General features: G+C 42.7%; 1 protein-coding gene across 1 annotated transcript; it reads left to right on the top strand.

Moving 5' to 3' along the window:
* The first annotated feature begins 8,058 nt into the window (after nucleotides 1-8,058).
* Nucleotides 8,059-58,473, top strand: GALM (galactose mutarotase). The gene is made up of 7 exons (XM_055327191.1): nucleotides 8,059-8,397; nucleotides 16,493-16,647; nucleotides 21,472-21,678; nucleotides 27,067-27,148; nucleotides 54,746-54,887; nucleotides 56,366-56,540; nucleotides 57,312-58,473. Exons 1-7 carry the CDS (start codon nucleotides 8,208-8,210, stop codon nucleotides 57,387-57,389), a joined length of 1,029 nt encoding a protein of 342 aa, XP_055183166.1. The 5' UTR covers nucleotides 8,059-8,207; the 3' UTR covers nucleotides 57,390-58,473.
* Nucleotides 58,474-70,004: the final 11,531 nt, after the last annotated feature.

Raw genomic sequence — 70,004 nt, forward strand, 5'->3', positions numbered from 1 at the left:
AGCCTGCTTCTCCCTCTGCCTTTGTCTCTGCCTCTCTCTGTGTGTGTGTGTGACTATCATAAATAAATAAAAATTAAAAAAAAATTTAAAAATCCCAGATCTTTTTTTTTTTAAGATTTTATTTATTTATTCATGAGAGACACAAAGAGAGAGAGAGAGAGGCAGACAGAAGCATAGGCAGAAGCAGGTTCCATGCAGGAAGCCTGATGCAGGACTCGATCCCTAGACTCCAAGAACACGCCCTGGACAGAAGGCAGACACTTAACCGCTGAGCCACCCAGGCATCTCTAAAATCCCAGATCTTGACATACCTACCTCTGGACTGTTTTGGAGGAAAAAGAAAACTTGTATCTTTCTTGAGCCACCATTATTTTGGATCTCCATTTTAGGCAGCCAAACCTAATTCTAAGTAATCAAAGGGTAACTTTCCAAAGCTCTAATTTGGAAAAACAACAATAACAAAACATGCTTGTCACATCTTGTCAGAGATTTATCTTTCAAGCAGAGCCAAATGTGATCCATTCAAAAGCGAGAAATTATAAAAGTAAGAAGTATATGCCCCTTGGGATCCCTTGAACATGTATCCTAGAGAAATTAAGACCACACTATGACTGGTTAGCAGGTATCACAGATACTGAATCAAAGTTTACTTAATCAGCCTGGCAAAACCACAAGAGCAAATTCTCCACATTTATGTGGGTCAGATCATCTTTAAATGTTTTAAATGCTTGAATGTTACTTTCTGCCAAGACTTCTTTTCAGCCATGCTTTTTGATATAAGATTCCACATTATGAGGGAGGGAGTCCAGACGAACTCAGAGAGCAATTCTCTTGTTCATAGACGAGGAGGCAGGGGTGAATCTACTTCAGGCTCGGCTGAGTCTGAGCTCGTGTTCTTTCTAGAATGTTGGCAGCTCTTGTCCTTTGAAAAACAGCAGGGTGATTGAAGATGTTGAGAAAGGTTCAAGCAAGTTTGCGTCACTACCACTTTAGTCAGGAGACCGAAGCGGACAAAGATAAGAAGTGAGGATGTGGCACACCTGCTACGAAACCACTGACAAAGTGTTGATAGCTCTTCTTGAGACACAGGTATTTTGATGTGTCAAAAATTAAGTACTTGAATTCTCTGCAAGAATTCCCTGTGCATTTATTTTTTATTTCTCTAACCCATTCACAATTCTCTGACAAAATTACCCCATGACTCTTTTTGGTGGGCAAATGCTGCTTTCGCCTGTTTGGCATCCATTTTCACTTTGAGACTAGCATCTAGATCTTCCCTTAGAGAGTCGCTCCACACTCTCCTCCAGCCCACATTGCTATAAGTGAGGTGACTCAACCCTACCAAGCACCAGGCAATTGGCTCAGAAGAGCACAGAACCTGGTAACATTCAACACTGGGATAATTTTGTTGATGCTATTTGGGAATGTGAGGCTTCCTATGTCCTGAGATTGCTAGTCTAGGGATAATATAAGCTTGGAGATGCTAGGAATCATAGGTAGAGAAAACAGTCTGAAAATGGGGCCAACACATCGGAAAACAGAACAAGAGGAAGAGAGAAACCAAGTTATCTTTCTCTCTTTTTTTTTTTAAGATTTTATTTATTTATTTATGAGGGACAGAGAGAGAGAGAGAGGCAGAGACACAGGCAGTGGGAGAAGCAGGCTCCATGCAAGGAGCTTGACGTGGGACTCGATCCCGGGTCTCCAGGATCAGGCCCTGGGCTAAAGGCGGCACTAAACCACTGAGCCACCGGGCTGCCCCGAAACCAAGTTCTCTTGACAGAGTTTTAGCTCAGATCCAGCCATGCCTAAAGGTAAATTCATCCATAGACTTTTCACTATGTTATCTAATAATTTCCCTTTCCTTTTTTTGCCTAAGCCAAACATGAGCTGGTTTATAACTTGTGGAATTAAAAGAGTTCTGATTCTTGAAAGTATTGCTGTCACAAAGGACAACTCGAAGTGTTTATCCATTCTATATAAAACCAAAGAGGGATCCCTGGGTGGCTCAGCAGTTTAGCACCTGCCTCCCGCCTTAGGCTTGATCTTGGGGTCCCGAGATCGAGTCCCGCGTTGGGCTCCTGCATGGAGCCTGCTTCTCCCTCTGCCTGTGTCTCTGCCTCTCTCTGTGTGTGTCTCTCATGAATAAATAAATAAAACATTAAAAATAAAATAAAATAAAATAAAACCAAAGAATGTGCTCAGGCCAGTTGAGGCTTTAGAATTTGTATAAATAGGTGCCACAATCAAGTAAAAGGGAATGAATGAGGGACTGGTTTTGAAGCTTCTTTACATGAAATTGATTAAACATCTATTATTCATATCAAAAAGTGAGGGGGAAGAAAAGACATCCCCCCCAAACCACTCCCTTGGCAACATCATTCACTCAAAATAAGGAAAGATCAACCAACAGGGTTTCCAGAGCACTATGAGGGTTTAATACATATCTGACTATCAGTGCTTACCTGAGGCTGAAGGATGTAGTAGAAAGTGCTCTGGATTAAAATCTTAGTTCTACAACCCCCTCAAGCTAAATGATCCTAGACTAATGGCTTAAATTCAGGGAGATCTAGCTTATTTTGCAAGGTTTAGTATTTGCTATAAATGATATTCCTGCATCCTTCTGTACTATTTTTTTCTTCCTTAACATAATTATAGAGGCGCCTGGGTGGCTCAGTCAGGTAAGTGTCTGCCTTCAGCTCAGGTCATGATCCCAGGATTCTGGGATGGAGTCCCACATCCATCAGGCTCCCTGCTCAGTAGGGAGTCTGCTTCTCTATCTCTCCCTCTGCCACTCCTCCTGTTTGTGCTCTCTCATTCTCTCTCTGTCAAATAAATAAATATTAAAAAAAAACATTTAATTATAAAATTTATGCCTGAAGGCCTGTGGAGTCCCTAGTGCATTTATTTTCCTGTTATGTCATATTGTGTTACATGGATATATACCAAAATCTTTTTATCCATTTTCAAATTGATGGACTTAGGTTGATTTCAAATTTGTATTCTTACACATAATACTGCTATAAATATTCTTTTTTTTTTTAATTTTATGATAGTCACAGAGAGAGAGAGAGGCAGAGACATAGGCAGAGGGAGAAGTAGGCTCCATGCACTGGGAGCCCGATGTGGGATTCGATCCCGGGTCTCCAGGATCGCGCCCTGGGCCAAAGGCAGGTGCCAAACCGCTGCACCACCCAGGGATCCCTGCTATAAATATTCTTAAACCTGTATGCAAAAAATCATCTAGTGTATATTCCAAGACACGGAATTGCTGGGTTACATGCAATTTGACTTTATTAGATATTGACAGGTTGTCCTCCAACATGGTTTTATCAGTTGAGATTTCTACCAGCTATGTACAAGAGATGCTTCATATCCTGTCCCACATTCAAACATCATTCAACAAATATTTTTTAGTGTCTTCTAATCTGTTCTAGTTATTGAGATACAGCAGTGAAAATTCTTGCTCTCCTGGAGCTTTCATTTTCTTGACAGAAGACCTAATAACAAGTAAACAAATGACAATATAACAGGTCTGGAGGCGATGAGAGCCTCCTTTCCAGAGTGTATGGGTGCCAAGGACTAGCTCTTCTCCTTGGGCCCTTCTTAACCTACAGTAAATGAATGCAATGCCCTCTTGAGCTCAATGTGACCTAATTCCAGAAACTCATTTTTTAAACTTGTAATTACCATAAAAATTAGGAGATGAATATTTTACACTGGCGTAATATATTAGAATTGCTTTGGAATCCAGGTTCTCAGTTGACCGCAGTACCAGGCAGCATATACAGAAGTAGTTAAATGCTCCTATCTCTGCAGTCAAAGTGCTCAGGATCAAATCTTGATTTCCTGACTTAGAAATCATGTGACCTTGAACAAGTTCGTTAACCTCAGTAAGTCTCGGTTTCTGTATCAGGTAATAGTGTCTGATTCATTAGAGGTGTTTATCATGGTGCCAGTACATTTTTAGCACTTTATATTTACTAGCAACCAATTAATAAAAATTGGATGGACCAATCCCAATAAAAATAGGATAGTATTCCCATTTCATAGTTGAGGAAACTGAAGTTCAGAATGGTTGAACAAATTGCCTGGCCAGTAAGTTCCAATGCCTTTTGGACCCAGGTCTTCTGATATCAGAGCCAGTTTTCCATTACAGCATTGTAAATATGAATGCATCATGTATTCACTCAATGATTATTTACTGAGCATCTAAAATTGCCAGTCCCCGTGTTTGGTGCTAGGAAATTCTAAAATAGTCCTAATAAAGCTGAATATCTCTGGGCAATCCTGAAACTACAACTCCTTTGAGGCCAGTCCCAGTGTTTTTTTTTTTTTTTTTTTCATTCAACACTGGTAATGAATTCTGAAGATTTTACTGAAGGCTTTATGGAAGATAGAGATGAGCATTGTATCATATTAAGACTGTAACCTTCTTGAAGGCAAGGATCCTGATTTGTTTTTAAAATTTATTTATTCATGAGAGACACACAGAGAGAGGTAGAGACATAGCAGAGAGAGAAGCAGGCTCTCTGCAGAGAGCCTGATGTGGGACTTGATCCCAGAACCCCGGGATCATGACCTGAGCCAAAGGGAGATGCTCAACCACTGAACCACCCAGGCGTCTCAAGGATCAGGTTTTACATATCAATGGGCAACCAGAGCTTAGCACAGTGCCTGGCACATACTTAATGAATCTTTGATGAATGAACATGTCGTACAGCAAAATTTAATCCATCTTCCTCAACAACTTTTCATCTGCCCTCATCATACTTTCCCCAGCAATCACTCCAAAATTATTGATGAAACAGGTGAGTTGAAGTGTGAAGAATTCTGCCTCTGGTGATCCTGTTGGGATTCTCCCAGGCATTCTGGGCTTCCAGATGAGTAGGTTTCTTCTGAAACCACATATAGTGTTGTTGAGGTTGCAAAAAGTGTATGAGTCAAAATATCAAGTCAGGGAGCCAATAATTGAGTAAAGAGTAACAACAAAATGTACTCATGGAAAGATAAAGAATGATCTAAGACACTGCATAGTTGAGTGCCCAATGAAGAGAACTGACGATAAACACTATTCGAGTTCAGAGCAATGACAAAGCGAACAGGAAGATGGTAACTAATCAACTGAAAAGAAGCTATTCTGGGTCTCTTTATAGACAAACTGTGAAGTGTGGTGAGTTGGTTTTATTATTATGGCTCAGAGACTTTCCTCTGCCTAACACCTTGTCAACGGCTTAAAGCTTTGGAGCCATTTCCATGGACCCTGGGTCTGATGGGTCCCAGGAGCAGCACACCTGCAGTGTCTATACAGAATGAGGAGGCGGGGCCTAGGGTCCAAGGACTCAGATCTCCTCATTCCTAGCACCCCAAGCACTCAACTTTGGAGATTAACCTCTAGCAAAGAATAAAAACTGACCTTATTCTTTACCTGTCTACCCTGGCACCACACTCTCTGGTTGAGAGAAAAGGTATCTATTTTAAGCAACTCCTCTTGACATAAATGTTACAATTCCTTCTCTTTTTACCTCATAACTTCACCCTTGGTGCCCATTCCAAAAATAAAAATAAATACTTCCTTGAATTTGACAATGCTTCGTTTTCAAAGTTACTATCTTACTTCTGACCTAATCCAACCTTGGAGATGGAAAATATTTCCTTAGATTTAGGGTGCCTCTTCTTCCTTTTTTTTTTTAAGTTCACAAATATTCCTTTAATATATTTATTTTAAGTAGGCTCCACACCCAACATGGGGCTTGAACTCATGACCCTGAGATCAAGAGCCACATGCTCTACCGTCTGAGCCAGCCAGATGTCCCAGGTGTACAAATATCCCTTTAGAGTATCACTAGGAAAATGGGATATTTTGGTAAGAAAAGTCAGGGTTCAGGCCTGACAGCTGACCTAGCACAAGCTAGTTCTAGTTAGAACAATATGTTAAGCCCTTAAAAGTGAAAGGAAAGTGAAATAAAGAAATGTCCCCTTACATCTTACAGAGACATCATAGTCTGTTTCATTTTCTACCAAGCCTAGCTACAATACCTCCCTTAGTGACACTTGGCTTTGGCCATTCAAATGCATTTATCTCTTTCTGTGACAACATGAGCTTGGCAGAACATTGAGAACTGGAGGCTGAGAAAAGAAAATGCAGTCTTCCTGCCCACAGAAGAGAGTCTGAGACATCAGTGCTAACACAGCATTGCCGAAAGGGCTCGTATATGAATCAGCCACAAATGTGAAGTGGGCTGATGAGGATTGCAGAGTTTATGAGAATTTCTGATGAAGCAGCACGCAAGAGCGCTATCGGCTATTGTGTGAGGCTGGGGCAGTCTGTAATTTGACTTGTTTGGGTCTTTTTGTTATTATGTGTTTCGCTTCACCAAGGCTTGTTGCAAGCTCTCTTTTTCCTTTGCTATCACAATTCCCCTGCTTCATGAATGAGAATTGAGGCTTGTGGCAAGAATGTTAAATATTCCTGCAAACTGCAGACAGAGAGGGCTGAGAAACAGTTATGTTGCATTAGCATCTGATTCCAGGAACACGATTCCAGTTCTCCTCATTTTCCAATCATGGATGCATTTTGGCGCTTACTGCGGTCTACTTGGATTCCTGCTGCAGAACCTAGAAACCAAACTGAAAGCAGTGTCAAGCATAGATGAGTCTAAAGGTGGTCAAGTAAAACATGTCTTCTGGCTTCCAGCATCCTCCTCCTTCCTAGGCCCAGTACTGTCTAGATTTGACACATTTAGCAAAGAAACAGGCTCCTGTATTTTATATGACAATCCTGTTAAGGCCTTTAGGAGCTCTATCTTAGTCTTATGGCATCAGAGCCTATTTTTTTGGGGAAAAAAAAACCCCACAAGAGATCAGTCATCAAACTGTTAAGTAGCATTTCTCAAAGTCTGGTCCCAGATAATCTGCATTAGAATAACCTAGGAAACGAAAGGGGCAGATTCCTGAGTCTTGCCCTCAGACTCACAGAATCAGAAATTCCAGGAATAAGCCTGTAAATACACATTCTTGAAAAATCTCAGGTAATTTTGAGGCACTCTACAGCATGATTTGTTGTCTTTTCCTCTCCCACCACCCCTTTTCTGCTTGTAGAAGAGATAATGAAAGTACAGTATGTGACATTTAGGGGGGAACTTAATAAATATTCCCTCATTCCTTCTTTCTCTCTCCCTCTCTCTTTTTTTTTAAAAGATTTATTTATTAATTTGAGAGACAGAGACAGAGCATGTGAGCTGGAGGAGGGGCAAAGGGAGAGAATCCCCAAGCAAGCCGACTTCCCCTATGGAGGAGGGAGCCTGGGACTTGATCCCATAACCCTCAATCATGATCTTAACTGACTCAGCCACCCAGGGAACCCTCCCTTAATCCCTTCTTAAAGGAATTTTGGATTTCATGAACCAAATGGGGTAGATCCTCAAGGCCCTTCCCCGCAGCCCTGAGGTAAAGAAAGTCAGATGCTGTCTCTGACCACCTCCATGGAACCAAGCCCTACCTTATCTACACTTGATTCTGTCCAGCTGGGCCGCTACTGTAGGTCCACAGCCAGCACAAGCATGTCCAGAGCTTCACTGTGTGGGACAAACAGAATGACTCTTCAGTGTTCAGAGTCGCCTGCACTTATTTGCCCTTTCTCTAAATCACCTCTGCACTTCTGTACTTCTTTCTCCTCGGGATCGAAGAGTTCATTTAAAACCAGAATCTCCTACCCCACCCCCACCCCCCACATTCGTCTGTGTCTAATTCTGCTCCCTGTGTTTTCCAGGATTTCATCTGAAAGTCTGCCACCAACGTTAATGAACAGCTAGCTCACTGGCACCTGTTTGAGAACCGCGTGCCAGGAACGGGGGTAGCATCCCGCAGATTCAGGGTTTGGGTTTGGCCTGTAGAAAGACTACAGGCCCCAAGATGCAATTTCACCTTTCAAAGACTACCACTCCCAACATGCAATGCAGCCAGGGTTAGCAAAGGAAAAGACCGTCTGGAAATTTTGCCTCCCTGTCACCCTCAGGCAAAGGAAAGATTCAGAAAGTCGCCAGGGGATATTTTTTGCAGGAATGGTCACTCCCTGAATCTAGGCAAGGAAGGGGAGGGGCCTGGGCCCTCTTCTCCCGCCTCTTCTCCTGTGAACTTCTCCCGCTCCTGCCTCGGCGGCTGGAGTTCCCAGGGCCGGGAGTCGCTGCACGCCCCTGGCTGTGCCCATGGTCTCGGTGACTAGAGCCGTGTTCGGGGACCTGCCCTCAGGGGCAGGGACAGTGGAGAAGTTCCACCTGCAGTCTGACCTGCTCAAAGTGGACATCATCTCCTGGGGCTGCACCATTACGGCCCTGGAGGTCAAAGACAGGCAGGGCAGGGCGTCAGATGTGGTGCTCGGCTTTGCAGAGCTGGAAGGTGGGTTGAACTCTGCCCTGGCTGCGGGCCCCCAGCCCTCCCGCACACGCCCCCTGGGTCGGGCTGCTGCCCGGGACCCAGGGGGAAGCCCCGAGCTTGTCGCCGAGCTTGTCGCCGTCAGGGGTGCCTGCAGCCCGCCGACTTTCTGTGTTTCCATCCATTGACCGGGAAAAGACGAATGAGTGGGAACAGCTATAGGACATGGCCTCTGGTTGTCTATTTAGGCTCTGCTTTAATTAATTGAGAATAGTTGAAGGTAAGATGAAACCCCAGTAACCCAGGAGCCATCTTTGAACCCGAGGGCAAAAAGAAGGAAAAGCTGGCTGAGAAGGGGGTGTGACTCCCAGTTCTTCCCTCAGGTTCTTTTTGTAGAAGGACAAATCAAGACCTGCCTCGTCTACTTCCCCCCTTTTTTTTTTTTTTTTAATTTTCTTTCCTCTTCTACTTCCTTTCTTCTTCATCGACTTCTCTTGGAGGCCTCCTTCTCTTGGTGTCTCAGAAATGCTCCAACATGGCTCAGTGGGTGCAGACAATTTAGCCACTTGGGCTGGAGTAATATAGTGCCCAGCATTGGCTGGCTGCTCATTGAAGAGTGGAAGACCCACTCATTGTCTAGCAATGAGGTCTCCCACTAGAATGAACCTCCACTTTATGGGAATCCATGGGCAATTGGGATGATGTATTCTTCTGTGCATTCAAAAACTGTTCATTCAGTTATCTCATTCAGACAAGGTCCTCAGTCACCTTCACAGAGCTTGCTCTTCAGCTGGGGAGATAGACATTAGCCAAATAATCGCATTCAGAAGTAATTGCAGTTGCAGTTTGATCTCAGCAAAGGAAAATGTACGCAGCGCTCTCGTGTCACTACCGTGTAGCTAGGCAGGAGATGAGGTCTGAAATAAAGTTGGTGAAGGGAATCTGCTTGAAGATAAAGGCCCTTTGCTCAGTGGAAGGGGCCGGGGCAAAAACTGCTAGAGGAGGTTTGAGGTTTTCCTCTAGGTGTGTCTTTCTATCTGTTTGGTTCTTTAGACATGTAACATGGCTTATGGTTAAAAGTCAACAGAAGACTCTGGGTCTTGGTTTTCTCTGGTGGGGGTTCAGATCTTCTGTCATCAGAGTCAGAAGGCAAGGGGGTTGACGAGTGACAAAAGACAATTCTTGGGAATCATTTTGCTGAGTCACCTGTTAGTAGCATAACTATTTTCTATGCTGACACAGAATCACAAAGAGATTACTTGGCTGGTGCAAAATTGCCCAGTGGGGTCGAAAAATTGGACATAGTGCCTAGAATTCCAGAGCCAGCAAAGCATTGGAGATGCTAAGCTGTCCGCATCTGCTTTTTTTTTTTTTTTTTTTTTTTTATCGCCTCTTCCATCTCTGCCTTATCACTGCTCAGGATATAAACGCCCTCCCTCTGCACCTCTACACACATACACATTCACCTACCCTCACTCCTTACCACTTTTAATTCCGATATAAGAGTCACACGGATCTTTTTTTTCTTTTTTTAAGATTTTATTTATTCATGAGAGACACAGAATGAGAGAGGCAGAGACACAGGCAGAGGGAAAAGCAGGCTCCATGCAAGGAGTCCAATGTGGGACCCGATCCCGGGATTCCAGGATCACGCCCTGAGTTGAAGGCAGGTGCTAAACCGCTGAGCCACCCAGGCGTCCCAAGAGTCACACGGATCTTAAAAGACAAGGCGTCTTTGTGGGCTTCTTATGAACCACGTGCCATGACATGACACCTGGGAAACAGCAGTGTCTTTGTAAGCATGGAAGTGTCGATGTTGTGAGGGGGCATCCATACAGTGGAGCCATCCCTGGGAGTCTGTGACTTCTGCAGGAGTCTAAGTGAAGAAAGTACTATCCCCACAGGTTCTTAAAAGGGAGAAAAAAAAATAGATCCCCCTCGGATTACAGTGATCTAGCTTGTGCTGTATTGCCCTCCACGTTAGTAACATGTCTTGAGAACGTTAAATAGCATTTTCTTATTAGGCTTCACAAAAAAGGTTGAATCAAAGTGTCTAAAATATTCTGGGTGGTGAGTCGAGATAGACATCCTCATTCCTGAAAGCTTGAATCAAAATGTCTAACATATTTTGGTTATTGGGTCAAGATAGACATCCTCATTCCTATGCTATAATTTAGATAATTGAATTATTTTTTAAGGCTTTTCAATTTTTTTAACTTTTTAAAAAGATTTTATTTATTCATTCATGAGAGACAGAGGCAGAGGGAGAAACAGGCTCGCTTCAGGGAGCCTGATGTGGGACTTGATCCTAGAACTCTGGTATCATGCCCTGAGCCAGAGGCAGACACTCAACCACTGAGCCACCCAGGCGTCCCTTTAAGGCTTTTTAAAAAATATATTTTATTTATTTATTTGACAGAGAGAGAGCTTGTGAACACAAACAGGGGGAGCCGCAGGCAGGGGGAGAGGGAGAAGCAGGCTCTCCCGCCGAGCAGGGAGCAGGGAGCCAGACACAGGACTTAGTCTCAGGACCCAGGGATCATGACCTGCGCCAAAGGCAGACACAACTGACAGAGCCACCCAGGCGCCCCTAGATAATTGAATTACTGATTTTAAAAGGAAAGCAAGCTATTTGCAGAAGAGGAGAGGTTGGAAAAAAGCCCTCACAATATCAAGTAATGCTTTCTAATATGTGTACCCATCTTCGTGGTTAATGCAAGTGGCCCTTTGTTCCCTTTTTACAGCCCTGTCTTTCAGTTTTTTTGTAGATTCTTTCAGTATTGCTGAAGATAAAAGAAGACTTCATATATGTCATAACAGGAAGCATACTTGTCTCGGTTAGAATAGTGTGAAATGGCGCTCTGCTACTATTTTGACGAACTTTTGTGTATTAAAACCCATGTTAAGAAACTGGCAAAAGTGGGGCACCTGCTTGGTTGGTGGAGCAAACTACTCTCCATCCCAGGGTTGTGAGTTTGAGCCCCACATGGGTGTAGAGATTACTTAAAAAATAAAATAAAATCTTAAAAAAGAGAGAGAAATTGCTAACAGTGATTGTTAGAAGGAGGCTTAATTTTCACTGTTGATTCATTTCGAATATCTGAATATGTAAGTATTATATAAACAAAACTGAGGTAAATCATTTAAAGCTCTAACACATAACAGAATATGACAATAGGGGGTTATCTTGACATTACTATTTCCCTGAAACGTTTTGAACCACAGGAAGGAGCTAAGCATGGGTAATTCCATGAGACAGGGTCCTTTTGTAACTGCCAGGTTCGATGTGAACTCTCTCCAGTTTCCCAGATAGATGATATAAACTGTTTGGATCATGGCCATGACCGGAGGTCAGAATGGTTCAATTTCTCCCTGGGAAAATTAGATCTTTCTTCTGTAGAATTCTAAAGAGGTAAACCATATGATCTTTTAGTTATAGCCTGGAAAAATTAGTAATGCCTCCTATGAATTTTTCTGCCATTTTTTTGTACTTAAAATATTTAAAGTGCTTTTCATCTTCGGGTCCCACCCACAGTCATTATGACTTCTTTCAAAACCTGTGATGAGACTATATGCCTATAAGCCACAGGTATAAAACAGCCTACCCACACAATCAGTGCCTGTTCTGCCCCCTTGCCTTCCCCCCCAGTTACCACCAAATACCCAGCTATTAATTGCCATGAGAGCCATTATGGAAAGGAAAAAGTAGAAAAAACAGACTTCATGCTTTTAGAAAACCACAGTTCATAGGGGGTGGAGGAAATGGGACGGGTTTAAAGGCTGTGGTGTGGTACTTCACATGCCCAAGAGTGCCCTTGTAGGAGCACTGGGGATTCCTGATTTAAATCTCCACTTTGTCCCTTAAAGCTGTGGGACCCAAGCAAGTTATTTCACCTCCCTAGACTTATTTCCTCACCTTAACTAATGGGTAATGATGAGGAAATGTGTTTCCGGTTGCAATAGTGTCTGTCCGTAGTGAGCCATCAATAATTTTTATCTCCTTTCCTTCCCCTGCCCCCAAATATCTTCCCCTCACACTACTTGAACCTTTTACATCTCTTGCTTAACACTGAAAAAAGGGCAGGAAGAGGGGTACCTGGGTGGTTCAGTGGTTGAGCGGCTGCCTTTGGCTCAGTCCTGATCCCAGGGTCCTGGGATTGAGTCCGCATCGGGCTCCCCACACAGAACCTGCTTCTCTCCCTCTGCCTATGTCTCTGCCTCTCGCTCTGTGTCTCATGAATAATAAATAAAATCTTTAAAAAGGGGGGAAGGGACGTGAAGATCCATGTGGACAACCAGCAGCCATTTGAAAATAGAGAAAATATTGGGGACAATTAAAGTGCTTGTCAATTAAAGTAGTGTTTGTTTCTCTCCCAAAGCCAAAGGAAAGTCATTCAGTTTGGAGCTTAGACTGGGATTGGAAGGCAATTTTATTTCGACTTCAGGGCACTTTGGCTGGTTTGGGCTGTATGAGGTGGACTGCCCAGCTGGGGTCTGTGGGATGCTAGAGGAGTGGAGAGATCCATTAATACATTCTGGCCAGTCCTTTGCCCAGGAAAAGGGACAGACTATTCCTTTGCTCTTTACCCGACATGGGCAATTGGCTTGATTAAATCATCATTTGTGGATTGACCTAGAAAACTTTGTCCTTTTTACATGGAAAACACTATTTTCTGCACTTCAAAACAAGCTGTTTAGTCATGTCCTGTTCAGAATTTGAGGATTGTCACTTTTTATAAATCTGATTTGATATAAAAGCTAAGTAAACATATGAAGATAGTATAAAATCCATTTGTTTTTTGGAGACAGTTGGCAGCATTGGTTTCTGAAATACAATTAGTTATGAGAAGAATGTGGATTTAAACAGTCTGGCTCCTGAGTACTTGTTCTTAAGCATCACATTATTTGAAAAGCACAAGGCTTTCTGGTGAATTGAACTTACAACCATCTCTTCTCCTAGGCCACACTGACCTCTCCACCAACTCCCACCTCCCTTCTGATAACTAGTTGTATTTGGGGGCAAATTACTTCACCTGTCTATCCTTAGTTTCCATATTTATAAAATGAGAGTAATAATTTTGTCTACCTCATAACTATCCAGAAGGCGAAATTAGTCAAATGTAGAGCACTTAGAAAGCAGCTGAGCCTTAGGAAGAACTCAGTGGCAGCTATTATGATAGTCCATGGGCAGGACTCTGAGGACCTGCAGGTTAGCAAGGGAGTGAATCAGGAAAGATCTGGCAAAGAATGATTGATGTTTTACTTATGCCCAAGGTTGAGTAATGGAAACCTATGACCTGTAACTGGCCCAATGGTCCAGGGTCTGTACCCTGAGAGCCCCTCCAGCCATGGTAAAAATAATTTATATGCTTGAATTGTATACTCTTCTGATCCACATAGATGGGATGGATATAGAATCTACCTCCAAACCTTAGTCTCTACCACTGCAATCATATGGTAGAGGTACTTAGAGAAGGAAAGATCTATGTAACATGCCCATGCACAAGTTATAAGTAAAAGGACTCAAGCACATTGCTTTTTATAGCCCCCTAAAAAGCCCAACAACAGTTTTGCTCATCAATATGCCATGTTGCCATCAAAAGGAATATGGTAGATGGATATGTAGTCACTTGGATAGATCTTAAGGCATTTGATAAATGGGAAGTTGCAAAATGATGTGCATAGTACAATTCTCTTTATATAAATATTGTATTTGGGTATTTGTATGTGCTTCTCTGTAGTTAATTAAACAAACAAACAAAAATGGAAGTGTATATGCCAAACTGTTAGCTGTGGTTGTCACTGGGAAAAAGAAGAGTTAAAGCATAAAAGAGGGACTTTCACATTTTACTCTTTTTTTTTAAGAGTTTTATTTTTATTTATTCATGAGAGACACACAGAGAGAGAGAGGCACAGACACCGGCAGAGAGAGAAGCAGGCTCCATACAGGGAGCCCGATGTGGGACTCGATCCTGGGACTCCGGGATCACACCCTGGGCTGAAGGCAGATGCTCAACCACTGAGCCAACCAGGCATCCCCACATTTTACTCTTTCTTTTAAAAAAAATTTATTTATTTATTTATTTATTTGAGATAAAGAGAGAGAGAGCCAGAGTGGGGAAGGAGGGGGTAGAGGGAGAGAAAGAATCTCAAGCAGACTCCTCTGTGAGCATGGAGCCTAATGTGGGGCTCTATCCCACAACCCCGAGATCATGACCTAAGCTGAAATCAAGAGTTGGATGCCTATCCAACTGAGGCACTCAGGTGCCTCTTTCACATTTTACTTTTTTTTAAGTTTGCCTGATTTAGTGAGTGAAAATACAGGTGTCCTATATTTTTATTTTTATCTTAAGTATGAATTTGAGATAAACAACAAATGAGGGTTTAAAAAAATTTTTTTTAAGTTTTTATTCATTAATTTATCTCTACACCCAACATGGGGCTTAAACTCACAGCCCCCAAGGTGAAGAGTCACAGGCTCTTCTGACTAAGCCAGCCAGGTGCCCCAGCAAATGGTTTTAAGTGTCAGCTATGTCTCATGTATAATAATAATGTGGGTGTACTTATACTAAAAAATTATTGTTTATCTGGTGTTCAGATTCAACCAGGTGCTGTATTTCCTCTGACAAACCCACTCTATATATTTGTTTAATGCTTTTTAAAGGATAGATTCATGGACACCTGGGTGGCTCAGCAGTTGAGCGTTTGCCTTTGGCTCAGGGCGTGATACTAGAGTCCTGGGATCGAGTCCCACATCAGGCTTCCCACAAGGAGCCTGCTTCTCCCTCTGCCTGTGTCTCTGCCTCTCTCTCTCTGTGTCTCTCATGAATAAATAAATAAAATAAAATCTTTTTTAAAAAATAAAGGATAGTTTCATGAAATGATTGTATAATTTATTTTTATTTTTCATTTTAAAACAAGATTTTGTTTATTTATTCATGAGAGACACATGGAGAGAGGGAGAGAGAGAAGCAGGCTCCCTATGGGGAGCCTGATGTGAGACTCAATCCCAGGACCCTGGGATCACACCCTGAGCCAAAGGCAGACGCTCAACCACTGAGCCACCCAGGTGCCCTTGTATTATTTTTTTTAAAATTAAGAAAGAAAGAAGAATTCTTGTCAAGACAATACAAAAACATAACCTAGGAGATTGGCCTAGAAACGAGCGGATTACAAAGCAGCATGTAAACTAAGACTCCATTTTTATAAAATGAAGAAAAGCACATGTCTGCATGTACTAAAAGACAGGAGCATATACATAAAAATATTAACAGTAGTTCTCTCTAGTGATGAGGTTAGGATGATTTAAGTTTCTTGGGGCACCTGGGTGGCTCAGTTGGTTGCACATTTGCCTTTTGGTTTGGCTTGGTCATGACCTCATGGGTTGTGAGATCGAGCCCCAAGTGGGCCTCTGTGCTTAGCACAAAGTCTGCTTAAGACCATCTCTCCCTCTGCCTTCCCCCCCTCAAATAAATAAATCTTAAAAAAAAATAAATGTCTTCTTTGTGCTTGATAAAGTTCTTTTAAATTGTTTATAAAGAACAGGCATTACTTTAGGAAAGAGAAAACATTGTGTGTAAAGAACACCATTTTTTCGGTGCTTCCCTGAGGACTTAAATATGTCCAAGTTGTTATTACTTTCAGCTTCTCTCAGGAGAAAGTGGTGTGCAGTACTGTGAGCCTGACCTTTGGTTTGAAGTTTTATTTTACTTTATTTTATTTAAAGGTTGTATTTATTTATTCATGAGAGAGGCAGAGACATAGGCAGAGTGAGAAGCATGCTCCCTGTGGGGACCCCCATGTGGGACTCGATCCCTAGACTCCAGGATCATGCCCTGAGCCAAAGGCAGATTCTCAACCACTGAGCCACGCAGATGGATGCCCCTGGTTTGAAGGCTTTTTTGTTTTTAGAGATTTTATTTATTTATTCATGAGAGACACAGAGAGGCAGAGACACAAGCAGAGGGAGAAGCAGGCTCCATGCAGGGAGCCTGACGCAGGACTCAATCCCAGATCTCCAGGATCATGCCCTGGGCGGAAGGCAGACGCTTAACCACTGAGCCACCCAGGCGTCCCCGGTTTGAAGTTTTAAAAAACACTTTTATCTCATGTCCTGCAGGCTACCTCCAAAAGCAGCCCTACTTTGGAGCAGTGGTTGGCAGGGTGGCGAACCGAATTGCCAAAGGGACATTCACATTGGACGGGAAGGAGTACAAGCTGGCCATTAACAATGGGCCCAACAGTCTGCATGGAGGAATCCGAGGGTTCGACAAGGTGAGTCAGGGGCCCTGGACAGAATCCTCACCTAGCATCCCTCACAGAGTACCTTCAAACACACTATCTATTTGCCAGGCTCACTCCCAGGCCCTATAGCAAATGCATGGTGAGGTGATACAGGAAGGAGGCTGCTCCAGTGGTTGGAGGGAGCAGATGCACTCCCTGGTCCGGGACTCATCCTTCTGTAGCTCCTCTGATGGTAACAGGCAGGGGAGCCATGAGTGAAAGGGCGATAGCCCTTGACTGGGGAAAGTTGGGGAATGACTTTCTCCTAGTGTCGGCATTAGGAAGTCCAGTGGACCTTAGGCACAACAGAAAACTGTACAAGGCATCTGCATGGATTCTCTCTTGTGCTTACTAGAGCCGTGTGTTATCACCAAATGAGGTATCTGAGGGTCTGAAAGGCCATGTACCTCCTAGGTTGGGCTGTCCGGCCTGCAGCCCTCATTTCTTTCTTTCTTTTTTTTTTTTTTTAAAGATTTTATTTATTTATTCATGAGACACACACACACACACACACAACACATAGAGAGAGAGAGAGAGAGAGGCAGAGACACAGGCAGAGGGAGAAGCAGGCTCCATGCAGGCAGCCTGACGTGGGACTCAATCCCGGGTCTCCAGGATCACGCCCTGGGCCGAAGGCAGGCGGCAAACCACTGAGCCACCCAGGGATTCCCCCCCGCCCCCATTTCTACACTATACCTGCTGGTGTCATCCATGGCTTCTGTAGGCGCCCCCGGTCCAACACACACCCCTGAAACTCATTAAGCCCCTCTCCATGTGGCAGTGTGTGCCACATCCAGGCCTAGCCTTCCACTGAAGTGCCTTATGCCTCAAAATTACCTCAGATTCTTCCCCAATGACCCCTTTCCACATTAAAACTCCCATTCCCCAAGTGAATTCCTGGAAAAACAAGCTTAGGACAGCAAATTGATCAGATAGCTTCTCCCTGAGGTAGAAATGCCTGGCCTGCTTCCTAACTGTGTGGGAGTCTGAGGGTTAACACCCAGCAACTCTCTTACTAGTCTAATTTCAGGGAAACAATTTTGGTAACTAACTCTCCTTTATTTTATTTTATTTTATTTTATTTTATTTTATTTTATTTTATTTTATTTTATTTTATTTATTTTATTTTATTTTATTTTAAAAATATTTTATTTATTTATTCATGAGAGAGAGAAAGAGAGAGGCAGAGACACAGGCAGAGGGAGAAGCAGGCTCCATGCAGGGAGCCTGACATGGGACTTGATCCTGGGTCTCCAGGATCAGGCCCTGGGACAAAGGCAGTTCTAAACCACTGAGCCACCTGGGCTGCCCACTAACTCTCCTTTAAATTATACCACCCAGTTTATTCCCTAAAGAAGAACCAGAAAATACCGCAACATGTATGGCAGCTAAAGATCACCATTTCTTCTTTTCTGCCTCTTACTGCCACCTGTCCCTTTGAAGGAAGTTGGTCACTCTGTCAGCAACTTCCTGTCTGTGGCCTAGAACCATACTGCCCCTCTGTTCCCCATTCCTCCATGATGGGACTCCTCATACCAGGAAGGCATGAAGGCAAGGGGTAGCCCCTGTCCTGGCAGTCCCAGGGCAGAGGGTCTCTGAAATATGGCAGGTGCATGGGCAAAACCCAACCAGAGGAGGTTAGGCCCAGCTGTGTTCTGACAGGGATCTTCAGACAAGCCTCAGAACAACACCTGTTCTGGCTTGTTCCTCTTCCCTCTATTCCACTATAGTATTTTCTGTGATATTGCTTCACATGTGTCCCCGGTAAAAACACAGCAAGATAGTATACACATCCTTCAGGGCACCGTGCCTACTGATTCCCTTCTATGAACCAGGGAGCACAATATGGTGGGGATTTCTGAGACTCCAGTATAGTGAAGGAGCCAGACCCTTAGATAAATAGCTGCTATAGGCAACAAGCCCCATAATATGGATGTCAGTAGTGTGTTTTAAAAACTGGACAAATTCATGGCAACTGGGGAGGTAGGATTTGAAGAAAATCCTTTGAAGAAAAAATAGCATTTCATTTAGGAAGTAGGTACTGGAAAAAATGGCTGTGCAGAAGCCCAGAGAGGGTGGGGAAAGACTTGGAATTTATCCTGAAGATATTGAAAGCTTTGAACTGTAAACTTTTGTACAGAAACATGAGCAGTATCAGGTGAACTTTGTTTCAAGTTGTATTTCATCTCAACAGTTACTGAATAATAGCTGCTTTGTAGATATGTCTTTTTCTATTTATAGCAACACATTTTTTTTAAAAGATGAAATTTGAATAACCTAACAGGGTTAGAAATGGTACATAAGTAAGCCTAGAGATGCAAATGTGAAAATTTTCAGGAAATTTTGAAACTGTAGGGTCAGGGATATTCTCGCATGAATAGGAATGATTTTCCACATAATTATACTTATCTGATAATGACGGTTTACACAAAAAACTTTCCACTGTGTTCTTTCTCTGAAGGACAAAAACTAGGTAGCAAGTTAAGAACATTTTATTTCAAGTACTTTATTCTTAAAATTTTCCATTTGGGGGATATTTTTCTTTTTTTAATCATGCATATAACTGGCTTTGTATTTTAAGTATCTTGAAAGTTCAACATTTCTAGGAGATAACTAGGATGTAAAATTAATTTTTTACTAAGGTCAGTGAATTTGTTTCAGATACCAGCTGCTCTCACCATAGGTAAAGGCAGAGGCCTCCGCTCCTGCTGGGCTTCCCTTCCTGGTAAATGTGGTATCTCTCAACATCAGTGAGAGAGATCCAGGCCACACTAGAAGCAGGTGGGCAGAACCTGGGGGCTCAAAAACCATTCTTATAGCCCACAGCAATTATTATCTTTCAAGTCTATTTGGAATGACAGTGTTCGGCCTCAACTCTTCCGTTGAAAAAAGGAGATTCAAACAAAACATTCACTGAAATGAAGATGTGAAATGGTGTAGACTACCTGCATGAGTTTGAAACCTAGTTCTGTCCCTAATGACATGTGTGACTTTAAAAAAATATTTTATTTATTTATTCATGAGAGACACACACAGAGAGAGAGGTAGAGACATAGGCAGAAGGAGAAGCTGGCTCTCAATGGGGAGCCTGATGCTGGACTCAGTCCCAGGACCCCAGGATCACGACCTGAGCCGGAAGCAGACACTCAACCACTGAGCCACCCAGGTGCCCCCATGTATGACTTTAAACAAGATTTCCTCCCCTTTAAACAATAGGCATGGGGCACCTGGGTAGCACAATGGGTTAAGCATCTGACTCTTGGTTTCAGCTCAGGTCATGATATCAGAGCTGTGAGATCAAGCCCCTTGTCCAGCTCCATGCTCAGGTCAGAGTCTGCTTAAGACTCTCTCCCTCAAAAAACAAACAAACAAACAAACACTGTCTCTCTCTCCCTCTTCCTCTGCCCCTCCCCCATTGCATGCACACTCACTCTCTCTGTAAAATAAATAAATAAATATTTTTTTAAAAAAGAGTTTTAAACAATGAGCATGAAGTATGGAAAGGTTCTACTCAACTACCCTGGAATATGGGAGGTGGAAGTGGACAAAGTAACACCACTGAATTCAGTTTGCTCATCTGTAAAATGGGGTCATAGTATTAGTTGGAGCCATTTGAAATTGCCAGTGTTCAATTCTTTTGACCTACAAAGACAATCATTTTGTTTGGTTCAACCAAATCCTTACCTTATAAAATGATTTATGTAAAGCACCAGGTCAGTGACTGGTGAGCACCGAACAAATAGAGGTCTCATGTCAGCAAAGACCTCTTGATTAGTGAACCCCAGGGCTCCCCAAAGGGATCGGGCTTTCCAAGCAGTATATTCTCTGAAAGCATAGAATAAGGAAACAAGCTCAGGATAAGACCACTGTCTTCCCAGCTGGAAGAAGCTAGGAAAAGTAGTATATTCTTTCTGAGCCCAGCTCTCTCAGCTCTCTCATCGTTAAAGAGGATAATGGTGCCTACAATGAGGCAGCTTGGAGACAGATAAGACAGTGTCTGTGCAGTTCCTAACATAGTGTCTTGGCTCATCATGGGCACCCAGTAAATCCTCCCCTGTATGGGTAATCTTGAGGCCTCTAGGGCAAAGGTGAGAGGAACCGCTGTGCAAATCCAAGTTTCCTATTTCCAAAAGCAAAAAAACTCCTGGAACCTTCTTTTTCTTGCCACCCTTAGAATCATATTTTCTAGAATGAGAAGAAAACTTCAAGATCATTTTTTCAACCCCTTTGTGGCAGGGACTCATGCCCACCCGACATCACACACTGAGCTAAGAACAAACCTGGCACCCAAATCAGGACTCCTGACTTGTGGGCAGAACTCTTCCTAACAGAACAAGTGCCTTCTTATTTGTTTGGAACTCTGCCCAGGGAATACAGAAACTCTTGAGGCGTTTTTTAAAATAAATATTCATAAATAGTATTTTCCTGGAAAAGAGGGGCTGATTTATTAAGGTCATCTTTTAATACCATTGGCAGATATTGCTTATGACATTTATCAGAATGAGATACCAAGATTAAAAAAAAAACTTTTAAAGAAGGGGAGGAAGAAAATATTGTAAACACATACATCTAAGTTTAGGGAGAAAGAATATAGGGAATATGAATACGTAAAGAGAAAGAAAAAAATTTTCCTCTCGAAGTCTACTTTTTTGTATAAACAAAATTTTAGAACAACTAATATCTAAGCAATTATTTAAACATCATAAAGATCATACTACCATTTCTCTTCCTAGAATTAGCTAGCTTTAATATTGAAATGTGGCATTTAGCTCAAGATTGCAATGACTGAAAAGCTTTGAAAACACTTTTTTCTAGGTCCTCTGGACCCCTGAAGTGCTGTCAAATGGCGTCCAGTTCTCAAGGGTCAGTCCAGATGGTGAGGAAGGTTACCCTGGAGAGTTGAAAGTCTGGGTGACATACACACTGGATGGTGGGGAGCTTAAGATCAACTACCGAGCACAGGCCAGTCAGACCACACCAGTCAATCTGACCAACCATTCTTATTTCAACCTGGCAGGCCAGGTAAGTGAACTTGCCTCTGCTCTCCTGCTGTGTGCTTTGTGGAATGGCCTAGGGAGTGGCTGGAGAGAACAACCCAGGATAGAATTACTCTTGCAATGGGGTCAGCCCTGGCAATGAGGAAAAATGTCTAGCAAGGCAGCTGACTCATAGTAGGTGCTCAATAAATGGAAGTTATAGAGAAAGATAGAAAGAGTACATTTATTACCCAGAGAATGATCTCTTTCCTACATGTTCAGACAAATAACTAGCTAATTCAAGAATTCCCTCTCATCTAACTGTACCATGAGCTTACATATGTTTCCTCATTCCACTCCTACCCCTAAAAAATTCCAGTGAAGGCAGTTTCCACCCTTGGGACTTTAAAAATGGGCTTGGCTCTGTCCCTTTCGACATGCTGCTAACATTTGTGTGCCTCCACTGTGCCGCCACCCTAAGAGTGGTGGAGAGACACTCCCCACCCCTCAGGTAAACCCCTCTACATTACCCTATTCCCTCCTAATGGTAATATTTCGGCTTGTTGAAGAGGCTGTTACATGAGGCAGAGTAGAAAGTTTAGCTAAACTCTGTAGACTTCCTCTTCATCATCATTGTCTACTATACTTGAATCGCTTTGGCATGATTTCCTACCACAAGATGATGTTCACAGCCAGCTAGTAATATCTTGCATTTTTACACTCTTTTAGGAGTCTGCTGATGATGTGCTGCTTTTTTTTTCTAGGATCTTTCCAAGTAGCACGAATTAATTGGTTCTTATATAATTTCCAAAGTTCTCCCTTTAAAAATAAGATGATTCTAAACTTGTCTATTGCTTATCCTCAGAAACTTCCACCATCCTCCTTAAGATCTTAAAGACAAAGCAAAAATCAAAACCAAAACAAATATGCCCAGCCATAAGAGGCTCTGCAATAATGTGCATAAAGACCCTACTTTTTATAGTAAGTTCAGAAAGAAACTTGAAGAAATAGAACAAAATATTAGTGGTTTTTTTTTTTTATAGGTAGTAGATCATGGTGATTTTTCACTATTTTCTTCATTTTTGTATACTTAGGACATCCTGTTTTATAATTGGGGGCAGGGGTAGGTGCTCTAAAGAAATAGATTCAGAAATGGAAATTACACTAAGTATTACATCTGCTGATACATTCCAATCAAGGAGACAAAATGAGAATGCAGTTCACTAAAGCTCTTTCCATTTACTTGGCAAGAGGACCCTCACAGATCACAGACCCCACCCACAAGGGTGATCAAGGTTAACTGCCTTCTGTGTACTCTTAGTGAGTGCAACTCAAATCCGCAGCCACTAGCTTCAGGGTTGAGGATGGCAGGGGGTCATTAGCCCTTTGGGGCATTTTGATAAGAGTGGATGGTCATTCACCGGGCCTCGGGTCTAGGGGCCTCTGCATCTTTGGAACATCTCTTGCTCTACCCAGGAAAGTGTGATTATGTGTCTTAAACCCTCCCCAGGGAAATAGCTCAGAACTTGATCATTTAAAGTAGTTGACTTCATCTTATATATTTCTTGTTTCTTCTTTATTGGTTTTTAAATTTAATAAGCAATATGTTTGTTCTACCTGGGGCCGAATTTTGACTCATCACTTCTGAGTGTCAGTGGCCTGGGGGGAAGAGAGAACTGTGTTTTTCAAAGAATGAAAAAGGTTTATAGGTTACAGGTTGTTTGGGCTTTGTTGTTGTTGATGATGTTTCTTCCTTATCTCACCCCAAACTGGACAAACATTCTAAGAGGTAGGAAAGTGGCCTGGGGGAATTGGAGATGAAAAGCCATAGTGGGGTTCCAGCATGACTAGGGGATGGGGTATGTCAGCAAGGACCCTGGTTCTTCCATCTTTCTATTCTGCTTCTTCAGTATTTTGGCTTCTGTGTTTGGGCTCAACTTCTCCTGTTCACAAGATAGTTGGCACAGCTCCAGGAATCACTTCTTCATATAGTCACATCCAGAGGCAAGTGAAAAAGGGACCTATTCCTATTCCTCCAATGTTCCATTTTGAAGATTAAACAGAAGTCTTCCCAGAAGCTTCCCAGCAGACTTTGCCTCACATTTCATGGGCCAGAAGTGTGTCCCTGCCCTGCCTAACCCAATACTAGCAAGGGATTTGGACCACCATGATGGGCTTAGGCCAATCAAAATTCACCCGGTGGGATTAGGGGGGCCATCCTTTCCCTGAGTATGTGGCCTACCATAGAATGAACCAACAAGTCACCATTCTGCCAGGGAAAAGGGAGGGTGCCAGTAAAGGAGCTGCTGTGGCTTTTGGGTAGTATTGTAGTGTTGGTGATAGCCTGCTAGAGGTGATGAAAGCTGAAGTAAGGCAGTGGTAGTAGCAATGCACGGAAAGGTCTATAAAGCCCCATGCAGGCCACAGTGAGCTCTGTAAATGGTTAATGTCCTGAACTAGTAGCAGCTGAGCAAAGCTAAGCAAAGCAAACACTGAACCCAGAGGTGGGCCTCGAGATCTGTTGGTGGATCCGCATTCTTTTGCCAGGTTTTCATCAGCCTAGAAAGGAAATGAATCCAGCAGGAATATTCCACCAGAATGGATCATCGCATTATTCCAGGTCAGAAGAGTTATAAAATGAAGCATGCTTTCCTTTAATAAAGGAATGTAGGTGTCGCTTGGTGACCCAGTGCCCATTAAGAGAGTGGCTCTCTAATAAATGTTCCTTTCCTTCCCCCCCAGCTTCTTCCTAACCTCTCAGACTTGTCAATTTATTTGGTGAATCATTTTCTTCCTGCCCTAGAGCTACAAAGCAAATAGAAGAAGGAAATTCCTAAGTAGCTTTATTCATAATAGTAAAAAACTGGAAACAAGCAAAAGTCTGTCAACAAGGGAATGGACAGATTGTGATACATTCATGCAATGGAATACTACTCAGCCTTCGACTGAGCACTGAGCAGATAGAGCCAAGGAGGGGCACCTGGGTGGCTCAGTTGGTTACGTAGCTACCTTTGGCTTAGGTCATGATTCCAGGATCCTGGAATTGAGCCCCACATTAAGCTCCCTGCTCGATGGGGAGCCTGCTTCTGTCTCTCCTGCTCCCTCTGCTATGCTCTCTCTCTCTCTCTGTCAAATAAAAAAATAATAATAAAATCTTAAAAAAGAGAGAGAAAGAGAGCCAAGGAAATAGCTCCCAGTTCTCTTCCCTCATCTCTGCTCCCCTCAGAAGCAGAGGCCTCTTCAGTGCTGGCAGTACCCCTGAAGCATGAGGAGATGGGAGTAGGGAGAGCCAGGCAGGAGAGACCACTCTAGCCTAGAGCTTCTCTAGGAGATGCAGTAGACCCCTTCCATTTTGGACCAACCTTCTCACGTCAGAATAGGGGCTAAACGAGTGGCTAAGCATAGAAACTGTGGGCAGAAGAGAGGCCTCTGCCCTGGTCTTGTCTCCCGTCCACTCCTATCCCTGCCCATATGTACCCATGGGGAGGACACAAGACCATGGCTGTTCTTCAGAAACAGAGCCTTCCCGGAGTGTCATTAAAGCAGTTTCTGGCATGTTTACACATAGATTCTCAAGGTCTCTAAAATGCTGGCATTTGTCCTCAGGACAACTCCATTTGATTATGTGGGCCTAAGTTTTTCTGACTAGAGAATCTATTTCGGTTAACCTGCAGGGTTCCGCCTCCTTCTGCTTGCTTCTGGAGAACCCAGCCTAGCTTTCAGTTTAGCTTAGCTCAGTCTCTCAACCCGAGCATACTAACACGTTGGGTCAGGCAATTTCTTTGCTGCAGGGGTGCGTCTAATAGGGTGTTTGGCAGAATTGCTGGCCTCTTCCCACTAGATGCCAGTATCATTACCACCCCCAGTCATGACAGTCAAAAATGTCTCCAGAACATTGTCAAATTTTGTCCTCTGGCAAAATCATCCCTAGTGGAGACACACTAGTTTAGCTTATTTTTGAGCATTCACTAAGCAAAAGCCCTCTCCTGGTTGCCCTTACACATCTTTTGCTGTGAAGCTTGAAAATATACTATTAAAATATAATCCTTTTTATCAGAAATCTGTATGTGTCTTTTCCAATTTGCAAGTAGCACAACACAGCTTTACTAAACTGTTCTTCACAAGAACCCTGGAGAAGATGGGAGCATCACTGGCCCAGTTTTACCCTGAAGGACAAGAGAGTCAAGGTTAAGTGATTACCCTGGGGCCACTCCATGATAACCAGAACTAGACCCCAGGCCTTCTGATTACTGACTGGTCTTTGACTCCCCCTGGGAAGACAGGCTGCATGGTTAATGGAAGTAACTCCAGTTCTGACTCCCCGGCTTTTGTCAGTTGGTACAGGGTGGGTCCTCTGGATGGGAGTTGAGCCAGAGAAAGGAGAGAGATACCCCTACCTCCAAGCCTGCTGGTGATAGTTGGCCATCCAGCACTTGTGTGTTTCAGGTCAACAGCTCTTGTTCTTCTGTTTGCGTAGCATGTGAGGAGAGCGTGAGAAACCCCTCTGCTAATAAGTCAAAGTCCAAAAGCCTTTCAAAACACTGATGTCTCTGACTTTTCACACTAATAATTCTATTTAGAAAAGAAAATACATGCTGGGCTCACACTGGAAAACTTTTTTTTTTAAAGGATTTTATTTATTTGACACAGAGCACAAACAGGGAGAGCAGCAGGCAGAAGGGAGAGGAAGAAGCAGACTCCCCACTGAGCAGGAAGCCAGAACTGGGGCTCAATCCCAGGACCCTGAGATCACATCCCAAGCCAAGGCAGATCCTTAACTCCTGAGCCACTCAGCCACCCCATGGAAAATTTCTTTCAAATGTACAGTTGCTATGTTGAGGACCTAACTACCTACATTTAAATGAACATATTAATCATTGCCGTAGGTCAAATGGGATTTCTTTCTTCTTTTTTTTTTTTTTATTTTTTTTTATGAGAGAGAGAGAGTATGAGCTGGGAGAGGGGCAGAGGAAAAGGGAGAAGCAGACTCCCTGCTAAGCAGGGAGCCTGACATGGGGCTCAATCTCAGGACCCTGGGATCATGACCCGAGCCATAGGCAGACACTTAATCAACTAAGCCACCCAGGTGTCCTGAAATGGGATTTTCAATGCCTAAAAATATTTCTGCAAGAGAAGTTAAAAAGCAAAAGTACATGGGGCACCTGAGTGGCTCAGTCGGTTAAATGATTGACTCTTGATTGTGGCTCAGGTCATGATCTCAGGGTTATGGGATTGAGCCCTACATGGGGCTCTCCACTGAGTGCTGAACATGGAGCCTGCTTGGGATTCTCTTTCCCTCTTCCTCTGCCCCTCCCCACTGCTTGTGTTCTCTCTCTCTCTCTCTCAAATAAATCTTTTTTTTTTTTTAAAGGCAAAAATACAAAATAAGACTAAGCATTAGTTCTTATTTTCTTTCTCAACCTTTCCCTTCCAGGGTTCCCCAAACATATATGACCATGAAGTCACTATAGATGCTGATGCCTTTTTGCCTGTGGATGAAACCCTGATTCCTACAGGTTGGTGAATTTAAACTTTTTTATGGGAATGCAGAGCTGGGGTGTGATTGGGGGAGTACTGAAACTTCATTTACCTAAATGTATTTTCTCTGTTGGCTTCCAAATTACATATAATTACCAGGAATAGTCATTTATGTTGGTTAAGGTTGGGTGATCATATAATTAAACACCCAAGTCAGGACATTTTTGAGAGGGAAAGGGGATGCTATTAATAATTAACCCAGGGCAACAGGGCAATTCTAAACAACCTGGGCAACATGGCCATCCTAGCCAAGCCTGGACGGCAAGAATTCTCTGCTAAAATGTAAATCCGATACTTCTTAGCACCTCACCAGAGCTAAATTTATCTAGGCACTACTTCACCAGTGCAGGACACTGATAGAGCCCGATGTGGTTTTTGATGGAGGAGGAAAGGTTGTACCTGGGTAAGACAAATGCATATGTCACCTTTAGGACAGAGTTGGGTGGATGGGGTAGCATGGAGAGTTCAAAGTATGAAAAGGCAGGGTGAGGTGTTGCCAAACTCAAACGTTATGAATGTGTGAGTGTGTGTGCCTCCTAGGTCAACTGAATTGAGATCACCTTGGTTATTATTATTTGGGATCAAAACTACCTTAGCTTGGGATGCCTGGTGGCTCAGTGGTTGAGCATCTGCCTTTGGCTCAGGGCGTGATCCTGGGGTCCCAGGATCAAGTTCCACATCGGACTTCCCGCATGGAGCTTGCTTCTCCTTCTGCCTGTGTCTCTGCCTCTCTCTGTGTCTCTCATGAATAAATAAATAAATTCTTTAAAAAAAAAACAAAACTACCTTAGTTCAAATAGGCAAATCCATTGAAATAGAAAATAGATTAGGAGGTTGTAGGGGCTGGGGACAGAGGGCAATGGAAAGTAACAATGGCTACAAGATTTCTTTTTGAAAAAAAAAAGAAAAAATTTCTTTTTGGGCTAATGAAAAGATTCTGGAATTAGGTAGAGGTGATGGTTGCACAACCTATAAACATACTAAACACTACTGAACTATGCACTTTAAAACGGTGAACTTTGTGGTATGTGGATTATATCTCCATTAAAAACAAGAAAAAAACAAACAAACAACCTTGGTTCATGTGTTGCCTCCAGGATTAAGTGGTGTAGATTTGTACTAGATTGTAGGTGTACCACCATCTGTGTCGAGGGGACAGGTGGATGACCTCAAGATGGCTGACAGGGGTGCTGTTATTTGTGGCAGCTTATGGGAATTCATGTAAAGTAATTACCCCAAAGCAGTGGTCCAGAAATTCTTACTGGAATTTCATTAAAATCAGAGCTGAGGTAAGTGTAGAAGGCTTAGCCAAAGAAAACCAAAGTAAACAAAGTAGAGGATGAAGGGAAAGAAGAACAGAAATCTAGAAACACATACTTTTGTATCAGCTCCTCTCCCCCTGGGAAGAAGGGCAGCTGCCTGCTGCCCCTTGACAGGCCAAGATCTCTGGCCTGTGTCTGACAGAGACTTAGAGCACTAAATGTCCTGTGTTGAGCTCCAACCTTCCATAAGTCCATCTGCTGGCAGCTACATGTGGGAGGTCAGGAAGGTCTTTTCCTCTCTTCCCACCCTGTGTAGGGGTGCTATTACTTTGGTTATCACCTCTGCTAATGAAGAGCTTAAGAATGATAGATAATGAACAGTTTGAAGCCAAGGGCACCGTAATCAAATAATCAAGGTTTACATCATCACCAATAAGTTGTATTGTGTCCTCTTCATATGATATACTGAAAAAGCACATCATTTGTGTCATATTCTGTCAGAAATGTCTAACCTCATTTCATTTAGGACAAGGCATCACATGAACCCAATTGAGGGACAGTCTACAAAATAATTGACCAGGACTCTTCAGTAGTGTCAAGGTCATGAAAGACAAAACAAGCCTAAAGAATGGTCACAGAAGAGAGTAGGGAGATGGGACAACTAAATGTAGTGTGAGATCCCGGACTGGATCCTGAGCCAGAAAGAGGACTTTAGTGTGAACATTGGTGAAATTCTAGTGAAGCATGTAGTAAAAAGTATTGTACCAATGTTAATTTCTTGTGATTATTGTACCATGGTTATATATATGATATCAACTTTAGGGAAAGGACAGGTATACAGAGATGTACTATATTTTTAGATTTTATTTTTAAGAAGTCTCTACCCTCATTGTGGGGCTCAAAATCACAACCCTGAGATTAAGATTTGCACAGTCAACTGACTGAGCCAGCCAGATGCCCCCAGAGATGTACTATTTTTGTAACCTTTCTGAAGTCTAAAATTATTTCAAAATTTTAAAAAAAATTTTAAAGCCCAGGGCTCCAAGTAAGATATTACTTTAATTTTCCTGGATACCTGCCTTCCTTTATAGGTAAGGGCTTCTGTTTTATTTTGGTGTCTTTCAAATAATGGGGTTGTGTTTATGGCCACTAATTCAAAATGTTTATAAGAAAATGGTAAGAATGTGAGTCTCCATTCAAAATAGCAACTTCCATGAACAGCAGGAATTGGAAACCCATAAATACAGGGACTGCAAAGCTAATTAGAATAATAATGAGAAATCAAGATAAATGGATTAAAATTTTTTGCATCACAGTTTTGAACATTTTCCTAGCTCCAGGGCTGAGTTTAAAGACTTTTACATTGGTCTTGGTAACATGTGTCATCTTCTGATATTTACATGACTCAACGTGAGGATGAGTAAGCTGGCCCATCTTGTCCTAGATGCAGCAGGATTGCATTTAAACTCTTAGGTTGTGAGCTGCAAGAAAAAAGTGGTGGCGGCTGCTGTTTCGTAACTGATAAGGAAGAAAATGAATTTAGTAGCTTCTAGGTGGAGGTGATGAAATTAGTGCATATTTATTTGTGTACATTTATAAAATCTTATCCTGTCCTGTTGCGTTTTGATCAGATGAGAATCACAAAAATGCATAATTCATGCCATGTAAAGATTATTTGTCACTATGGTAAGAGATAATGGTGGCAAAACACAGTAGAGCTTAACATGTAATCTGCTGAGATGTGGAAAACTCATTCATCTCAGGTCTGCACTGTGAATGGTTTTAGGACCAAATTCTATACTTTGTACTAATTTTGAACACCTGTGAAGCTGAATAGGGTGTAAGAGCTCTGGATCCTGGGAGGCAAGAGCCCCAGTTGTAGTCTGGGCTCTGTTGTTAACTAGCTAGGCAACCTTTAGTGTGGGTGTGTTTGTAGCACTTTAACATTTAACTTCCCTATGCCCTCATTTCCTTTTCTGCAAATGGGAGAGATGCTGAACTCAATCCAATTTTATGAACTAGTAAGTTTTCTTTAAAAAATAATTTCAGAGACTTACATGGGGTTGCCCAACTTTTCATTTTGCCAGGTTAGAAAGCCATGATAAATATAGGGCTATTAAAACTAATGGGAATGTATGCATATTATATTTCAATTAAAAAATAATTTAAACTAACTGGGATAATAATGAGGAACAGAAATAAATAGACCAGTGATGCTTGGCTGACTCAGTTGGTAAAGCATATGACTCTCAAACTTGAGGTTGTGAGTTCAAGTCTCATGGTGGGCACGGAGCCTACTTAAGAAAAAAAAGAAGGAAGAAATAGACTACATTTATTTTTTTTTAAACCCATGCTGCCATTTATAATCACCAGCTTTTCATAAAAGAAAATATTTTAACACCACAAAAGTGGAATTTTTTTTTTAAGATTTTATTTATTTGAGAGAGAAAAAGCCAGAGACAGAGCATGAGGAGGAGGGGCAGAGGGAGAAGGAGAAGCAGACTCCCCCCTGAGCAGGGAGCCCCAAGCAGGACTTGATCCCTGGACTCTGGGATTAAAACCTGAGACTAAGGCAGACATAACTGACTGAGCCACTCAGGTGCCCCATAAAAGTAGGGAAATTTAAATCTCAGGATAAATAACTACCCTTTAAATCGAATTCATCTTGTTTTTTAAAGAAATGTGATAGGGCACCTACAAGGCTCTAAATATAATATTTTACTGCTATTTCTACCACCCTTCAAATCCATTAAAACACTATCATGAAAGTAAATAAGTTGCAACAGCTTCAGAGCACATAAAATCCCTAAGTCTCTTTAACTATGTCTGTTTGCCCAGTGACACTTCACCTGAAATTATAGGGTTATTTCTTCTCCCCCTTTGTCAGAAATGCATGAGAAACAAGTGAATTGTATGTTTCCTTTGGAACTGCCTCCAAAAATGAGTGTTAACTGCACTGTGCACTGCCCTAATGGAAGAATTCATGCATCTGGCGCTCTTTCAGCCAAGAACGAATCTCTAGGAGCCCAGATTTCATCAGACTCGTAACACTGACCCAAAGCCCATGAGCATGTGGCTTCATTCTGAGACCAGTCCGGGTCATTTGGTCATTTGGAGAGTTGACAGTCTAGTGGAGGAGTCAGCCAGAATATTATTCATTAACCTGGAAAATGTCAGGATAGATAGAACTCGAAGACTTGCTACAGAGGAAAGCACTGCCTGGGGGCTCCCAGATCAAGGCAATGAGAATTAAATAACAACTGAAAGGGCAAGTGGAACTTTGCCAGACAGTGAAGAGAAAGATGTTCTGGATAGAGACGAAGAAGAAAAGGGAGTGCAGGCACAGCAGGACTGTCCCCAGGAAAGCGCTGGGCTTCTGAAGCATTCAGGGCATGCTCTTAGTGTCAGAAAACTAATGGGCCTAGAGAGGTTGGCTGGGACCATGTTAGATCTGCACCAGGTTCTGGTATGGCTCCAATCCTGGATGACCCTAGGTTGCCCTGGACTTTGAGTCTGATTTACACAGGCCAGACTCACAGGTGTACCTGAGTCCAGTCTTAAACATCCGGATATTCAGCCAGAAGTGGACTGAACCACAAGGCCACTTCCTTGAGACATGGTACAAGAAACCCGTTAGACCAGCCACACTCGGTTAAGAGTTCTGGGGATTGATATGCAGTATCTAGAGATTGTGGTTGTGCTGAATTGAGAAAAAGGAAGATACTGTTTATTTGTGAGATGAGGTGAAGGTTTATGATAATAATAGCTAATATTTCAGAGAGGAATTTATAAATGATAATCTACACTAGATTCCCATAAAGTAGGTTCTGTTAATTTTTCATATTTAACAGATATAGAACCTGTAGCCCAAAAAGTTTAAGTAACTTACTGGGGATCACCCAGTTAACAAGTGGTGTGAAGCTGGGATTCAAACCTAGGGAGACCAGTATTTCAACTCAGACTCTTAACTAGACCCATACTCTGCAGACCCTACCGTGGGGTTAGATGTCAAGAAGGGTTCTGGGATAGGGAAGCGGGATGGGAGGGGAAAGAAAGAAAAGTAAACTAAATTCTTGATAGTATAGATAGCCAAGATCACCATGTAGTCATGACCTGGGAAGTAAGCCAGAAAGAAAAAGCTTCAACAGTTGTCAGTTCTCATTTCCTTTCTACCTTTTATATAAGTAGCCTTACAGCATCTCCATTGTCCTCCCTTTATTTTGACTTTTCTGCAAAGAAAACAGAAAATAAGTTATATTGGAAAGGGGGGAAGGGAGGAGAAAGACAAAGATGGAGGCATAAGAGGCTTTCCTGAGACTAAAGAGCATGAATAGAAGTGCCTGCCCGTGTTAGACTGACCAGGAAGGGAATGTGGAAAAGGAACAAGTCAAGAAGAGTCCAGTTTCAAGCTCAGAATTATTCTCCGGGTCCCCTCAGTAACCTCAGAGGTCATTGTGCTGTTGTAATGTAGTACCTTGTTTGGTAATGAATCCTGCTGGCTCTTGGTCTTCTCATCTGCCAAATCTTGTCATGATCAGGCTATTGCTGCAGGTCTGCTGTCTTCAGGTATTCACACTGGTCATCTCTGTTGAAGGTGGTAGGAAGTTCACCAATATAGTAGAAGAAAAGCTTAACCATGTACCTGGGTAGCTTTCAGTTATCTGGAAGGTTTACTTACAATGAGATGCCTCGTTTCACCAGCAGGGTGCTGGGCAATGACTTCATTCTAGATCCTCTGGCTTTCCCCAGGGCTGCTGCCTGGTGGTGGGGAAGCTCTGCAGAGGCTGGCAGGCCAGTTTGGTCCCCCTGTGTATGAATGGCTCTACTGTCAGTTATTTTGTGAACCATCCACCATCCTGTGCCTTCTACTCCAAATCCTTGTTTGTGTGTTTATTTCTTTTAGATTTCTCATTTTAGGGTAGTAAAAATCCTCATTATTTTTCCTTGGAGCTCCCAGAGAGAAAAGTTTCTCTTACCATCATTGTACCAAAAAAGAAACCAATGACTCCTTACCTGAACTCACTATCACAAGAAGACACAGCTGCAAAACATGTCTGAAAGAGTGGCTCACAAAGGAGAATTTGTGGTGGATTTGGAGGAAGCTCGGGGCAACATTGTAACCATGAGGACTTTTATCAGATCATTCTTTGAATTCTGTAGGGTTTGTCCCAAATGCTTTATCTGACAAATTGCAATTTCTTTTTTCTTTTCTTTCCTTTTCTTTTTTCTTTTCTTTTCTTTCTTTTTTTCAAATTGCAATTTCTGTAGCTTCATTTAGCCAGCCTCCTTTTGACTTTCTGCCAAGGCCCCTTAGGCTCGCTTCGAAGCCCATGTCTTTCTGTGATACAAAGATGTTTAATGGTCCCAGGCCCTGCCTTTTGGGACTATTAATTTATACCTATGTTCGTTTTTCGACTCCTTCCTTTTGTTTGCCCTTCATACAACTATTTCTGAGAGAAATGCTGATGCAGATCTAAACTTTGCGGGTGTTTTTCACCTTGGTTATAGATATTTGGTAAATAATTTTTCAGGTGAAGGGAAAACCCACTGCCATAAGAAAGTAGCACCTCTTATTTTACAGTAGCTGTGAGACTGTGGCCGAGGTACTCAGTAAAAAGGGACCTTCCCCCTGTGTGTGTTTGGGGGAGGGGCGGAGTCTTGGCCTCCATTTTGCTTGTTGCAGGCTCACCTCACCAGTTGGGCGTTATCACACAGGAAGGAAAGGGATATGTTGCCATGCAGTTTTCAGGAGCCAGAGCAAGCACATATCATGAAATCCCCTTGTCTTAAACTCATAGTCCCCGTTTATACCACTACCCCAGGCAGGGCCCTCAGACCTAGCAGAGTCTGGCTCTCGTTTTGCTCCTACCTTTCTTCCTATTAGCAATTTGGGCAACATATAAAATGTCTTCAGCCCTTTCAATCAGTAAAACACAGAAGACAACAGCCTGTATTGCGTGGCTTCTTCATTCTCCCCCTTTCTCTGTGCATCTACTGAAAAGCTATCCTCCTACTGAAAGGCTATCCTTTTCCCAAAGCTCAGTGAAAAAACCTCAGCAAATATGGGGGTAACAGAAGCCTTCAAAGGGGCCCATTCAAATAATTTGGTCACACGCACACCCCCACTCTCCCCCTGGAAATTTCTGCCATTTTGCCATTCCTGAGGGCTTCCAGGCAAACAATCTTCTTTGTGTGTTGTTAGGCTGCAAGACTCCAGCATCTTTGCTGTTCTTTTTTGGGAGGGGTGGCGGGGGTAAGTTAAAAAAAAGAAGAAAATATGTTGAATAAAATAGGAGAATGCCTCACCTAGCTTCTGAAGCTACTGCTCTGGATGTAATTCTGGGCACTTTGGCGTTGGCAGTGCTGTCTGGGTCACGTGGTCCTTGCTCACAGGTGTCTCTCCCATGCCACGGCTGCACCACCACCGGAAGGCCTCTGCAAGGCTGAGAGCTTGGTTCACCTGTAGACCAAGAGCAGAGTCTGCAGCTAAGCTGTCAGGCTGGGTTTGCACATCAGCACTTAGTTTAGCTTTGCTTCTTCTGAGCAGTTGTCCTCCCTACTTAAAAAAAAAAAAAAAGAAAAATGCAGCCCATAAAGCATTTGCCACTACTTAGGATGGGCTCCTACTCTGTTACTGAGGCATCTTCAGAACTTCTCGACTGTGTGTTTATGTTTGTTGTTGTCAGGGCTGTCTGTGTAGTTTCCTGAAAGTGCATCCTGGAAGCAGTTTATCAGGAAGGACCAGTGTGTGATCGGTGTCCACAGAGAGAGGACATTCCAATGCCAGATCTCTGTACTGCCATGTCGGGCATTTAGCTTCAAGACCTGAGTCTAGTGTCCTGTCCTGTGGCAACCAGAGAAAATTGGTTCCCAGGAACCCTACTCAGGTGGGAAGCCTGATATGAGCAGGTGAGAAAATTCAGGCCTTCTGTTTCCCCAGGGGTTAATTCATTCCCAGGGTTGTAAACATTACACGTCCCCCTTTCGCCTTCCAGAACCGTGAGACTCGGAGGCAGTGTGGGCAACCTGCCCAGCAAGATATTATCATGTATACAACATTGTGCAGAACCAAGCACGTGTCTTTCATAGGCATTTTTGGCACATGGCTTTTTTTTCCCTTTAATTTTGCTGTTCTTTACTTGCAGTCGTAGATAAGGAATTTAAAAAGCAAAAAAAGGAATGCTTTGACTAGGTCTTTTGCCTCTTAAAGTAACATTAGTAAAATTCTATCTTATTCTTTTCCTTGAGAAAAGATACCTTTTATTTTTATAGAAATCTACCCAGCCGACTCTGTCCCCCAGCCCATCTGTGTTCACTCGCTATTCTTGCGGCTCTTGGTTTTTGAAAGCGCCTTCTAAAATTACATGAAAGCAGCCCCATTTTGACAAAATTAGAATTCTGGTATGAACAGCTTACCGTGAGGCTGTGGAGAAAGGCCCAGCAAAACCTTTGTATTTTCTTCCACCCTGTCTGGGTTCAACCCATAGTTCAGTCAATTTTATAATTACTTCCCTAGGGCAGGTCTAAAGTCTCTGCTCTGGAGAAATAACAAATTCCAAAATAGTCTCCTGTTTCAAAGATGGTGCAAACAAAGACTGTTTTGATCTACATGTTTTAATCATTCTGGAGCTTCTTACAGAAAATTCCTTTACACTTTCTATGATTCTAAAATGTTGGACATAAGACTAGCTTCAAACCTACATCAGCGTGGGTCCTCTTTCCTTTTCCTTTTCCCCCACTTACCCCTTACCCAGTATTGTTAGTCATAACAATATCCTACCATACCATTTCTTAAACTAAGACTGGGGGATCCCTGGGTGGCGCAGCGGTTTAGCGCCTGCCTTTGGCCCAGGGCGCGATCCTGGAGACCCGGGATTGAATCCCACGTCGGGCTCCCGGTGCACAGAGCCTGCTTCTCCCTCTGCCTGTGCCTCTGCCTCTCTCTCTCTCTGTGTGTGACTATCATAAATAAATAAAATTTTTTTTTTTTGCGAAAAATAAATAAAAATTTAAAAAAAATTAAACTAAGACTGTATTTTTTTTAGAGAAGTTTTAGGTTCACAGCAAAATTGAGCAGAAGTTACAGTAATTTCCCGTATACCGCATGCCCCCCCATATGCACAGCACCCCCCTCTCTCTTCCACATTCCCCACCAGGAGTGGAGCATTTCTTATAGCTGATGAGCCTACAGTGACATATCATCATCACCCAAAGTTCATAGTTTACATTAGGGTTCACTCTTGGACATATGTATAATGACATGTATCCATCATTATGATAGCACACGGAGTAGTATTCACTGCCCTAAATATCCTCTGGATATAACAGTATTAGTTTCAACCAATCCTTCAGTATGCTTCCTCTTTCCTTTTGAGTCTCCCCTCCCCCCAATATTGTTAAGTCATCAGGACCTGCTGATTTTTAACTCCTAAGTATTTCTCAAATCTGTCTCCTCATTGGGTATCATTGATTATAGGGTTCTATTTCCATTATCACTATCCTGGTTAGGCTGTCTTTTATTGTCTAGATCACTGCCCTGCTTGTATTATGAGTTTCACAAATTGAGAGCAGTGAATGAACAAACAAATCTGGAGAATAGCTCTCTAACTGTGGGGGAAAAAAACCTCTTTAGATCTATCCTCCATCTGGTTACTAAACTTATCTATCTAAAATGCAAATCTTACTTTGATACCCCCCAGCTTAAAAACCTTTTACGTGGCTCCCAGGCCACACACCAGCTGCCTCCCAGACCCATCTCCCAGCGTGCCTTACTCATGCCCCACATTCCTGCCACCCACAGGCACCACCCAACTCCCCCTTCTCTGTTGCATAAACCCTCTGCTCTTCAAGGCTATATACTTCCTCCTTAGAAATCCTCCCCCCCCTCCTGCTTCCTGGAAACAATAGATTCTTTGTTGTTCAAGGTTTTTTGTAATGACAGAAACTCCTTAGAGCTCACCCTGTGCCCAGAGCTCACCTTTCTTATATTCCCCTGCACAAGTCTGCCTGGGATGATGTATCAGGATTTAGTTACAGATCTAAACTAGGGAGCTGGAAGGGAGCTTTAGGCTTGATCTCTTTAGCTTCAAGCAAAACTATGCTGAACACAAAAATGAAACCCAGTAAGATCCAGGCTCTATACATTCTAGGAAAGGTACTCCTTCCTTTCCCTACACTCAGTCTCTCTCCTGTCTTCTCTCTTCTTGACATTTGTTTTTAATAGAGCATATTAACACAATACTGCAGGATAACCAGAATTCAGAAATCCTGGGCACGGGTCTCCCTTTTGCTACCTACCAGCTATGCACTCAAGTCAGCCAGGAAAACTCACTGGGCCTCATAACCTAATCTGCTACCATTCATCAGATGGGGGTTACATCAGTTGAACTCTGAAGTCCTGTTGGTTCTAACTCTGATTCAGAGACCCTGTGGAATCTCTAACCCATACATGTATGTCTGGGAAGATGATGAGAGATTTTCAGGGAATTGCTGGCCCCCTGAAATTCTGTGTAAAGCCCTGTATGAGCTGATGGCATCATCTTGGTTCATAGAGGGTTTGTCTTTTTTAAGGCGGTGGGAGTGGATGTCTGGTCCTTTTTTCCTTTCAAGGTAATGATAGTTTATGGTTATCCTACTATGTATTATTATTTTTTTCCTACTATGTATTATTATATATAAAGATAGCCATTGTTTTGGAGACGAACACTAGTGTGTTTTCTTTTTTGTAATCTTCAGGGTGGCTTTAAAACTTTTTTTTTTGCTAATTTATCATCAGTTGATTTTCTGAAGGGATCTAGAAGACTAGCTTAGCTACAGGAGGAAGATAGCACTCCAGGAGAAAATAACTTCTCCAAGGTTCCATCTGGAGGAGCAGCATCTGCCAGGGGTGAGGATTGGATGGCTTTTCTGTTTCTGCTTGATCAGATGAATGAAATTGCCTTTCTGTAGCCACTAGCAGTCAGGACTCCAGTCCAGGCCATCAGTCTGTGGAATGTAGGAGCAGGCAGGCACGCTGGGGCCCCGCTGTAAGTGAGAAGCCAGAGCATGGTGTCCTGGCTGTCACCTTCAGCTCTACATTTCTGGAGACAAGCACCTTGAGCCATGGGTCTGCTTCCCAAGCTTCTTCGTTTTCCATTCTTATCACCGGCCCACACCAAGCACCTGCTATGTGTCAGGTACTATGCAAGCCCCAGGGAAGCAATGTGCCCTGCCTGCATGGAGAACATGCAGCCATGTATATAGCACAGGTCCTGTGCTTGAAGAAATAAAACTAGTGTTATTAAAGAAAGAATTTGAATAACACTAAAAAAAGTGAAACTCATGATATTGGTACTTATGGAATGTTAGTTACCCTGGAGCTGTTTCTTCTATGACAGGTCCCTCCTAGACAGTTGGAGGAAGTTCACTATAGAAACTCTCCTGGTAGCAATAATACTCTCCAACTGGGTGCATTACTGAATCCTTCTCAATAAAAGGGTCCCAAGAACAGTTTCATGAGGCTCCAGAATAACCCCAAAGCAATACTTGTGTTCCCTGCTAGAAAACACATCACTGCTACAAGCTTGGCAAACACAAGCCAGCCTGGTGGAAATTTGGCAGGAAGAAAGCTCAGAAATTAGCACTTGGCCAGGCATTATGTAATTCCTATGAAAATTTCAGACTAACAACAAGTAAATTTGCCAGAAGAGATGTTATTTGCTAGAGCTCTGACTAGCTGGTGTTTAACACCCACTCTCCCCACCCCGGATCTGGACAGGGGCTGGCTGTGGTTCATTCCTTCAAGGTCACTCCATTCTGAAGGACCTTAGAGATAACTGTGGGTTTTGTACCATGGGCCTGAGGCTGATTCACACAAGTACTCAGAGCAGATTTATATTCAGTTCAACCAACATTTATGGAGCGCCTGCTGATTGCTACCTGCTTCCTGAGGCATTGGCCATGGAAAGATGATTGAACACTATCTCTGCCCTTGAGAAGCTCACAGGGAGTAAAGAATCTAATGTGGTCAGGACAGTGGAAGAGGTAATGCCCATGGGGCTAAGGGAGTACAGAGGCAAGGGTAGAAGGAGGCTTTCTCAAGATCACCCTGAGCTGCAAGAAGTTTCTTAGTGTGAGGATCTAGCAACAAGGAGAATGGGATACATTTGTGAAAGCACCACCAATATTTAAGGTATAAGACAAGCTCACATGAAACGCACTGAGGGAGATGGTTAGAGGTAGAAGGCAAACAAAGAGAAAAGGTGAATGGAAGTCATGGAGTGGCCAACCTCATCAGTACTCCAGAGAGTACTCTCCCTAGGGAGACCTGGGGAGAGTGCGTTGGGCTGCAGTGGCTGTTCCTGCTTACCTCATTTTACAGAGTAGTGAGGGTAGAAGCCAGGCCATGACAGCTAGAGAAGCCACTGAAAGTGAGGAAGGAGAATCAAGGAGCACAGTCCAAAGAGGAGTTCCCAACTAAGGCAACTTTCTTGAGTACAGAATTTCAGGCTCCACCTCAGAGATTCTGGTTCATTTACTTTAGTGTGGGGCCAGGGAATCTGGGAACCACTAGTGTTGAATTTGCTTTCAGGAACCTGTGAAAGGAAGAAGACAGGGTGCCTCCATGAGGTGGAGATGCAGGGTCAGGAAGAGGTTTTTTCGGGAGAGAGGAGCTGATGGAGGGCAGGTAAAATGTTTGTCGAAGGGTACCAGGTGAGGATGGAAACCAGGAATCTGTGGTGGCCTCAGTTGGTGCTTCTGGGAATTTTCCCCAGATTTTCTCAGAGAAGGCAGATGGTGAGATGATCCAAAGCTGGAATTTTGTAAAGTAGGAAGGGCAGAAGGACAGGGTGTAAGACAGGTCACTAAGAGTGGTACTAACCAAATTGACTCATAGACACTGGGCCCAGGCAAAGAGCGAAGGACTTGAGGGACCTGATGCACACTATAGCAGCGGAACCTGGAGACCAGGGGAATGTAGTAGCACTCTGGAGAACAGGTCTGTCAGGAATGCCCCATCAGGAAGGCTGCAGATTGACAGTGGGCGAACTTTCCACTGGCTGCAAATCCCTGGGGGCCATCTTGATGTGAGTCTAGGATGGAAAAATTTTCTGCATGAAAATGCCTCGTGTGGGCCCAACTGTGAAGTGTAAAATTGCGTCCTCACCTGAAAACAACATGTAACTGGGTTTAGCATTTTATGCTTCAGATGACATGTAATATCCAGAAGCAATACCCATTGCAAGTCAAAGTAAAATCAGAAAATGCTCAGTGAAAAGAAAAAGAAAACAGCAGAGAATAAAGCCACAAACCCCAAAGCTTTGGCAGAGGAAAGGGGGAAAACTGCCATAGAGACAAGCTTTGAGGTTGTGTGAGCTATGAAAATTTATAGAAATGTTACCTCAAAAAAAAAAAAAAAATCCCAGGGTGCTTTACTTGCCAACCACTGGAATGAAGACAAAATTCCCACCCAGGGTGTTACTTTTAATTATCATTCTCTTTATGTTGTTTCTTAAAATAATAACAGGCATTCTAGAGATGATATACCAAGATGGCTTAATTAGGTGTCAGATGAGTACCTGTGCCCACGAGCCCCATTACCGCTGGCTTCCTTATGCAAATTTGACTGACTTCTGAACCTGACTAGATAAAGAAACAGACAGAACTGGAGCAGCTGGGCTGGAAGCACAGCTGGGCTGTCCCCACGGAGACCAGACTCCCATGGCAAGGCGCTCTTCCCATTGCCCCAGCATTCCTCACCTGCCCCCCCCACCCCCCCACCCCGCCCCTGTGCTTTTTTTTTAACTCAGATGAACGCACGGCACATCCAGCCTGGGTCTCCCTTAGATGATCTCCACAATCGGTGCCTTTCACCTACAGAGCACACATAGAGCTTCTTAATATGCAGATTCTGACTCAGTTGGTCTGAGGTAGAGCTTCTGCGTCCCATGTCTAAAAAGCCCCCAGTGATGGTCCAGGGTCCATCCTTTCTCTAGGCACCTAAAAAGCTCTGCCTAGCCTCAAGTTTATTAGTTTTTCCCTCTTGGGGCACCTACTTCTCCCTTCCAGCTCTCCTCCCCAACAACCCTGCTGCTGTCCTCCTCCTACCCCCTGAGATACCTTTATTCCCTGCCCTCCTTCAACTTTTCATCTCTCACTTCTGGACCTCTCTGTAGGTCATTCTATAAAGAGCTGCTCTTGGCCAATGGCCTCCCTAGATAAGACAAGCTAACAATTATTTATTTATTCATTCATTTATTTATTTATTTTTGAGCTAATTTTATTTATTTTTTTTAGATTTTATTTATTTATTCATGAGAAACACAGAAAGAGGCGAAACAGAGGCAGAGGGAGAAGCACGTTCCCTGCAGGAGCCTGATGTGGGACTGGATCCTGGGACCTCGGGATCATGCCCTGAGCCAAAGGCACACAGGCTCAACCGCTGAGCCACCCAGGCATCCCTAAAAATTTGATTTTAAAAAGAGAGCGGGGGCGCACCTGTGTGGCTTAGTCAGTTAATCATCTGTCTGCCTTCTGCTCAGGTCATGATCTCAGAGTCCTGGGATCGAGCCCCACGTTGTCAGGTTCATCAGAGAGTCTGCATCTCCCTCTGGCTCTCCCTCTCTCTCTCTCTTTTTTTTTTTTTAAAGATTTTATTTATCCATTAATGAGAGACACAGAGAGAGAGAGGCAGAGACACAGGCAGAGGGAGAAGCAGGCTCCATGCAGGGAGCCTGACATGGGACTTGATCCTGGGTCTCCAGGATCACGCCCTGGGCCAAAGGCAGGTGCCCAACCACTGAGCCACCCAGGGATCCCTGGCTCTCCCTCTCAAATAAATAAATAAATAAAATCTTTTTTAAAAAATTAAAAACTAAGAGGAGGGAAATAACTAGATATGTCCCTAAGGGGAACAACCTGCTTCATCGTGTTTATCACCTGGGCCAATGGATCTACAGCCTTGGAAGGTCATAGTTGGAAAAGTTGAATCCCAGACTTTTGGGCTCCATGGGCACTCAGGTGCCTCTGGGTCAAGATGTTCACGGTCCATCCTAGGTCAACACATCAGAAAGGCCTTTCTGAAATTGAGCTGGGATCTGTCTACCTAGACCCAGCCTCAGTTCTCCTACTTCTTGTCTCAAGCCTCAGAAGGTAGTTGTGATTGTGCCCCCCAAGTCATTTCTTCTTCAGGAAGAGCTGTTCTTCTTATGCCATGAGTTGGCCATTCTGGTCACGGTCCTCTGCTTCTGCTTCTGTAGGTCTAGGCCTCTCCATCTGTGATGCCCACACTGCAAAAAGTAATCAAAAACTGTCATCACCTCATTACACTCTTTATGTAACTCCTTTTGAATTTACTGCCAACCACATCCTTAAACTCATTTTCACACATGCTGTAGCTCAGCTACATCTCCCTAGTCAGTAATAATTGTAGTCATTAGACGTAACATTTATGAGAATTAGTATAACATGATAGCTAAGAACACATGCTCTGGAACCAGACAGCCTAGATGTGAAGCACTTAATGAAGAACCGTGTCATAGTTTGTTATCACCATCATGACTATCATCATCACCCCTGTGCTAAGCACTTGCCCACAATAACTATTTTAATCCCCATGACAACTTCCTGGGATTTATTGGGCTATATTGTCCTGATTTTACAAGTAAGGAGATGCAACCTCAAAAGATTATTTTTTGTGCCCAGGGTTAGAGTTATGGTGCAAAGCTAGGCAGTGTCCTTTGCTTTTTGGTCTTTGGCTTTTGGGACACAAGTACAGGACCATATCTGTTGCCATTATCCACAAATTTCATCTACTTATCAGTGCTTTACTCCCACTTTGTGCTGTCTTTTGTATTCCTGGTTCTGTTTATTCCAAGTGAATCTGCCTCCTGGCTTTGTGCTGTCTGTCCTAATTTGAGAAGAGTATCTTCTGTGTCTTCATCCAGATCACCCACAGATCAGAGGTCACGTTGACAACCCCCTCCAGATTCTGCTCACTGCAGCCCAGGTGGTGTTCCATTTCCTGAAGCTCCCCATGCCACCAGCTTTGTGATCCTGTCAGAGAAGCCTAGGTAGGGGGTAGCCTGGGAATGATTTGTATTTGAATATATCTGTACTTGGTTCCTAGTGAGCATGCTTCATCTTGCCTTCCAGGTCTCCATTCTAGAATTCTTCCAAGACAGAGAGCAGCTCCTAAATTTATAGTTTGTGAAATATTCCCTCCAGGCAGGGCCAGTTGCAAAGACCAGGTCAAATGCAAGGTCTGCCGAACACGCACAGCAGAGAGGATACTGACCACGTGCTACAGATAGTGAGACCTACAAGGCTGGCTCTGCATTTCAAGGCTCCCCTCTTTCGGACTCCACAGGCCTTCTATGTCCTGACTAAACCATAGGAGGCTGAGCAGCGAGGTTGAGCAGTCGTGGTGGCCAATATTTCTGTGCAGGGAAAACATGGGGCAGCAGTCTCATTAGAAGGGAGACTGGAGAGGACCTTGAAACTTAAATCATAGGTTTATTTGGAGCGATTTGCAAGAAAGGGGAGCACTGATGGAGTTCCAAGAGGCTAGAGCCCCCACAAAAAGCCATTTCTTGGTACTGCCACTGCGCCAATTGACCAGAAAGGCTGGACTAACTTCTTCCTTCTCTCTTCTACTGTACTATTGCCTGACCCTAGCCATTCATTCAATTTGGCTATCTTCAGTTACCACCCTTTTCGATGTCAGGATGTCAACTACCTGTGTCTGGTGCTCTTCCTGGCTTCCTGTGAGCCATGACTGTGGGAGCCTCCTGGCTCTTGGAGGACAGCAGGAAGCCATGGGTCTGTCATGAGCCTGGGCTCCCTAATTATACCACTGCTGCTGGAGCCTGCCCAAGCTACTGTAAAGCAGCAAAACAAGCGTGCTGGAAAAATGCTTCTGCCCTAGAGTGTTCCCTTTTGAAATCATCAAGCAAATGCCAAATACTTTCTTTCTGTGTGGTCAGGCAGCAAAGCTGTCCCTCTCATGCTAGAGCAGTTATGGCGGACTGAGCCCGGTGGATCTAGGAGGATTTGGGGAAGGCAGTCTTAGTTCTCAGATCAGCATGTGGCCCTAGCAATGCACCTACTCTTGGGCAGTGGGTCCCCCAGGATGCCATGAAAAATGACAGGGACAGGTGAGGGAGCTTCCACTGGAAAGAGAAGATGCCTCTGATCTTAGTGCAGTGAGTCCTTGGTATGCCGTTGAACACTTAAATGCTGACTTTAACACATCAGGAAAACAAAGTGGTTAAAGGCATGGACTCAAACCCTGACTGCTTAGGTTTAAATGCAGCTCTGTGACATTGGATTATTTATTTAACCTCTGCAAACTTCACGTGTAAAGCAAAGGTAATCGCTGGACCTATCTCGCTGGTTGCGAAGATTAAATGAGGTGTTACATGTCAGGTGCATGGAACAACAGCTCCTCACATTTCATAAGAGCTTTGTAAGGATTAACTACTATTATTACCATTATCATTATCCTCACCATCCCCACCATTTCTGAGTGTTGAATGCGTACCAGCTACTGAGCTAAGTACATACATGCATTAGCTCGTTTAACTACCCTGTGAAATAGGTGTAATGCTTCAATTATGCCTCAGTCGAGGAAATGGACATTTGGAGAGGTTAATTAACCCGCACAGAGCTAAACAGGTAAAAAATTGGTGAAGTCAGGATTTGGAGCCAAGCTTCCCTAACTCCAGAGTCTATGCTATTATCACCCCTGGCCACGGTCCATAAAAACAGCTGTTACAGAGTACTTTCTGCACACTGGATAGGATGCAGAGCACTCTACATTCCTTATCTTGTTTAATTTTCATAATCCTATGAGGTAGATACTCTTCTTATCCCCAGTTTACAGATGAGGAAAGCAAGGTTCAGAGAGCTAAGCAACCTCCACACATTTTTACAGCAAAGAATTTAAATCCAGGCTGCCTAATGCTTAAAATCCATTCTAATATCTACTGGGATTGACTGCCAAACAAGTGAGCAAGATGCTGCTCCTGGGAGGTTGATAACAGTCAGAGATCTTGACTCCTGAGAGCCACGGTAACCCAGGGGGACACAGTTTGCCGATCAGCCCTTTTCTGAGCTATCATTAGGAGCAATTTACACTTTTTCTTATGCTTCACGTTCCTGCAATTTCTGTAAAGTGTTGATTTGCTCAGATTAAGATGCGCTCCTGTGCATTTCACATATTCATTTATTGTACGTCCTGCAAAAATGTGCAAGAATCATAAATAGTCCAGAAGGAGTCCCTGATGTATTGTGCATTGCCATAGGAGGAGTCTGCCGGATTCCCAGACTGCATTTCTTGACCAAAAACACCTGCAGTTGGACGACTACAACATTCCAGATGCGCATTTCAGGATCAGGTCATGAGAGGGCAACTTGCTTGGTGATGAGTAGTGGTCTAGATTTCACCAGCCTGGAAATCAGGGATTCTTTACCAGTCATGCGTGACTGATCTTCAGCCGTTCTGAGAATATTCTTTACGTTCGTGTGCATTTTCCTAGAGAGAGAGCCCGTAACTCTTACAATATTCTCAAAGGAGTACATGACTCAAAAAACAGTTTAAAAACTACAGTTCTAGGGATGCCTGGGTGGCTCAGCGGTTGAGCGCCTGCCTTCAGCCCAGGGTGTGATCCTGGAGTCCCGGGATCAAATCCCACGTTGGGCTCCCTGCGTGGCCTGCTTCTCCCTCTGCTGTGTCTCTGCCTCTCTCTCTCTGTCTCTCATGAATAAATAAATATAATCTTAAAAAAAAAAAAAACACAGTTCTAGGTTTAAAAATCACTAAGGGAGGAAACTTCAGAAACAAAACTAAACCAAAAAATCCTGAATCCTTTTTAATGGAAATGGCAGTGCTCCCTGAAGGCAGAAATGCACCTTCCTTTTGCATCTGTGATTTATGCTATAATGAATAATTGTTCTCTCTGTTCTCTATTGAGAGGGGGAGAGGGAGAGAGAGACAGAGAGGAAAGGAACAGAGAGACAGACCACCATGTGCCAGGTACTACCCTAAAGATAAGACTTCCTTTAATCATTCGCTCAATTAAATCTCACACTATCTGTTGTAGGTAGATACCAATATTAACTCTGTGAATCTTACAGAGGCATAGAAACTTACCCAAGGTCAATTACTAAATTCATCTAAATCCTAAGATGTCTTACATAGATTTGTAGATCAAAATACAGGACAAATCATATAAAATAATTTTCAAATAATATACTTAATTTTACATACTTGATTTTTAAAATATTTTTTTTAATATTTCTTTTCTAAGGGAGAAAAAAATATTGGAAAGAAATTTCTCCTCTCAAAATTTTCTAGAAAGTCTATGCCAGATTTTTTTCTTTTCCCAAAATAATTTTTAATTATTATTATAAATGAGACTTTGCTGAGGACTGTCCAATGGGACTATAATTTTATGGCTGTGCTTGTGTTACTGGGTTGTAAGAAGATGAGAGAGAAAGGGGACCTGCTAGGAAGGGGCTAAAAATGAATGAACATGGACATGCAGTGAGTCTTGCAGTGACCATCTGTTCATCTTCTCAGAGATTCAGGCACTAGGGCCACCAGGCAGAGGAAAAGAGCAATTTCTGATGATGAGAAATTAAAAGCATTGAATTAAAATTCACCCCAGGTGAATTTTCTCAGTCAGACACAGAGAGAGTGTTCATGCCCAGATGTTACAAAAAGACATTTCACTGTAGTCAGTGTTTGATCATGAGTTCAAAGGACTAATTCACCTTCCACTCCACTTTCTTAAGTCGTTTGTCCCCCAAATTAATTCAGAGCTAGGGGCTTCTAGGGTATGTGTAATATAAATGCATCTTGCCTATGCTCTACATACAACTTCACAGGTGACAGGAGTCCATGCCTATGCTTGTTTGGTCTTGTACCTTGTCCACTGAGCCAGTCCTGACTTCTTTTTCAAGATAAGGCTCTGTCACCACCTCTGGAAAGCCTTCTCTGCCCCCCACAGCTGCACAGGGAGCTGCTTCTGTCTGTTCCAGGAGAGCCCATTGGATGCCACTCTCACTGCCTTTGTCACACTCCCCTATCAGTGTTAATTTTTTTGTCTGTCTCCTTCACCAGATTCTAGGCTCTCAGGTCAGCTGCATGCCTGGCACTTAAAGCTGCTAAAAAATGTGTGAACCAACAACTTATTTGTTTCTTCCCCACCCAAAAGTAATTACGAGGATTAGTGTTCTTAAGGAAGAACCAGTTAAGGATGCTTCTATGTGATAAAGGGAGGGGAAGGGTGCATTAATCTCCTGTCAAGACCAGTCAAGTGCCAAGAGGTGAAAATATCCTAAGGCAGTGTACTAGTTATCTATTGCTATATAATAAATTACTCCACACTTCATGTATTATCTTTCACTTTTCTGTGGTCAGGAATTCAGACAGGGTGTATCCTGTGTCTGCATGTGATGTCTGGGGCTCATTTGCTCACATGCCTAGCTGAGGTCATCAGTAAAATACCCCACACGTGGCCTTTCAATGTGGCTTGAACTTCCTTACAACATGGCAGCTGGCTTCCAAGAGCAAATATCCTGGAGAGCAAGGGCCAAGCAGAAACCACTTCGTTTTTACAACCTGACCTCAGAAGTCACACAGCATCATTTGTGCCATATTCTATTGGTGGAGGCAGTTACAAGGGTCCTTCCTGGTTTAAGGTAGGGAACAGACTCCACCTCTCAATGAAGGAGTGTCAACATCATATTATAAGTAGAACCTGTGGAATGGCATACACACTGGTGCGGCCATCTTTGAAAAGTGAAATCTGGTGATGCCTGGGTGGCTCAGTCAGTTGGGTACCTGCCTTTGGCTTGGGTCATGATCCCGGAGTCCTAGAATCTAGGCCCGCATTAGGGAGATGGCTTCTCCCTCTCCCTCTGTCCCCCACTTGTGATTGCTCTGTCTCTCTAGTGCTTACTCTCTCTCACTCTCTCAGATAAATAAAAATCTTTAAAAAAAAGAGAAGAGAAGAAAGAAAGAAAGAAAGAAAGAAAGAAAGAAAGAAAGAAAGAAAGAAAGAAACTAAAGAAAAGTGAAATCTGCCACAAGCAGTCATGGGGAAAAGGCAGAAGTCAGTATAATAGAATACATGTAAGAACCCCTTATGTAAGATAAGAGATATGAATGAAGGCAGATGGATTTCATGAAGGCAGTGAGTCTTTCCTTTGCTGCCAGAAGGCAGGTAATTATAACTCTGTCAGGATGCAAATAGGAAAAGGAAGATTTAACACCTTGTGAGAGAGTCACTGTTTTCAGTTATTAGATCTGCATCATCATCTTGCAAAGATGGGGCAGCTGTAATTGCCAGAGTGACACATCTCTTGAGGTCATCTATAGACATCACCTCATTCCTGGCTTACTTTCTTTTTTTAAAAAGATTTTTTTTTATTTATTCATGAGAGACATAGAGAGAGAGAGAGAGAGGCAGAGACACAGGCAGAGGGAGACGCAGGCTCCACGCAGGAAGCCCAACGTGGGACTTGATCCAGGGTCTCCAGGATCATGCCCTGGGCCGAAGGCAGGCGCCAGACCACTGAGCCCCACCCCAGGCATCCCCCTGGCTCACTTTCATTCCAACACCACTCTTGTAGTCCCTAATTATTTCATTATCCATATTGATGATACTCTGACCTCCCAGCTTCTTGACATCGTCTCTTCCAAAGATCTTGTCCCCAAACCTTCTCAGTTACTCACTCCCATGGTCATTGGGTCATACCCTTGACTTCATCGTCACCTCTTACTGTAGCCATCTATAATCCCTAGTTAAGATGTCTATTCCATCCCCAACAATTCTTTGATGCCACACAAAGCAATAGTCCCTTGATTCTACCATCATTTCACTGCCCCTCGCCTGCTCATGAGCTCGCTCCCACCTTGCATCAGAAATCTGCCATTAGATTCACTCTTTTGCATGTGCTCTGCACTCCCTCACCCACCTCCTCTTTCTGTGTCTTCTCCTAACGAACCCAATCAGCCAAATCCTCCACAGCTGCCACCCCGCAGGGCCTGGTCTCTCACTCTAAATTCATGACAGTAACCTCAGGTGAGTGCACAGTGGTGCCTGCAGTCAGTGGGGGAAGTAGAAATGCCACCTCGAGCTGCTCTCCCGCACCAGAGCTGTAACCCCATACCTTTGAATCAGAGCCCACCATCCACTCAGACATCATGGCATTGCTGCTCAGACCCTAATGCACAGTCAGCCAACTTCCAGGAACATTAAGAAATTCTCTTCAGGGACGCCTGGGTGGCTCAGCAGTTGAGCATCTGCCTTTGGCTCAGGGTGTAATCATGGGGTCCCAGGATTGAGTCCCGCATCGGGCTCCCCGTGGGGAGCCTGCTTCTCCCTCTGCCTGTGTCTCTGCGTCTTTCATGAAAAAATAAATAAAATCTTAAAAAAATATATCTTCTTCAGACAACAGCTTCTCTCTGCTGACACCTCAGCTTTCTGGTAGCTTCAAAACTGAAGTCTGGTGATGTGACATCCTCTCTGAGGGCACCCTTTCCATTTCCGCTTCATTTTCTGTACACTCAGCGTTGCTGAGCTATTTTGACATCTTCTATTCTTAGCACCAAAGCACAAAGTCACATATGCAGTTAAACCAAAATTAGAAGAACAGCACATTGATTTTCCAAACCCTTTGAAAAATCAAGAACACTTGGGGGCTTGGTGGTGGAAAGGGCTGTGACCAAGTCACTCCAGGGTGAGAAGCCTGGAGACTGACACAAAGGAGATGTGTCACCTTGGGCAAGTCCTTTTAGCTGTCTGAGTCCCAATCTTATCTGCGAAGCAAGAGGACTGCATGAGGTAATTCGGAAGGCCCTTTCTAGATCGTTAATTCTGACTTTGACACAGGATGCTACAACATTCACAGTTGTCCCTGCTTTTTCTGCCTCTACTTCATTCATTAGTTTTTCAATCAAGTAAAGGGCCGTTGCATGCTTAGAAGGTACAAAGATAAAAGGACACAATCCCTGCCCTCTCGGAGTTTGATAAAATCCTATAATTATGCCTAATGTGATAAATGTTTTGAAGAAGGTATGTTTCGAAGTGTGATAGGAACAAAGTAGAAAAGGAGATTAGTTGTAGCTGTAGAGCTTGAATCCTTCACAGAGGAAATGGCTATAGAGAGTAAGTATTCTTACACAACTTTGCAAGGTGTGGTGGAGGTAGGCACAGAGAGGACATTCCAGTTATGAGAAAAGGCCCAGAGCCATAGTGAATCTGGGAGACAAAGTCCATGTTTTCATTATGCCCAATTATTGGGTACATGAGGTACATGTTTCAGGGCATGAGGCTGGAAAAAGATGGATTGGAATCCCTCTCTCTTTTTTTCTTCTCATTCAGCAGAAGATCTCATTTTAGATTTATCCCAAGTTTCTCAAATATAAGTCAGGGTTTCTCTGCCATCCTTGAAGTCTTATCCCCTCTAGGCTCTCCTTTGTGTTACATATGTTATCCTGAAATTTGACCTGTTTATTGATGCCACCCACCTGAAACCATTTATCATATATTCACATGTAATATATAAAGCTGCAAATAATAGCTTCATTTTACAGAGAAAAAAGTTAACATAAACATTGATTTGTAGATCAATACCAGGTAAATATGCACTGAAATGTGCCCTGGCTTCCTCCTTCATGAAAATTTCATGACATAAAGTGAGGAGAAATAAGTAATCTTGGCCGACTTGTGCAATATTACATTGGGACTGTCATATAAGGGTTAGATTTTAAGTCAAGCATGGTTTTAAGGAACTAAATATTGTGAATACCATATAAGGGTAGGGAAGAAAGTGTAATGTAAATTAATACTCAGAATATGGGTTGGTAAGACTAAAATAATCTTCTGGAACCCATGAAAACAGCTGCTACTTTTTCCCAGATTAATTCTTTCATAAGGAAGCATTTTACCTTTTTAAAAATCAGTGTGAGGTGGTTGGTCACCCAGACTTTTCAAGACAGTAGCACCCGCAGGGTCATTACCATACAGGATTTGGCCTTGGGCCTGTGGTACCCAAAAAGTTCAATTATTCATTTTTGCAGAACTGATGAGGGTTTAGAGGACTATGAACCCCGAGGCGGATGTCTGTAAAGCAAGCTCTTTATATTGTGTCTCTCTAGCACCATCTACTGGGAAACAAAAGTGGCTTTATTAGGATTCTTAAGAGTTGAAAGCATCAGAACTCAAGTCAGGTAGCAAAGAAAAGGAGAGTGAGAAAGGAAAAGCTTAGCAGAGTCTAAGAAACAGAGGATTAAGTATATTGAAGTTATTTATATATAGATAGATGTAACTACTTAAACAAAATTACAAACTTTTGAACTTATAAGACACACACACAGACCATATAATACAAGATTTTAGAAAGTAAGCAACAACAAAATTCATAAACACAGAAAGCAACCATAAAATGTAATGACAAAACTAAGAATACTTAGAACATATGTATGTCATAGTAATGCCATAAAATGCCTCTATTAAAGTTTCTCAGATTAAATCACAAAGCAAAACCCTAAGGAATGCTGTGTACAACCAAGTTGTGGGGAAGGTTAAAATATGAGATTTCAAAAGCAAACCAAGCAGATGAAAGCCAAAGTGGCAGGGGTCTCAATCTTAATATCAGTAAAGACTGATTTCAGGAAAGAAAGCATTAAATTTATATAAAGGAAAGACACCTTGTAATGATAAAGAATACAATTCACAAAGTTCACCATATCTGAGACCATAAAGAAAACCACAGGTAGCTTCACAAAATAGGAGTAATAGAGCCAATACTGACCTAGAAATGTTTTAACTCTTAATAATTCTTGGATCAAAAGGGAATTCAAACCCTGAAACTAGTAACATCTAGAAAATCACATCATAATTATATATAATGTAAATATATACACAATATACATTGGAATGTATAATAAATGGAAATATGATGTTATAATTATATATAATGGAAACTCCTACATGTGATATAAAGCCTATTGCTCAGAAAAACATTGTAGCACTAAATACTTACACTAATTTAAAAATATGTGAAAATATGGGATGCCTGAATGGCTCAGCGGTTGAGCATCTGCCTTCGGCTCAGGTCCTGATCCCGGAATCCGGGACCAAATCCCACATTGGGCTGGCTCCTTGCGGGGAGTCTGCTTCTCCCGCTGCTTAGGTCTCTGCCTCTTTCTCTCTCTCTTTGTGTCTCCCATGAATAAATAAATAAATTCTTTTTTAAAAAATAAAAATATGTGAAAATACATTAATTAGGAACCTATCCAAGATATTTGAAAAATAACAAAATAAACCCAAAAGAACAAAAAAATTTAATACAAATAAAAGCAGAAATTATGATTTTAAAAAGAGGAGAAAAAAATAAAATAGATAAAGCATTAGCTAACTTATTCAGTGCACAGTTAGAAAAGAACACAGGCCAATAACCACAGGTGAAATTGAAAGGATCATAAGTTACGGTCTTCCTCGACCCTACAAATAAATTGGAAGTAATATAGATGGAATGCATACATTTCTAGAAAAATATAAATTTGTATTTATGACACTAGAAAATAAATTTTAAATAGATTATCATAGAAAACAGAAATATGAATGCGTTGAGTTGTCTAATGAATACATAGGAATAAATTTAGCAGCAACCTCCAAGACAAACTGAGTAAAAAGATCAAGGTGGAGGGACACCTGGGTGGCTCAGTGATTGAGCATCTGCCTTTGGCTTAGGTCGTGATCCCAGGGTCCTGGGATGGAGTCCTGAATCGGGTTCTGCGCTGGGAGCCTGCTTCTCCCTCTGCCTATGTCTCTGACTCTTCAGTCTCTCGTGAATAAATAAAGTCTTTTTTTTTTTTTTAAGATCAAGGTGGAAACAAGCTGTATCTTTGTGTATGCGTGCATGGGTCTGCATTTAGTATTTGGATATCTTTGTAATGTCTCTGGAAGGATTTGTGAGGAACAAGCAACAGTAGTTGCTTCTGTTGAAGTTTGATCTGTGGGGAACAAAGATAGAGATTGTTTTGGTTTTATGGTATTGTGTACCTTTTACATTTGTTACTTTTTAAAATGATTACATGTGCAAATATTACCCATTCAAAAATTCTTTTTCAGACAAGCAGAACTAAGGTAAAGGAAACAGATGGTTTTAAAGGATATTTTCAAAAAGAATGCTACTTAATTTTTCCTAAAGCTGACTCTGGTATGGGAAGAATTCTTTTGTGTGCTTCCCAAACTCCCTTGGTCAAACAGTGGACACCAGATGTGCACTAGGATGGCATTGGCCAGGCCTCTGTGTCCCCCTTGGGTGCTTTGGACCCCAGGCATTCTCGCAGCTCAGCATGAACTCACAGATTCCAGTCCTCACATACCAGGACTATGTTTCTGAACAGCAGCTCCAAGTCTAAGAAAAGGATGCCTCCTTTCACCCAAAGATAGCAAATTTGTGTTTCCTCTTTAGTATTTAGGAACACACAAAAGCAGAACTAAATTATTATAGTGGCTAAAGTTGGTTCTCCTTTTACTTGTTTAAATCTTTTAATGGTAAGGTACAAGTTCCTGATTTTTCCTAGCCTCCTCAGGTTTCAGACCCATTTTGCATGCTACCTCTCTCTCCTCTAAAGTAGCGTAGAAACCAAGTTCCTAAAATATCTCCATCTGGCCACATGAAAGGAAAAAGTATTTGTAGCCCTAAAAGAGTATGTTAACTAGCTTTTGTATTCACTTTAATTTATTTATTCATGAGACACACACACAGAGAGAGAGAGGCAGAGACACAGGCAGAAGGAGAAGCAGGCTCCACACAGGGAGCCAGATGCGAGACTCGATCCCAGGACCCCAGGATCACGCCCTGGGCCGACGGCAGGTACTAAACCGCTGAGCCACCCAGGGATTCCCTGTGTTCGCCTTTAAATATATGATACAGTTCTAGGACAAAAGAAAACTTTTAAAGAAACTAAACTGGGCTTCCAGTTATGAAATGAATAAATCATAGGAATGAAAGGCACAGCATAGGGACTAGTCAGTGGTACTGTAATAGCGTTGTATGGTGACAGATGGGAGCTACACTCACGGTGAGCACAGCATAATGTAAAGAAGCTGATTCACTATGTTGCACACCTGAAACTCATGCAGTAGTATGTTAACTATGTTCAAATTTTTGAAAAAAATTGAATAAATACAGAAACTGAACTGGATCAGGGTGTAAGGCTCTGAAATAAGAGTCCCTCTACTCTTTCAAGAAAGCATGGCCAGAGGAAGAGTACTCCAGCCTGCTGCCCTTTTATCTGCCTCTTCCCACCAGGAGAAGTTGCTCCAGTACAAGGAACAGTGTTTGACCTGAGGAAGCCAGTCGAGCTTGGAAAACACCTGCAGGAGTTCCATATCAATGGCTTCGACCACAATTTCTGTCTGAAGGGATCTAAAGAAAAGCACTTTTGTGCACGGTAGGTCCTTTCCACTTACTGTCTCCGTAGGGAAGAAGAGATTCCATCTCCTATACGAGGAGCTTCTGCTCTGGCCATATCAATAGCATTTACTATGCCGCAGGGACCAAATACCACATCCTCGGTCTTCTCAAAGCTCCTGCTCCACAGAGTAGCTCCATGGAGCCATCCCCCCATCCCCCACCACGCCATTATCCCTGGGCTCCCACCTAGCAATCCTGCCTCTCTTTGCTCCCTCTCTCCCCATCTGTGCCTGTTCTTTAAGGACCATCTTTTATTAGAAGCCCTGATTCCTCCTGACTGAAGTCACCTCTGCTTCCCTTGAACTTCTGGAGCCCTCTGTCCTTTGTTCATTTGTGATTCGTGCCCTGTCTACTTCCATGGAAAGTCAGAGGCTGCACTTCTCCCAGAGCACCCGCCACCGGCAGCCTTGTCCGATAGGCGTCTGCGTGCACTCTTCTCCTCACTAGACTCTGAGCTCCTCATGCCGTCTCATCTCTGTGAGTCCCCCCATCTCTACCCTAGTCCCTAACACCCTGCTTGGCACTAGCAAATAACAAATGTCTGTAGAAGAAATGGATGGTAAGTAAAGCAGAGAAAATGGTTCAGACTCTAGTAGAAGCTTCGAAAACTTTCTCTCTCTCAGAGCCCCAGTCCGTGTTCTTCCAGATGGAGTCTGCTCTCCTCCGCTTGACTAATGTTCACACTTCTCTCTCTACTGCCCCCACCTCGAGGAGACTCTCCTGCCTCCTCTCCAGTATTCAAATCCTGGCCCTCCCCTTCCCAAACAGCTTTCCCTGAACCTTTTGACTGACTGTGCATAGTTGGAATGTTTTACCTCTCAGTAAGAGGGTAAGACTGAAGCTTTCCTTTATCCATATCCCTTCAACACCAAGTATGGGACCAGGTGGCTACTCTCAGCTCTGTAGAGGCCTGCTTAAAAAAAAAAAAAAAAAAAAAAAAAGGAAACAGTGAATCTAGCAGAAACTGATGGTACAGCTGTTCTCAGGAGAGATCTGACCACAGAGTACGACCTGTTCTAGCCCGAGGGAAAGGGAGTGGTTTAATTTAGAAAAGCATCTCTTCTCTTTCAAAAGACATAGCTGGTGGTTTTGCCAAGCCAAGCCGAGAGCACCAACTGTTTAAGAGCAAGAATCTGAGCCCCTCCAGAACCTGAAAACTGCGTCTTTTCAACCTGACTGCCCCAACAGACATACATACATATATATCTAGCTGGGGTGAGCCTTCCCCAGAGAGGCCAAGATCACAGTGAGAGCTTGCTATTGAAGGATCTTCAGAACCACCTGCTCACGCCTCACCCAGGAGACTGCGAGAATTGCCCATCATGCTCTCATCTTTGTCTCCCAGTCCCTGCTCTGGGGCTGGGTCTGATTACTGTCTCAAAGGCTGCTTCCCAGCTTCTGCTTGTCCCAGCTAGCTTTTCTGTCCTGTACTTACGTGATTTGCTTTCTTCCCAGGGTCCATCATGCTGGAAGTGGCCGTGTCCTGGAAGTGTACACTACCCAGCCTGGGATCCAGTTTTACACAGGCAACTTCCTGGATGGCACGCTGAAGGGCAAGAGTGGAGCAGTCTATCCCAAGCACTCCGGTTTCTGTCTCGAGACCCAGAACTGGCCTGATGCAGTCCATCAGGTAAAGCTCCAGCCCAGCTTTTCAGTGCTGTTGTGTCCAAGGTCACTCTGTATGACAAGGGTCATGACACTCAAATCAGGTCTGTATGATTCAAAAGTTCATGTTGGTAGTTCTCTTCTCCAAGTTATGATAAGGAAACCCTTAGCCAAGTTACTAACACAGCATTTATGTATTTTTATATCTATTTTGTGCCTTCAAAGTCTTTATTCAGTTTAATGTTGCTCCTTGTCAATACCTGCTCATCTTTTGAACCACGCTTTTTGTGATGGGTGTGTGGGGGAGAAGGGGAGGGAGAAAGAGAATCCTAAGCAAGCTCCACGCCCAACATGGAGCTGACACCCTGAGATCATGACCTGAGCAGAAATCAAGAATCAGACACCTGACTGAACCACCCAGGCCCTCCCTGCAACCACACTTTTAAAATGATCCTCTTTTCTTCCTATTTGCTTACTGGTGACCTCTTTTTCTAGCTACTGCCTAGAGTAGTGCTCCTGAAAGGACCAGCTCATCAGACGTTCACAGCTTGCACCAGAATGTGAATTGATACAGGGCCTCCATCAGGAAAGTCCTGCTGTAACGTGTGCTCAGTGATGTAGCTGATTTTCATTCTAGCTGAAGTTCTCTATCTCCTTGCAAACCAATAGTAAACAATTGTTACGTTGGCAGCTGGTTCTCAGAGCCAGTCTAGAGACCAGTCTAAAGCCATCCTGAATGGTGAAGGGTGCAGCCTGGGCTGGCAACGTATAACCTGTACTGGTTTTCCCTTCACAGCCCGACTTCCCTCCTGTGCTGCTGAGGCCTGGGGAGGAGTATGACCACACCACTTGGCTCAAGTTTTCTGTGGCTTAAGGAAGTGTAAAGATGTGACCTCCTCCAGGGCCAGGCTGGGAGCCTCTTCAGCAGCTTGTCTCCTGCCCAGAGAGATGAAGATTTAGAGGCCTTAAAAGTGATCCTGCAGGGATCCCTGGGTGGTGCAGCGGTTTGGCGCCTGCCTTTGGCCCAGGGTGCTATCCTGGAGACCCAGGATCGAATCCCACATCGGGCTCCTGGTGCATGGAGCCTGCTTCTCCCTCTGCCTGTGTCTCTGCCTCTCTCTCTCTCTGTGACTATCATAAAAAAAAAAAAAAAAAAAAAAAAAAAAGTGATCCTGTGAATGAAACCCACATAAAGGGTAGCTTCCTAATGATTAGTCTGAGTATTGATTTTTCTTTCCCGGTGACTGGCTACAGGTCAGGTCTATGTGCACCTCTCTCCTCTGTGTAGGTAAGAGGACTCACTGGGTGGCTCAGCGGTTGAGCATCTGCCTTCGGCTCAGGGTGTGATCCTGGAGTCCCAGGATCGAGTCCCACATCGGGTTCCCTGCACAGAGCCTGCTTCTGCCTCTGCCTCTGTCTCTCCCTCTCTCTCTCTCTCTGTGTCTCTCATGAATAAATAAATAAAATCTTAAAAAAAAAAAAAGAGGACTCATCGATTATTAATGTCATCACCTGAGCCCTGACCCTAGGCCAGAAGTGGTATCCAAGCCCCTTGTACCGTTTTGGCTCCATCTCTTCACCCTGTTGCTTTCTTCTCTACTTTTTACCCTTCCTTTGATCCTTTCATTCCTTTTCTTTGTCCTCCTCCTCCACCTCTCCCCTGTGCAGCACTGTGGAGTTTACAGTCACATTAGCTCATTTTTACATGCTAGCAGATGGACTTGTCTGCCTTGATAAGGCAGGAGATGACGGACAGCCAGGGAGCTGGGGCCTAGGGAGGATAAATGACCCTCGTAAAAAGCATACAGCTAGGAAAATTTTAGCCAGGACTTGACATCAGATCATGCACATTCAGCTCCCCTTCTTTGCTTCCATTTCAGCCCCCCAGGGCACCCAGGGTCACTGATGGGCAAAGGAGGGGAGGGAGCTGACCTTCCTCTCTTAGCGCCAGCCTTTCTTCCCAGATTTATTTATTTTATTTATTTTTATTTATTTTTTATTTTTTTTTTACTTATGATAGAGAGAGAGCGGTAGAGACATAGGCAGAGGGAGAAGCAGGCTCCATGCACCGAGAGCCTGACGTGGGATTCGATCCCGGGTCTCCAGGATCGCTCCCTGGGCCAAAAGCAGGCGCCAAACCGCTGCGCCACCCAGGGATCCCCCAGATTTACATTTATAATCATCAGTCTGAGTTGAGTTTACCGGATCTTTAGGGATGTCACTTCAAGGGCCAGGTCAAAATATCAAGAATCTAATTTTGATTTTCTGCCTTTGGGGTTGAGAAAGTCCCAGCCCAGCAAAGGCATGGGAAGAAAGTCAGCCACTAGAGATGAGCTGTGTCAGTGTGGAGACAAGACCTTACCTTAGGACTACACATTGCTCCTGGAGCAAGAGATTGAGTTATGTAGATGAGGCTGGGGCTCCCCCCTTTCCTGAACAATGGAATCACTAGTTATGGGTTTGAGTTGATGGTTACTTTAGGTTTTTAAAGAAATGAATCTTATACTTCTGTATACTAGCAACCAGTTGAAATAAAACCAAAAAATGCACCGTCAGAAGACTCCCAGTCTCCTCATTCATTTTTAAAATGTCTCAGACACGGACCTTTGGGAAATTGACCAAGTGTATAGTGTATTCTGGATCCCACTGTGCTCTCCAGTACAAGCCCCAGCATCTTCCTAGAAAAAAAGCCACCTAACTGGTAGCCTGTTGCGTTCCCATGCTTGTTTCTTAGCAACAACAATAAACCAAAAATAGTGTTCATTTTTTAATTCATTTCATCACAGATTTTCTGGATACCTTTTGGGTCCATGGTTCTCTGCTGAGTCTTTTAAGGAATTCAAGAAGTAATGTTTAAGATACAGTGTAGTCCCCCTCAGGGACCTCAGTCTCTCTGGGGAAGACAAGACCAACAGTGACAATAACATAATCTAGATTTGCACCACGACAGACCAAACCTTGAGCACTAACTTTGCTACTGGTATTTACCGCACAGCAAACTAATTTCACTTGTCCTCAATTTTTCTCACCTATAAGGCAAAGATATTAGACTTGAAATGTCTGAAAGGCAAATCTATGTCTGCAGAGCTAGAATGAACACTGGCCACTAGTCACATTCTTTTTCCACAGGGCCCTCCTCCTGTGCCCATGACAAAGGACCTGAGAAGGTGGAGAGCAAATGCTTAAGCCAGCGAGAGCACTGAGCAACCGACCCTGAAGGCTAGGAGCTGTGACCTTGGGTTTGAGCAGGCACTGAACTCTAATTATTGTTTGGGGCCCTGCACAATGTATACTTCCATCACACATTCTTCTAGGAAACTCTGTGGACAGTTGAATTCTTACCCTGTTACCGGGATTGCCAGGATTCTCCTCCTTTATGGCTCATCTTATTTTATGATTGTCAAAAATATGTTTGAAGAAATTATTTCATCTGATCATATGAGGTAGCAAAATCCTCATTTTAAAAAAAAGAGGTCGGGATGCCTGGGTGGCTCAGTGGTTAAGTGTCTACCTTCGGCTCAGGGTATGACCCTAGAGACCCAGGATAGAGTCCGTCGGGCTCCTTGCATGGAGCCTGCTTCTCCCTCTGCCTGTGTCTCTGCCCCTCTCTCTGTGTCTCTCATGAATAAAAACATAAAATCTTTAAAAATTATAATAATAAATAAAAAACTATTAAATAAATTAGAAATAAAATAAATTTTAAAAAAAGGTCACAGGGATGCCTGGGTGGCTCAGTGGTTGAGTGTATGCCTTTGGCTCAGGGTGTGATCCAGGGTCCAGGATCAAGTCCTGCATCAGTCTCCTTGCGGGGAGCCTGCTTCTCCCTCTGCCTGTACCTCTGCATCTGTGTCTCTCATGAATAAATAAATAAAATATTAAAAACAAACAAACAACAACAACAAAAAAAACGAGGTCACTAGCTAGAGAAAGTAATAGTGCCAGAAAGTGGCAGACTAGAACACAAGCCCTTCAGTTAGAAACCCAATTTATTTTATTTTTTTAAAGATTTTTTAAATTTTTTATTTATTCATGAGAGACACAGAGTGAGAGAGAGAGAGAGAGAAGCAGAGACACAGGCAGAGGGAGAAGCAGGCCCCATGCCGGGAGCCCGATGCGGGACTCCATCCCAGATCTCCAGGATCATGCCCCGGGCTGCAGGCAGCGCTAAACCGCTGGGCCAATGCGGCTGCCCTAGAAACCCAATTTAAAAAAAAAAAGGGTGGGGGGGCAGCCCAATGTATATTCTAGTGGCACTACACTCCAAAAAAGTCCCCAATTTTTCCTTACAAAGGGGAAAATCTAAGAGTCATAACAAAAAGTATTAGTAAATGGAGAATTTTTACTCAATCACCATCAGTAGCAATGTAAATAATACCACTTTTTTAGAGGAAAATTTCACAGAATCTATCAATATTAGCAAACTTGCAAAACTCCTAATCTAGCAATTCCACTTTTAAAAATCTTTCCTAGGGACGCCTGGTTGACTCAGTGGTTTAGTGCCTGCCTTCAGCCCAGGGCATGGTCCTGAAGTCCGGGGATGGAGTCCCACATCGGGTTCCCTGCATGGAGCCTGCTTCTCCCTCTGCCTATGGTCTCTGCCTCTCTCTGTGGCTCTCATGAATAAATAAATGAAATCTTAAAAAAAAAAATCTTTCCTATAGAAATATTAGCACAAATCTGTAAAGACAAACATTCAGACAAGGATGTTCATTGTAATCTAATTAGCAATAATATAAAATTGAAAATTACTTAACACCCATCAATACAATACTCCATACAATGGAGTACTACTGATAGACCATTAAAACAGATGAGATCAAATTATACACTATCCTGCTTTTGAAAAATAAAATAAAACAAAAATTTACACATATTTGTAAAGTCTAGAAGGGCTAATTAAGTTATTAACAATTGTGTCCTCTGGCCAACAGAATTTGGAGGGGAACTGAGGACTTTCACTTTTTACTTTTTTGATATTGTTTGAATTGCCAAGCATCTTCCTTTTGCAATTAATAATTTAAGTCTGCAAAATGAGGGGGGAAGACACATTTTTTTAAGACACATTTTTAAAAACAATATTTCAGACTTACAGGAAAGTTGCAAAAACAGTATAAAAAATGTCCATATACCCCACACTCAGAAATCTCATTCAAATTTCACCACCTGTCTCTATGTCCTTTTTAGTAAAAGGGTCCAAACCAGGAGCACAAATTGTACTTAAGTTTCTTCAGTTTCCTTCAATCTGGCACAATTCCTCAGTCCTCTCGACTTGACCTTTATAACCTTCATTTTTGGAGACTGCAGGAAAGTTATTTTATACAATGTGCCTCCATTGGGATTTGTCTGGTGTTTCCTCTTGATCAGATTGATGTCATATATCTTTCGCAGGAATATCACTGAAATAATGCTGTTCTTCACACCGCAGCCTCTCAGGTAATGCCAAGTTCCAGGTGTGGCCTCTCACCGATGAGGTTAACTTTGTTCACCTGGATAAGGCGCGCTGTCTACCAGGTTTCTTCAGTCTAAAGCTACCAATATATACGTTAGCCATGGGGCCTTAGAGATGAAATACTAAGCTGACTGCAATGTATCTATTAGTTTAATTAATTGTTCAACGCAGGGTTGTAATATTCTAGGTGCCAGAAATCATTTAGGAAACCTTAGAGGAAAAGAAAGAGAAAGAGTATTTTCTTATTCACAGGTAAACGTAAGTACAAATTAGTTCCCAATTTAAGTGGCCTCTAGGTTTGAGAATACATTTATTACTCAAGTACAGTTGACCGTTGAGCAATGCAAGGATTCAGGGCGTCAACACTCTACGCAGTCAAGAATTCACGTGTAAATTTCGACTCCCCCAGAACTTAACTGCTAATAGCCTATTGTTGATTGAAAGCCTTACTGATAACATATAAACAGTTCAATAACACATAGTTTGCAAATCTGTATCACATATTGTATTCTTACAATAAAATAAGCTAGAGAAAAAATGTTATTAGGAGAATAAGAGAAAATACATTTACAGTACTATGATGTATTTTCACATATATGTGAACCTATGTAGTTCAAACCCATGTTGTTCAAGGGTCAATCATACTTTGTTTTCCTTTTTTTAAAAAAAAAGATTTATTTATTCATGAGAGACACACAGAGAGAGAGGCAGAGACACAGGCAGAGGGAGAAGCAGGCTCCATGCAGGGAGCCTGACGTGGGATTCGATCTCGGGTCTCCAGGATCACACCCTGGGCTGAAGGCGGTAATAAACGGTTGAGCCACCCGGGCTGCTCTGTTTTCCTCTGTTCTAAAGAGTTGTCTTTCATAATAAATAAACAAAATAATTACAAACAAAAAACAAAGTAACATCTTCCACTCATTAAAATAATAAATAAATAATATAAATAAATAAGTAAGTAAGGTGCCTGGGTGGCTCAGCCAATTAGGCATCTGACACTTGATTTCGGCTCAAGTCATAACCTCAGGGTTGTGGCAGCGTGCCCCACATCAGGCTCCTTGCTCAGTGCAGTCTGCTTATCCCTCTCCCTCTACTCCTCCTCCAGTGAGCTCACTCAAATAAATAATAAATCTTAAAAATAAGAAAATAAAAAGTTACTTAACCCCAGTAAGGATATGCACCTTTAGGGCAGCTGGAAGAAGATACTGGTAATTAATTCTGTTTATGAAAGACAATAAAAAGGCTAACTATAGGGACGCCTGGGTGGCTCAGCGGTTGAGCATCTGCCTTTGGCTCAGGGTATGATCCTGGGGTCCTGGGATCGAGTCCCACATCCGGCTCCCTGTATTGAGCCTGCTTCTCCCTCTGCCTATGTCTCTCTGTGTGCCTTTCATGACTAAATAAATAAAATCTTCAAGAAAAAAAAAAGGCTATGTCAAGCAACAAATCTGGTGAAAGTAAAATTTTAGAAAAATTGATCTTTTGTGGTAGAAACCACAAAAGTAGTTTCTATCCCTTCTTATGAAATGCACACATAAAAGAATTTTGATTTGCCTGAGAAAAGACCTTCTATATCCTTCTGAGACATGTAGAGTGTGACAACATGTGAGCTTAATTCTGGCATTTTATGATGAACTTAATGAAGGTATCAGGAAGAAACAAAACTTTACAGTCTAATAGGACAATTTTAGTTCATGTGAAATGGTGAAGAGAAACATGGTATTCAATATGAAAAATCACCACACCACCAGTTATTAAAGCCTTGTTGAAAATGCAAACATCCACTAAAAATGCAACACAACCTATCCCACCCCCACAAGAATAAATTTCTAGGAGAGCATGCCTTCTTTACCATACACCCCTAACCCACAACCAGACTAGTGCTATTATTCTGAGTTCTGACTCTTTACAAGATGATCATATCACTGACTTCAGTTCAATGATCTATGGGTTCCTGTTTCAAATTCTTAGAAGTTCTTATCATTTGCTGTGGGATTTTCATTTTTCCAATTCCCATCATTTTGCCTAACAAAGCAAGATGTGGTAATAACTGCACAAACATCGTTGTAAAGACTAAACTAGGGATCCCTGGATGGCTCAGCGGTTTAGTGCCTGCCTTCAGCCCAGGGCGTGGTCCTGGAGTCCCGGGATCAAGTCCCAAGTCGGGCTCACTCCCTGCATGGAGCCTGCTTCTCTCTCTGCCTGTGTCTCTGCCTCTCTCTCTCCCTGTCTCATGAATAAATAAATAAAATCTAAAAAAAAATAAAGACTAAACTAAGATGCCATGCTGTGGAGGTTGAACTGTTATGACCGCTAGGTAACCAATGACGTCCAATCTCAAAGGACTAAAGGAAGTCAGTGTTAATGAATACAAGGAGAGTTTGTGAAAAGTAAAAATACAGAACTACTATACTAGCAGAAGACAGAAGGGAGACAGAGCATGTACCTCCTGTTCCCTAGCCAGTTCCCATTATCAGTCACAACCATTTTAAACAACTGGACCACCAGTTTGCAGTGGGTTATTCACAGTTCTGACAGGAGTGCAATCCTTTTCCAATTGAGCCATTTATCTTTTTCAAGTTTCAACTTCTCCTCCAATTACTCAAATCATAACTCAAGTGTCAGGTGCTTTGGGTAGCACTCCCAAGTAGCCAAGTAAGGAGGATCAGCAGATCCTCTCCTCAAAAAAGCAACTATAATGCCAAAAAAAAAAAAAAAAAAATTGACAAAACAGCTTTGGTGCTCTGGAAACCAGCCAAAAGCATACAACAGTCTGAGATGTGTTTATGTTTGGAAAACCGTAGGACTTGGGCAGCCCTGGTGGCGCAGCGGTTTAGCACTGCCTGTAGCCTGGGGTATGATCCTGGAGACCTGGGATCGAGTCCCACATCGGGCTTCCTGCATGGAGCCTGCTTCTTTCTCTGCCTCTCTCTCTCTGAATAAATAAATAAATCTTTTTAAAAAAGAAAAAAAAGCACATTTCTTTAAAAAAATAAAGGAAAACTGTAGGACTTTGTATAGGAATAGTGCAACACTATGGCATTCTTACCTGGGGCTACTGCCATTCCCCTATTCCCCCAAGCTTAATCACTATAGAGTTCTACTAGGGGCAAAACAGAAAATGAGGCCCTGTAGGTTGCTGTGGTGGAAGGGGGAGGGCTCACTCAATTTGAATGGTGGGTGACATCAATGCCCAACAGCTTTATCAATAGAAGTAACGATCTCATTGCTATGCAAGCAGGGACAGCTGATGGCTCTACTAGCCTGATGTTGCAATCTGGTTGGAACATGCAGATTTCAGGCTGCTCAGAGGCTGCACACATGCATAGTAGAAACCAGACAGGGTCCAGGCTGCACTCTCTGGCCAGCTCTGAGGCTGCATGCATGTGCAGAGAAAATTAAAAGGGGTTCAGCAAAAAGTAAAAGCCAGGACTTGATAACACTGAATTCACTCTCCACCTACAAACCGATCCACAAGCAAAGGGCAGAAATCTGACTGACTGGTTGAGACCTCTGAGCTACAACCTGTCTAGTGATTGGCTCACCACTAAGCTATGCAGACGCAAGGCAACCCCCTAGAAAGCTAAACTTAAAAATAAACACAAGAGGGGCACCTGAGTGGCTCAGTTAAGCATCTGCCTTTGGCTTAAGTCATGATCTCAGAGTCCTGGGATCAAATCCCACATTGGGCTCCCTGCTCAGTATGGAGCCTGCTTCTCCCTCTGTGTGCTGCTCCCCATGCTTGTGTTCTTTCTCTCTCAAATAACTAAAATCTTAAAAATAAAATAAACAGGGCAGCCTGGAGGGCTCAGCGGTTTAGCACCACCTTCAGCCCAGGACATCAAGGTCTATTAACACCTTATGTATGAAAGTCCAAAAAGGAGAGGACACCTGCCTCCAATGCTGCCTCCGATGCTGCCAAGCTTGTGGCTAAGGGGGACAAAAAAAGGAGGACCCTTGACTGCACACATTCTGTAGAGGATGGAATCATGGGTATTACCAATTTTGAGCAGTTTCTTCAAGAGAGAATCCAAGTGAATGGAAAAGGTGGGAATCTTGGTGGAGGGATTGTAATTATAGAAAGGAGGGATAGTAATTGTTTAACTTCTGAGGTGTCATTTTCCAAAAGGTATTTGAAATATCTCATCAAAAAATTTGAAGAATGATCTATGTGATTGTTTGCACAAAGTTGCTAACAGCAAAGTTATGAATTGCATTACTTCCAGATTAAGCAAGACAAGGAAGAGGAGCATTAAAACCCATTTATCTGGAATATTTTTTTTTATTTTTTGTTTATTTATGATAGTCACACACAGAGTGAGAGAGAGGCAGAGACATAGGCAGAGGGAGAAGCAGGCTCCATGCACCGGGAGCCCGACGTGGGACTCGATCCCGGATCTCCAGGATCGCGCCCTGGGCCAAAGGCAGGCGCCAAACCGCTGCGCCACCCAGGGATCCCTATCTGGAATATTCTGTATGAGTTCTTGAATAAAACTTGAATACCAAAAAAACAAAACAAAAAAAAAGGAGAGTAAAGGATCAGAAAAATATTTCAAAAAATAATGGCGGGACGCCTGGATAGCTCAGCAGTTGAGCATCTTTCTTCGGCTCAGGGCATGATCCCAGGTCCAGGGATTGAGTCCTGCATCAGGCTCCCTGCAAGGAGCCTGCTTCTCCCTCTGTCTATGCCTCTGCCTCTCTCTCCGTGTTTCTCATAAATAAATAAAATCTTTTTTAAAAAAATGGCAAAAAGCCTCAAATCTGACAAAAACCACTAATCGATAAAATAAAAAAAGCTCAAATAACTCCAAGAGGATAAATACAAAAAAGATCCCCACCTAGAGGGATCCCTGGGTGGCGCAGCGGTTTGGCGCCTGCCTTTGGCCCGGGGCGCGATCCTGGAGACCCAGGATCGAATCCCACGTCGGGCTCCCGGTGCATGGAGCCTGCTTCTCCATCTGCCTGTGTCTCTGCCTCTCTCTCTGTCTCTCTGTGACTATCGTAAATAAATAAAAATTTAAAAAAATTAAAAAAAAAGATCCCCACCTAGATACATAATATTTAAACAGATGCCAAAAAGCAGAGAGAAAATTTGAAAGAGATAAATGACTCATTACTACAGGGACCACCAATACAAGTAACATCCAACTTCTCATCTCAAACAATGGAGTCCAGCAGGCAGTCCAGAATGACATAGTCAAAATGCTTAAAACCAAGGATTCTATATCACTTAAAACTACCATTCAAAAACAAAAATGAAATGAAAACATTCCCAGATAAAAAATCAGAGAATTCACTGCTAGCAGACCTGCCTTACTAGAAATACTAGAAGAAGTACTTCATGCTAAAAGGAAATTAAGTAGCAACTTGAAACCTTGGAAAGAAATGAAGAATATCAGATATGGTAAATAGATGGGTCAGCAAAAAGAGTCTCTATATTTTCTCATGTCTTCTGTATAAGACTGTATAATGCAATAATTATGACACTGTATCACTGAATTTATAATACATTCAGCACACAGGAGAAGTTCAAGAAAAGGAAATACATTGGAGCAAAACTTCTGTATTTTACCAGAATATTAATCTGAAGTAGATGGTGATAAATGAAACTATGACAACTAAGGAAATAACTCACAAAAATATTAAAAAATAAAATCAAGAGGAATTAAAATGACACACTAAGAAACCACTTAATACAAAAGAAGGCAAATATGAGGAGAGGAAAAAAAGGAGACATATAGAAAACAAAATGGGAAATAAAATGTCAACTGTAAATCTAACCATATCAATAATTCCATTAACTATAGATGGCTTAAATACCCCAAAAGGCAGACTGAATTAAAAAAGCAAGATCTAGCAACTAACTATATGAACTGATAGGCTGAAAGTAAGTGGATGGAAAAGAGATGCCATACAAAACAGTCATCAATAGAGAGCTGGAGTGGCTGTATTAATAACAGACAAAATAGACTTTAAAAAAAGAAATATTCATAGAAACAAAAATATTTTTTATTTATTTTTAAAGGATTTTATTTATTCATGAGAGAGAAAGAGATTGAGAGAGAGAGAAGCAGAGACACGCCAGCCCCATGCAGGGAGCCCAATGTGGGACTCAATCCTGGGTCTCCAGGATCACGCCCTGGGCTGAAGGCACCACTAAACTGCTGAGCCACCTGAGCTGCCCGAAACAAAAATATTTTGTAATAAAAGCATCATTACACCAGAAAGATATAATTATAAATGTATGTATGCAACCCGAAGAGCCATAGATGCTTTGAAGAAATAATTGTGATCAGAGGCCGTGTCTGGAGTTGCCTTAGTGTTGGGTAAAACCCAATAGTTCTAGTAAATACTGCTTCAGGTTTTTCCTGAACAGTACATTAACTTTTTTTTTTTAGATGAATATTTCTCTGAGCACAGTGACCTCTGCTGGTATTTATATAAACTAAAATGCAGTTTCTACCACTTGCATAGAAAGGTTCCATTCCAGGGTCACTTGGTGGTTGAGCATCTGCCTTCAGCTCAGGTCATGATCCCAGGGTCCTGGGATTGAGTCCTGCATCAGGATCCCTAAAGTGGAGGAGGGAGCCTTTGTCTATGTCTCCGCTTCTCTCTGTGTCTCTCATGAATAAATAAATAAAATCTTAAAAAAAAGAAAAGTTCCATTCCAGCATAAGGTCATTTGCTCAGAGAAAGGATCAGAGAAACATAAAGGATACATACATATTAGAACCTTCCTTTGAATCACATGAGTATTGCAAACTTTATTATAATAGTAATAAGCCAATCTGTCCATTAACTAGTGAACTAGGAGTGGGCCATCACTAGCCCCAACAGCAATAGTTTTCTCTTCTGGCTAAATATTGGAATCACCAGGAATATTTTTAGAGTATTGACGCTCAGCCATCACCCTCAGCAATTCTGATTTCACTGGGAAGATTCTAAGCCTTCTGGGTGATCCTAATATGTAACTAGGGATAAGAACCACTGCCATAGAGTAAAAGGTTTCACCGATATTATAAGTGCATAAATGTTTAGCTAGAATTTGCCCCCTAGCTTCATAAAGCACTTCCTCAAGAATGAGTCACAGAGAAACAATACCCCCAGACCATAAGTATGTCTTGGGAAGGCTGTTGCAACCCTACCAGCAATGGCACCCGAGATCTTCAGAAATAGAAATAATTATATTGAAAATTATGAACAGTTGAAGATAAATGTCTAAACCAGAGTGGCAAACATTTTCAGTACATGGTTTTGTGCCTTAGCCACTGTAACACAAAAAGTCAAGAGATGAGATAGGTAAATAAATGAGCCCGGCTGCAATCCAATAAAACTTTATGGATGCTGCAACTTGAATTTCACATAATTTTCATGTCATTAAGTGTCATTACACTTTTAATTTTTTCAACTATATAAAAATGTAGAAACCATCTTAGCTCATTAACCATATGAAAACAGCAGTGGGCCAAATCTGGCCTGTGGGTCATAATTTCCAAAAATCCTGGTCTAAATAAATATTTTGCACTCTGAAAGATTATAAACATTAAAGCACAGAATAGCCATCCTTATTTAAAGAAAGCAGTATGCTCTTATTATAGGAGCCCAGGAACTCTGGTGACGGTCATCTTGACAATGACAGAGATAACGAGCCCATCTACCTTTACCTCTGCCATATACATATTTTCTTTATAGCCAGATTTTTTTTTTATGCTTGGCATTGAACAGATTCATTTTCTAGAATCCAGATTTCTTGAAGATAAGCTACAACCCAAAATTAAAACTGACAGGGTCTTTCCTATAGAATCACAGTCAAGTCACCTTCACTTTGGTTATTGAGAACAACCCAGGGAATCTGTAGAACTGGAAAGGATTACAGGATATACTGGGTGGCCCAGGTGGCTCGGCAGTTTAGCACTGCCTTCTGCCCAGGGCCTGATCCTGGAGACCCGGGATTGAGTCCCATGTCGGGCTCCCTGCATGGAGCCTGCTTCTCCCTTTGCCTGTGTCTCTGCCTCTCTCTCTGTCTTCTCATGAATAAAT

This window comes from Nyctereutes procyonoides, unplaced genomic scaffold (genome assembly GCF_905146905.1).
Source record: "Nyctereutes procyonoides isolate TBG_1078 unplaced genomic scaffold, NYPRO_anot_genome, whole genome shotgun sequence".
Lineage (NCBI taxonomy): Eukaryota > Metazoa > Chordata > Mammalia > Carnivora > Canidae > Nyctereutes > Nyctereutes procyonoides.

Excerpts from the sequence above, each read along its gene's own strand:
- GALM (XM_055327191.1), top strand. The coding sequence starts at position 8,208 with ATGGTCTCGGTGACTAGAGCCGTGTTCGGGGACCTGCCCTCAGGGGCA. Across the intron at positions 21,679-27,066 it reads ATTTCAACCTGGCAGGCCAG|GGTTCCCCAAACATATATGA; the intron begins GTAAGTGAACTT and ends TTTCCCTTCCAG. Across the intron at positions 27,149-54,745 it reads TGAAACCCTGATTCCTACAG|GAGAAGTTGCTCCAGTACAA; the intron begins GTTGGTGAATTT and ends TCTTCCCACCAG.